Raw genomic sequence first — 72,089 nt, 5'->3', positions numbered from 1 at the left:
TGAAGAAATTCTTGCAAGAGTTGGACTTGAAGCAAGAAGTGTACATTCTTCACTGTGATAGCTAGAGTGTGATTCACTTGAGTAAGAACTTCTCGTTTTATTCAAGATCAAAACATATTGATGATCGATATCACTGGATTCGGGATGTCTTGAATGAAAAATTGTTGCAACTGGAGAAAGTGCATACTGATGACAATACATCAGATGTGCTAACAAAGTCATTGCCCAAGGACAAGCATGAGAAGTGCCGATTCCTAGCAGGAATGGAAGAAGCTTCCACATAAGTCGAGAAGGGAGAGCTCCTTATTCCACTTCACCGCACTCCAAGCACGTCGCCTGATCTTGTCGAGGATGTCTTTTGTATTCGCTGGACAACGATTTGTAGAAGTTCTTCTCAGCTGAATGACGATTCAGTTGTTTAAAGCTTTGTAGATCAGTGATTTGTGGTTTGGTTTTGGAGTTGCGTAAGTCGACTTCGTATTCGCTGAAAGAGATTTATGGTTATCGTGGAATAGCGATTTGTGCTGTCAGCAAGAAAGCAATTTGAAGTATCGTTGGATAGCGATTTGTGGCTTCAGCTGGAAGTTGGTTCGTGTTATCGTTGCATAGTGATTTGTGGTTATTGTTGAAATAGTGATTTGTGTTGTCTGCTGAAACAATGATTTGTTGTATCACTGGATAGTGATTTGGTTATCGCGGGATAGCGATTTGTGTTGTCAGCATGACAGTGATTTATGAGCATCGCTGGATAGCGATTTGTGGCTTCTGTAGGAAGCTAGTTCGTGATATCACCGCAAGGCGATTTGTGGTCATCACTGGATAGCGATTTGTGGCATCGCAGCATGGTGATTTGCGGGTATTGATGAAATAGCAATTAGTGCTTCTAAAGCTTCGTAAGTTGTGCAAGACGTTTAGTCTTTTTGTCTTTATTGCGAGTCTCATCATCTACTTAAAGGATAAATTAGCGGAAAAATAGAGCGTCGTCGAAGCGTCGTCTGGTGCACGCAAAACCTTTGAGAGAGAGTGTGAAAAACACTTTTAGGGCACCGAAAGGGCGCAGAGAGAACAAGGGTAAAAAGTGTTGCTACACTTCTTTCAGGACAGCTTTGTCAAGCTGGTTCTCCAGATCATTTGTTTCTTGTTCTTCAGTAAGGTATATCCTCTTGTTCATTTGTTACACCTCGTGTGTTTGTAAGGCTTATGCCTTTTGTAATCTTTATTTAAAGATAATGGAAGGTGTTGACCTATCGATCGTCCTGGACGTACCTCAGTTGAGAGGGAACCACGTAAATCGTTGTGTGTTTTTGTTTTCGCTGGTTTTGTTTTTATTTCTTCCACTGTCATCGACGTATTGTTTTCATCGATTCACACTTGTGAGGAAGACTCGATCCGCCAGTTTGTTTCTGCTTTATCCCCAACACAAACAAGATGACTCCCTTGGGGCAAGGGGTGCGCCTCGGTTTCACACCACCGGAGAAGCGACCATAGGTTGGCAGCATACCAGCACGACCAGATCTCTTATTCCGGGGGTGGTTTTCTCATGTTCTCGTCGGAAAAAATGGTAACAAGCTTTCTTTTGAAGTTAAGCCAAAGTCCTTTAAAAGGTTGCAAAGCAATACTTTTAAAATTCCATGAATTTAACTTTCATTTCCATGAACCAAGTCTGATGTGCTTATAAAAGGTATAAACTATGATTAAGATCAAATAGGTCGGATCCCATCTGGCCGGCTTATGTTGGGTTGTGGCTCGGATATGGATCCCCAAGTCCCATCCAAGTATGATATCGGAAAACAAGGGTATCTAGTTAAAGCTATTTGGAGCCTTACCGCTTGATGGGTCGGATCTTTCATCTCAAGTTTGATATGTATCGGATCCAATACTTACAGCTGGGAATCGTTGCTAATCAGATTGGTTCTGGTAGTGACCATCTAGATGCCAACCTAACAGTATTAGGGAATGGCCTAATAAGGTAGGTTTGACTATCTAATTGGGTTAGACCCATAAGATCCAAATAGTGTGTGAAACCAGGTTTGGTTTGGTTGTAAACCACATTTTAATCTGTCTGAGATCCCATATTATCTAGATTTTTTTTACGCATAAAATATTCAAAAAATAACAATTTTGTGAGGTCTGGTTCTTACTACCTGGACCTGGACCTGGACCTGGACTAGATATGGTCCTAAGCCATCTCTGGTCAGACCCAAATTCGGACCTAGTACTACCATTTAAAATCGAATCCGTTTTTTAATCAGGACATATTTCACAGGTTATTATTTGTATTTAATTTTAATTTAAAACATGTAAATGAATTGATTCAAGGCAGAATTGGTCAGATTCGCCCAAAAAATCAACCAATATTTGAGAATGGTTGAATCCGCCCCTGTTTGGTTTTGTTAAGGGCCAATCATATCTGAATCTATCAATTTAGATTGATTTTGATAGCATTATGGCACACTGACTCTTGATTTCCAGTAGTCATAGAGCTAGGATCAGGTGCCATCACATGGCACACTTAGAGTGTGCCTTTAAAGCTGACCGCCCTCTATCTGTTTTTGAGCCCCCACAACTGACGGACTGTCAGACAAAGATGGAGGGCATCAGTGCAGCGGCGCACTTCAAAGTGTGCCATGTGATAGCACCTGATCCTGGCTCATCATCATTAACCTCTTGTTTTAAAAAAATATCACATACACGGGCCGCCCTAGAGACCTCAACTACCCGAGTCCATATCGGGTGCAATCACATGGCACAATTTCTGTGCATTAACCACCTGATGGCTTTCCATTAAGTCTTGGGACCCATACCTGACAAGCCCTGTGCCAAGATGGATGGTGATCAGGTGCTTAATGCACACATTTTTTTGCCATGTGCACCAACCACCCCAACCTCTTATTTGATTATTGACTTAAAAGGGCATTTTTTGGAAACAGAAAAATGCAAGTCACAAAGGAAAAGTGACAACTTTCCCATCCTTCCCAAACAATAATTTTTTTTTGAAGGAATGATTTTTCATCTTGTCTTGATTTTGACAGAAAAAATAAATTGCTTTGAATGGATAAATCAATTGTTTGTCCATGGGGATCTAACATTAATCCTCAAATGCGAAGGTAAATTCCTCCTTTTGCTCTTCGGCCCACGAGGTTTTAGCCAATGAGCAACTTGAAAAAACACAAACTTGCCCTTGTTTACTGTATTAATTTTTATAAGAATTATGAGAAAAAATGAAAATGAGAATTATTCACATAATATAAGAGCATGAAAAGCCTATACCACGCCAAGAAATATAATATAAATAGGTTAAGATAAGTGAGCTGCTGGGCCACCTGAGCTCCGAGTAATTTACTGAACCATAAGTCGGAAATTCCCCATGCACCAAACAAACCCGGTGGTTTAATTTTTGCAACCAGCTAAAGCTAAAGTTCTATTAAAGATCGTTTTAATGAGGTAGGACCTCCTCATCTCCTGCGATGATTTTTTTTTCCTATAAAATAATTCTAGTTTTGAGGACAGCTCTCACCATAATTAAAACATTCTATCTTTTTTTCAATCCAAAATTCTCATGTCACACAAACGAGGGAAAATTTTTCTTAAACAAAAGTTTTCATATCAAAGCTTCACATAGGCAAAATTTTCATTTTCATGTTGAATCTTTTTTCACTTTCAAATGTGCCCTAAATGTGTTAATATGCCAAGTTTATTTTGCAATCATAACATGCCCTAATTTAGTGGTGGATGAGTATGATCTTTCAAGACATTTCTTACATGCACAATTCCGGCAGCACGTTTAACACTATTAGATAGGTGAAAATGGTTGTCAGGTTGGCAAAAATAGGATCTAATATATGATGCAAACATATGGGTGTAGGGGTGTCAACGGGCATAGTTTACCCGGATCTTACCTGAACCAAACACTACAGGGTCAGGTATGGTGATAAAAATATCGTAATTGGACCCATCAATGATCACGTATATTGACATAACCAAATGGCATGGATCAAATATGGATGTGAAGCATAGAAATTACATGTAATGTAATCCAAACATGCCTATTTTCAACTCGTTTTGCCTTAATCTTTAGTGAGATTATAACAAATGAGTACAGAATAAAACTGAAACTTTAACTTTATACTGAAGTGGTAAAATGAACTTTATTATATTATAGAACGTCCAAATACAAACTCCTACTAAACTAGCATATCATAAAATGATAAAACACCCATTCGAGCAGTGTGCTCGTGAAAGACCTTCGGTGGCAAACCTTTGGTAAGTGGATCCGCAATCATGGAGTTTGTGCCAATATGTTCTATAGATATATGACCTGCACTCTTTCTTTAACAACAAGGAACTTGATGTCACTATGCTTTGACTTCGACGAGCTTTTATTGTTATTGAAATATAGCATTGTCGAATTATTGTTACAAAATAACTTTATCGGTCTTTTAACATTATTCAAAATCTGCAGCCCTATAATAAAGTTACATAACCATATTTCATGATTGGATGTCCCATAACAGGCTATGAATTCTACTGTCATAGTGGAAGAAGCAATGAGTGTCTGCTTGGCACTCCTCTAGGAAATAGCTTCCCCGACCAACAGAAAAATATAACCCGATGTAGATTTGTGATTATTTTGGCATCCAACAAAGTCAAAATCAGAATACCCAATGATCTCCAACTGATCTGATTTCCTGTATGTGAGCATGTAACATTTTGTTCTCTGCAAGTACTGTATGACCCATTTGATTGATATCCAATGATCCATACTTCGGTTACTAAGATATATGCCTGACATCCCAACAATGTACGCTATATCTGAACGTGTACGCACCTGAGCATACATAAGACTCCCCACAACAAATGCATATGAAATTTATTTCATATCCTTAACTTGAAACTGGTGTTTGAGGTACTGAGCGTGACTAAACTTGTCTCCCTTAGCAACATGAGTATCACCTGATTTATAATCCTTCATGTCATATATATATCCAGAATCATTTTGATATAGCTCTTTTGCGATAATCCAATAATACCCCAAGAACAATCTCAATGTATCTGGATCCCTAATACAAAAGAGACATCACCAAGATCTTTTATTTCTATTTTTTTTGTTAAAAATCTATTTGTTTTGTGTAGTATGCCAATATCATTACTGACAAGTAATATGTCATCCATATATAAAACCAGGAAAATATATTTACTCTCACTGAACTTATGATATATACATTCATCAATCACATTCATCGCAAAACTAAATAAAATGATAACTTGATGAAATTTATGATACCATTAACGGAAAGCCTGCTTAAGTCTATAGATGAATTTCTTTAATTTGCAAACTATTTTCTTTGTATCGCTTGAGACAAAATACTCTGGTTGCACTATATATTATCTCATTAATGTCACCATTAAGGAATGTCTGATGCAACTCTAAATCATAATGAGCCATAACTATCATCATATTTTTAAAAGATTCTTTCATAGAAATCGGAGAGAAAGTCTCTGTGTAGTCAATGCCTTCCCTTTAAGTAAACTTTTTTGCAACAAGACGGGCCTTATATCTTTTCACATTACCCATTGAATCTCTCTTGGTTTTAAATATCCATTTGCAACCAATGACTTTCATACTTTCAGGTAATGGGACAAGATCTCACATGTCATTGTCCTTCATAGATTTAATCTCCTCATGGATGACATATATCCACTTTTGAGAGTTAAAACTTTGTACAGCTTGATGAAAGTTGATTGGATCATCTTTCCTTAAGTCTGTATCACCCTCATGTTCTTTTAGAAAAAAACAATATAATCATCTAAAATTACCATTTTTTTCTCTCTAGTGGATTTCCTTAATGGCACTTGTTCTTGAGTTACTTGAGATGCTTCTTGAGGTTGTTGAGTTTGTACTTCAGGAGTAAAAGCTTGATTTTGGATAAGAAGACCTAAAACATTGTCTTGTTCTGGATTTATGAGAACAATGTCAAGAATAAAAATCTGATAATTGTCAACCACAGTTGTAGGAAGAGAGATACTTTTTTCCTTAAAAGCAATGTCTTTTACCTTATTATTCTCCCCAAACTCAGCACCCTCAAAGAAACAAGTGTTTTCCGTATCAAAAAATGACTTATTCATAGGGTCATAAAACTTATAGCCCATGAATCTTTTAGAATACCCAACAAAATAGCAACTAATCGTTCTTGAATCCAGTTTCTTTTTATGTGACCTGTAGGGCCTAATCATAACTGGACATCTCTAACTATGAAAATGTTTCATACTAGGCTTTTTGTCTATCCATATTTCATATGGGGTCTTGGTTACTGCTTTAAATGGTACTATATTCAATACATAAGTTGCAGTCTTTAATGCCTCTTCCAGAGGGACTTTAGTAAGGTAGAATGAGAAATTATACTCCTTACCATATCCTTTAGGGTCATGTTTTGTCTCTCAGCAACATCATTTATGCTAGAAGTGTGTAGCATGCTATACTGATAGACAATCCCATATTTCTTTAGAAATTTAGCAAAGGGCTATGAACGGTATTCCCCTGATTCATCATATCTACCATAGTACACACCACCATGGTTAGATCTAACAACCTTAATCCTTTTGCCAAGTTCCTTTTCAACTTCAGCTTTAAATGATTTGAACACATTCAGTAACTGAGACTTTTAATGAATTAAATATAGGTATCCATAACAAGAATAGTCGTTTATGAATGTAATAAAATATTATTGATTATTCTAAGAAGTCATAGGAAATGACCCACAAATATCTGTATAAATTAGTTCTAAGACATTTTTTCTCCTTTCGGCACTTAATTTCCTTATATTTGTTCGTTTTCCGTTTATACACTCAACACAAACCTCAAAGTCAATAAAATCAAGGAATCAATAATCTCACTCATCACAAGTCTTTCTATTCTTTGTTTAGAAATATGACCTAAGCGCTTGTGCCATAATAAAGTAAAATTCTCATTTGTTAATTTCTGTTTTGTACTGTAAGAACTTAAATGCAATGTTTCATTATACGAGAAAACGATATTAAGCAAATATAGGTTATCAACCACAGATAAAAAATCGGTCCCAAGAATAACCAGATTTGTCTAAAATGAAAATAAAAAAAAATTTGTTTAAAAGATGGTACAATATATATTTCTTTTAAATCTAAATAATTTTCAGTCTTCAATAATAACCTAAAGGTTTATATTGCCTCAACTTGAACTAATTAGCCATCCCCACATAGATGAATCTTTTAACATCAATTGACATTCGACAACTTAGGCAACTCTGCATAGAGACACTTATGTGAGTGGTAGTACCAGAATTCATCCACCAAGTGTGTTTGGGTGCACATATTAAATTAACCTCAGAACAAACCAAAGTAAGAATTATACCTTTCTTTTTATGCCAAACATGATATTTGATACAGTCCTTCTTGTGACCCTCCCCTTTGCAAAAGAATTATTCGAACTTTGGATTCTGATGTCTATTATGTTTCTTCTACGATTGAGGGTCAACTGCAGCTTCCTTATTTCTTTTCTTTTTCTTAAACTTGTCCTTAGAGGCTACTGTCAAGTGAGTACTTTCTGTTTTTTCTTACTTCATCATTTCTTCTTCTTGCACACTGTGGAAAATGAGTTCATTAAGAGTCCATTTATTCTTCTGACAGTTATAACTGGCCTTAAACTGGTCATATTATGCAGAAAGTGAAATCAAAACCAAGTACACGAGTAAGTCCTCAGGCAACTCTAACTTTAGTGCATTTAATTTCGAAGCAAGATGGGACATTTTCATAATATACTCACTAATGTTCTTTTTTCCTAACTTTAGTGCATTTAGCCTTTTCGTTTTTAGCAAAACACTTTTCAATTTGTTCAAGGACCTTTTGGCATTGACCTCTATAAACATAGTGCCCCTAAATGATTCAGAAATTGCATGTTTTATGATCATAAGATTCATGCAATTGGATTGATCCCACAACTTAGAGTTTCTTTTATCCTCAGCAGAACTCTTATCCATAAGAGCAGGTGGTTGATCATCTTGAAGTGCAAGATCTAAATTTATGCATCCGAGAACAATCATGGCATTCTCTTTCCAATTTTTGAAATTAAAACCACTCAAAATAGAGATCAAATTTATATTTGCAGATATCGTAGAAGCAAAAGTATTAACTTAATTAAGAACAAAACAAGCTCACAATTAACATACATATTCAAATGTATTAACACAAAATAACATATTTAAACTATGGTGAACATCATCATAAGATACCCAACACAATATTTACATTTAGTCTTTGGACAGAAATGCCAACTTGTAAGTGGTACTCTCATTACAGTAATCAAATATGGATAATTAATCATGTCAACCAAAGAGCCTTTCTTTGGACTGACTCGTTATCCACATGAAAAAACATACAATTGTCCCATATTTATTACTGAAAAATATATATTTGGGTTCAACCAAATAGTAATCTTCCTTTGGGCCGATTATTATTCACATGAACCTCAAATATATAAACATCTCAATATTCTAAACGAGTCAATCTACACAAGAGAGGTTACTTTGATAACATATTGTTTCAATTAACTCGATTAAAATATCAGACCTTTATTTTAAAAATAATACAATGGTTGAAATATGTCAATACATGTATATGAACAAAAAAACATGATCACAATGCGTATAGGATCCGAAAAGTAACCGAAGTCGACCCTCTAAAGTGACCCAAAAAATGCATATTGAATGACCCTAAATTTAATAATAAAGTTCCACATAAAATTATTATTATTATTTTTATTATAAGCTTTAAGGCATATGCGATGGTCCGGCCTATGGGGTCAAGCCGGACCTAACTAGTGGGTTAAAACTGGCTTGACCCAACACAGGTCAGACCCAACTACATCACAGTTGGGTACGACTCTGAGTCATCGGCTCAGATCTGAACAGGCCCAGCCCATGCAGTGATACCACATGACTCGGTTTAGTCCCCACAACCAAATGGGGACCGAACTGGGTCAGCTGCCTCATAATATGAATAAAAACTAAGGCAGCCTAGCCTCGGCTAAAGGTTGAACCGTCTGGCCTGATTGAGTCAGTTAATATGCACCGAACTAGCCTGAAAAGTCATATGGCATGAAGGTTGACCCATCCCAGATCGAGGGCTGAATCGGCCGATCAGTGCAACATACCAAATAAACCATCTTGGGTCACCGAATCAGCTGTATGCTGAACCGGCCTCAAAGTCAATAGCCTGATACAAAGAGGCTATCGGCTGTCGCCGGCGTGAAAACATCTGGTGACGATGACTGGGGCGAGTCAGACCCCTTTTCTGCACCGTCGTCGGACACGACCGATCCCGTATGGTCAACTGCGACGGCTTGGGGTGAGCCGTATGCCCCAGGACACCATCAATTTCTGACTGGTCGACCAAGACTCTCTTCATGCGACAAACTAAATGGTGACACGCCCCATCAGCCGGCGATCCGAATGGCGACAATTCCCCCCCCCCCCCTTTGTCGTGAACAGAAGAGTGTGAACCCTCTTTCATTCGACCATCAGAAAAGGAAGTGCCCTCGCCTACCGTCTGGCAAATAGAGACACAAAAAATGGGGAAAGGTCGATCAACCCTCCTTTTCGATCGACTGGAAAAGGGGTGAACCCCCTGCTGGCGATGATCTGATATTCAGAAAGGAGAGGGCTGCTCAACCCTCCTGCTTGTCTGATAACCCAAAGGGGAGGGTTGGACGACCCTCCATTGTATTCGGGCACTATCAAACAACGCGAAAAGGGCCAATCAACCCTCCTTCGGTCGTGCCCTACCAAAAGTTGGAAGGGGACTCGAGAAAGGGGATCAAGTCCTTCCCCTTTTCTCGAGAAATATGTAGACACCTAATGGTGCCTGCATAAAAAAATTGATTACCACATATCGTCACCACTAATGAGAAAAATAATACAGATTAAATATTTTAACGATTCAACATGAACAAGTCGCTCTGAATCCAATTGTTGGATTTTGAATCCATCGAAAAACTAAATAGATCATTAATCTTATTCGCGCTAAATCATTGAAAAGAATAAACAAAAATCAAATCTTGATGCTGAAGTATACCTGAATCTATTGGTGCTCCAATAGAACTGTGACATGTATGGTCTTCCAAAACCTCTATATGTGACCTTGCCTTTCTCTAAACCTCATGAGAGATGGACAAATTTTTTTTCTTGATGTTAATGAGGATCCTTAAAGAATAACCACTATATATGGTTTGTGGACCATAACCTAATTGTAACCACCTTAGGTTCTATTTTCAATTTAGCTCATCATAAAATTAAAAATTGATGGATAAGTGCACATAAGGTCTCTACACATAATAAGACCATATCACTTGAGATATCAAGTGACCCAACTGCATGAGATCACATAATACGGGCCTTAACCTTAGACAACCTATAACGTGTGATTGAATATATGTAGGCCCACACGATTTTTTTCAACACTTCTTTCATCAATTTGCCTCTTAGCAGCGTTGAGCCAATAGAATCGGCCAAAATTAGAATAAGGGTGTGTTAGGAACCTATAGTTGGGATGAGCATTTATAGAGTTTCGTATTTAAAGAAGTGGTAGCTGTCAAATCCATGATTTAGTGTAAATACAAAGGAGAAAGGACCTCACTTCCCATCCCAAATGCATAAACACCAATCCCAGCACCAAGATTCCAAAACTGGACCACCAAGTTAGTTTGACCAAGATTTTACCTTGGGACAACCAAATTCATAAGCACCCATTCCCGCACCGAGATTCCAAACAGGCCCTAAATGGTGTCCTTGTATCGGTGATGATGTTCTGCTCAACCTAACAGAATTCTTTCTGAATGTCCTCTATGCCAGTCAGTACAGGGCGTGCTTTCTCTAAGCAGATCTTTTAAAAGCTCTCCCCCAACCAGGCTGATCTCCTTCAACTACCCTTCACTGAATCAGAGGTTTGGGAAGCTGTTTGGAGCCTCACCAAGCTGAAATCCCCGGTGGGTTCCCAATGGACTTATTCAAGTGGTTTTGGGAGACCACCAAGATTGATCTAATGCTATCCTTTGTGGCATTCTGTGCTAACAACTCACTCTCTTATTGACCAACGGGGGCTCCGCTTGTCTGGTAAGAGCAGCCAGTGCACGTCACCTTGTGTTGGGACTTTGCATGTTCGAAACCCAATGGTATAGTTTTATAACTGGTAGGAGTACCCCAGCTTGCTTTTAAAAAAAATGTTTAAGGAAACCAACTTGCAAAATGATATTGAAAATCACACCAACGGGGGCTTCGCTTCTCTGGTAGGAGCAGCTAGTGTATGTCACCTTGTGTGGGGACATTGTAGGTTCAAAACCCAATGGTATCCTTGTATAACTAAGAGGGTCTGCCTAACCCCAACTTGCCCTTTCATTTAATAAAAAACGTGTTTTTTTTTTTTTATCTGAGCTCCATTAACGAGCAGAAAAGCCAGGTCTTCCTGTTCAACTCAGACGTCTTTGGCTGTGAGGTTGGCTCTCTACCCAGCTTAGGACTTTCCCTGGACTCACGCCTGATTAGAGCTTCTCTCTGGTACCCTGTCATCAAGAAGATCGAGTCAAAGCTGCTGGTATTCAGGTTCAGATACCTTTCTTTTTGCCGGAAGTTAATTGCATTCCGGGAACGGGACCCTCGCCGCGCTCCAAGTTGTTTGCATGGTTGGTTTCCTTAAACATTTTTTTTTAAAGACAAGTTGGGGTTAGTCAGACCCCCACCAGTTACTATTCAACGTACCACTGGGGTTTTGAACCTGCAACGTCCCACCACAAGGAGACGTGCACTGACAGCTCCTACGAACCACGTCGCTTGGTTTCCTTAAATATGATAACCTTCATCTGCCGTTGTCTGGCTGAAGCCGCTCTTCTTTGCATGCCAGACCTTTTCTCTTAAGAAACCGCACCCGGCACGAAAACCTGGTCGTGCTGGCTCAGCCTGCCATACATACGGTCGTCGTGCCAGCAGCATATATAAAACTCTGAGTCTAGCTAGGACCCCTGCCCCTGGGGCCTATATGCTACACATTGGCTTGCTTAGAGGGGCGATGCCCATGAGAATTGAACCTTGACTGCACGTCTAGCAGCCAAGGCGCCACCCCACTACGACAACCCCCTTGTAACTCTCTTGCTTGAACCTTTTCTCTTACTTGCTTGCCGATCTCTCATCGGCCTCATCTTGTAACTCACTTTAATTTTACCTAATAAATAGATTTTCTCTTTCTCAAAAAAAAAAAAACAGTCTGGGTCAGTCCCCATAGGGTCCAATTAATATATGGAGCTGGGTATGGTTTATGAAATTTCGTACCAGACCTAGGTCCAACCCAAGTTCCGATCCAGATCCACAAATTTTTTTATGTAAAAATAAAAAAAAAATTATTTTAGCAGGTATTAACCAGGTTTGTTTTATGTTATTCTTATAGGACCCCAGATTGGTTTTTCCTATGGCAGATCTGGTACACAATTTTGGTTAATGAGAACATCATGTTTTTTTTCACGATATTTACATTTTTAGTGGTCAATCATGAAAAAAGCTGTTTTTATATATTTACTTATTTTAACATTTTTATTCATTTCTGCTCTATATTTTGCCAATAAAATGTGAAAATTATAAAACATTGGATTTTTCAAGAGAAATTTGCAGCTGCTTAATTGCTGGTTTAGAAAGTGTGATTCACTTTCAATTTTTGTTAAGATCCACCATCTCATGTTTGTTTGTAAGAAAATGATTCATGTGTTTAGAAAATAATAATAATATAACCTGCATTTTGAATTTATCATAACTTATTCATAAAAAAATGTATGAAAACTCATTTGATATATCATGACTTTAAAAAGTTTTTGTTTTATATTATTTATGCTTTTAAATTGTAACCAATTTATAAAATTGCACTATGTACAGTTCTTTCCCATAGTTTTTATTTTCTTCACTTTGTACATCATTTTCTCTTATGAGAATTGTGACTTATAAGTGTGATGCATTAGATCCAACCCATTTAAGCCATTATTGGTAATGAGATTTTTTTTTTTTACTCAGAGAAACCGCCCCATAGACCTAGCCGCGCTGGCTCAGCCTGCCGTACTTACGATTGTTGTCCTGTCAGCGTAAAACTTTGAGGGCTTACCCCTCGACCTCAGGGAGTTGCCAAGCTTCAGCTTACGCAAGGGGTGGCGCCCATGGAATTTGAACGTAGGCTGCCCGTCAAACGGCCTAATCCCCATCCCACTACGCCAAACCCCTTGGGTCTATTGGTAATGAGATTTTGATCTCCGTATAACCTAAGCTTCACCTTATTGGCGTGGACTTGGACCCAACCCGTCTATCAAGTCCAAATATTTTTGGATTACTTTGGATGGCATCCAAAATCTGTCTAACGCTAAACACTCACTGTGTATGACCAATCTGGTTCAAGATCCGGATTTAGTCCAACTTATTTTACATGTTTCAGCAAAAAAAGGAAAACTAGAAAGTTGGATAATCTGGATCATGATCATTAGAAGATCGGACCCAAATCTGTTAGGGTAAGCCATTGTACATGACCCTATGGGATTTTAATGTAGTGCTGCAGTAAGGCTGTGCCCGAAACCTGAAGATTCGATACCAAAACCAAACTACAAATTATAATATCCAGGGAAACTAGAAATAATTGGAAATTAAATTATCTAAATAACTGAGAACCAACAAGATTTGGTTTGATTAAACAGTCAAGTTTTTTGGCTCTTGTGGTTTGAGATTGACCAACTTTGACCTAATCAATGAGCCCAAGTCTTGGTTGATTCGACCAACAAATGTGCATGGGTTAAGTTTACAAACGGACTCAGTCCACGGCAGATCCAGGATTTCAACTTTCACCAGGCCTTGATGAAGTCTGGTTCGGATCTAGGAGCTTAAACGGATCAAGGCATTGGCCGGATTATGGTTGAACTAACCTGGATCTGAGTGTTAAGTGGCAGGGATGTAAACGGTTCAGATTTGGATCTGATGTGGCCATACCATATTTGACTAATCAGATGTTGGCTAAACAGATTTGAATTAGGATTCAGATATGGATGGTGAGAAGCTCATACCAGATCCATTTTTTACATGTAAACTGATTCAGATATCCATCACATTTGGGTATTTGTGAGATTTGGTAGCAAAAAATCATAACCATATCCGCATCCGATTATAATTGGATATGGTGTGGCTTACCAAATGCAACTAAATGGAGTCAAATCTGGTCAGATATTGGATAAAAATCCAATTAATTGACATCCCTATTAAGTTGTAAGTTTGAATCTAAATCAAAATCTGGTCTTGCATATGTAATTCTGGATCCAATTTTACTAGAGGATCCGGTAAAAATAGGACAAAATGTAATTTGCATGTAAATAACATAAATGCTGGATTTAATATGCAGCTAAATAGATATTTACCAGAAAATGTCAAACCGTATTTGAATCCAAATATGAAAAGAGTCCAACCATTCAAGTCTGAATCCAATCAGCAAACACGTTCATAGTCTGCATCAAGATCCACATGCGAAAACTAATGTAATTGACGATGAATAGAGACCTGGCAAATCTGGTTCATTTCACCCCTATTCAGATCTCTATCAACTCTATATAGTTGGACTTAGACCGGGGTCCAGATCCAACCGAATATGGCTTATGTCCAGCATTTTATAGGATAAAATCTCCTTGGACCACCTGGGAGCTGAGATCCATGACAATGAAACATACACTAAGATCTCAGATAATGGCTCTAAGACCCAAGGTAATCAAATGCACCCTAATGGGTTGGTTAAAATTGGTTTGAGGACCAGGTCACGTCCATATAAGGATCCACTTGGTGGGGATCAGTTCGGATCCATAACAATTCCGGTTGACCTTGGACTCAAATTGGGTTGACATGAGCAAATTAACGAGGAGAGTTCCACAAATTTAAGGCTAATTAGTGTTGAAAATGAAATTGAAATTTCATATAATTTAAGGAGCTTATTTTCTCCAAAAATACATATAAAATACTTGGGCCGGGTTGTAATGACCCAAAAACTTAACCCGATTTTCTCTCTCTCTCTATATATATATATATATTGATAACACGGCTTAATCAATTACTTTGGGTAAGTCACAGGAATTCAAACCAATAACAACATTCTTATTACCAATAGAGTTTAACAAGTAATAAAGTATTAAGTTCATTACAAAAGCATAAATAGGGAACATCTAAAATTTATGCATCTTAGTTCCTACATCATCTTGCAATCGCTCTGCATCATCTATTCTTCTCTTGAAATGATGAAATAATAAGATAAGACTACAACCAGTCTGAGTAGGATTAATATGATTATGAACAATATAACAAGGATGTGCAATGCTATGCGTTTTTCAATAGTATGTAAAGCTATAGCATGTCACAACATAACTAAATGAATTTCATATTAAACAATTAATATCATAATTCATTTCTGACATATGAATAAACACTCTTCATTATAAACATTTTTAGGCATAATATATCATAAGTTTTACATAAACAAATATCATAAAATCATAAATTTAAGTTTTTCTTTAATTATCCTGCGGGTACTCATAAGCCAAGGCAACCGTAATAAAAGAAAACACTTAGGGGTTTGTTATACTGTTGTTTTATTAATCCGAATATATGACTAAAACTAAAATACTAAGAGAACAATTTAATAATCGAGAAAACCTCCCAAAGGCTCAATAAACAAGATACACCTTTAACTTCTGCAAAAAAAATTAAACTTATCACGTAGGACAAATTGGTAATCCAAATTTCCTAACTTTGAGAACTGGAGACTAACGAGTCATTGTCGTTCGAAGTTAAATAACACATGTCCCCGAAGTTGTGTACCACTTACCCTCTCCAAAGTAAACCCAAGTTTGAGTGAGTTACTTATCTTATTAATTTTGTTATCTGACTTCTCAGGAATTCAACATATTTTTTAACTCAATAGCTTAATGTTGTTGATACTCACATAAGCAACGAATCATACAACCGTAGTTGCATGATCCCAGATATTTCCACCTTATGTGGGTAGGTTGCAAATTATCAATTTATTTATGCATTCTCACACAGTGTGCCCTAGTGCCTTCAAAACGGTGAGCACAAATGCCTTGGTACCTTTAAACCAGTTTACAAAAATTTAGAGTTATGAGTTCTTGTGCACTGGATTTATAATGCTTTATGTATATGTGCATTACTCTCAAAACCTTTGATTTACAAAACCCTAGTTCGGCAACCCATATGCCTTCCATAACTCGTTAATACACATTATATCTAATTTACATACACGAATATGACCCGTGCTTATATGGCATCACAATAGTTCACCTGAACCGTAGGTTCGAACATGAGCTCATTTTACGGAAATCAAAGGTGGCTTAAACTCTACAATCACCCAACACCAATGGTCATTGTATATTTTTATAAATGCAATAATTGCAAGGGACACAACTCCACTGTCACACTGAGTCATCAATATTGTATTAAAAAATTTGCATGAACAGTATAAAAACAATCTAGTGAAAACTTAACTTATGCTCTTAAACTTTAAGCGGATTCAAATTGGTGAAACCAAAGATGGCAACACATAGATCTTAATGTGACACTAAGTAAAAGTAACAACATAAATACTACCACAATCCAACATGTATTCAGATCCATAATAGGGCTATCCGGGTCTATCCCAAAGATCCAAATTTTTTGGTACTAAGTTTAGAGATCCAAACCTCTGACAAAATATTATGGATCCAAATAAGATGTTATGGATCCAATATCAAAATTCTAATTGGACCTTTGCGATTTCTATGACAAATCCACTTAAGGTATTGAAAATTCAATATCAAAAATCCACATGAAATATTTTGGATCTCATATTAGATATCCAATTAAGGTTTTTGGGATCTGATATCGGAGATCCAAAAGAATACCCAAGATGCAATATAAATAAAATAAAAATACCCTCATATAACAATTTGGCCATGAAAATTTAAGTTTATTTATGCGATAAAATTCTCAAGCATTACACGGCTTGGGTGGAATTATCTGAGAAAAACATTAATTCGGATCCGCTCCAATATCCAACCAAAATCTAACCAGATGACAATTTGCATTGTTCCCCATTTTCGATTTTGGACGAAGCACATGATGAGAAAAACAGACCTAGTGAAGCTCTATGGGTTGGTTCAGATCAGGATACCAAATCCAACTAGATCGAACCTAATTAGTAGGGGTGTCAATGGGTCGGGTTTGACCTTGACACGGCCCGTACCAAACCCTATAGGGTCGGGGTTTGGTGATAAATAATAAGACACAATTAGAATCAGGGTCGAACCCAAAGAGTCCGGTTATTACATGGAGCTAGGTATGGTTTGTAAAATTTTATACCATAACCGGGCCCAACCCGAGTTACAATTAAGATCGGTAATTTTTCAATGTAAAAATGATAAAAACTATTATTTTACTAGGTATGGTCCGGGTCTGGTTTATATAGTCTTTATAGGATCTAGGTATGATTTCTCTTACGGTGGGTCCGTTTAGACCTGGATCCCCAATTAGGGATGTTAATGAATAAGATTTTATTTGATATTTGACTGAATTCAATTCTTGTTTAGTTGCATTTGGTAAGCGAAAACCATATCCAATTATGGTTTTGTCTTTTGGGTACCAATCCAAATTTGATGGATATTTGAATCCGTGTTTACATTTAAAAAAACAGATCTGGTATAAGCTTTTCAACATCCGAGTACGAATTCTAATCCGTTTCAACATCCTATTAGTCGAATATGGTATTGGTTACATCAGATCCGAATCCGGACCAATTACATCCCAAATCCTAACCCTTTACAAGGCACATTGTAAAAAGGGTTCGGATCCAGTTCGGATCCGGTTCGGATCCAACCCATTGACCGCCGGTTGCGCCGACCAGCCAGATCACAATTCACAAGGGTTTTCTTGGGAGAAGAAAATCAACTAAAAAAAAAAAAGAAAAAAAAAGAAAAAAAAGAAAAAGACAACGAAGGAGAAAGAGAGAAAAATCGTCGCTCTTTGCTCGACTCGTCTCGGGGTGAAATTAGGGCATCGAAGCAAGGTATTCGATCTCCTCTGGCTTTTTCTCTCCTCTTCTCTCCTTTTTTGCGTGAATTGATGCGGATCGATCGACGGATTGGTCGTTTTCCTCTTTTGTCCGGCTAAGAGAACGGTTAGAAAACGAATTTCGTCGAGATTTTCGTCGAGATTTTCGTTTTTTTTTCATCTAATACGGTTGTCAGATCGATCGGGTGGAAATTTCTAGGGTTACTCTTCTAGATCGGCCGTTTACGGTGGAATCGACGGCGATCTGAGGGGAAAACCCGTTGAAAACCTTCTGGATCTGGCGCGCGTGGAAAATTGAGGTTTTTTTTTGTGGTTTCTGCTTCAATTTCGTGAAATTCGGTCGAATTTTTGGGAATTTTAGTTTGTATGACGATTTTTTGGGATCGATGTTTTTTTTCTTTAGCTTTCTTCTTTTATGATCATGCTGTTTGTCTTATGGGGGAAACGAGTTGATTGATCGTATCTATGCATGATCCAGCAGGGCCAGCACTTAATTGTTGGTTGTGTGTCTTGCGTTTATTTCATATTTTTCTTCGTTTTTGTTAGAGAGAAACTTGAGGTGTTCCAAGTGGGATTTTTGTTTCCAATGGCAGTTGATATCTCCACTCTATCATGACTACGATCTTGCCATCCGTCATGAGTTCTACAGCCTCCACCCCTCAAGGAATGCACTCGCCAGTGGGGCTTGGCGGTAGCGAGTCGTCGTCTCCTCGTGCCCAGACTTCGACGGCCTTGTACACTCACTTTGAGCCTGAGTCCAGCAACGGCGACGACACTGAATTGCTCTCTGTCTCTTGGAATCAGGATTATGGGTGCTTCTCTGTAGGAACCAACCGCGGATTCCGTATCTACAACTGCGACCCTTTTAAGGAAACATTCAAAAGGGATTTCAAGAATGGGGGATTCGGAATTGTTGAGATGCTTTTCCGCTGCAATATATTGGCACTTGTTGGTGGTGGGGATAAGCCGCAGTACCCTCCGAATAAAGTTATGATATGGGATGATCATCAAAGTCGGTGCATTGGAGAGCTTGCATTTAGGTCTGAAGTTCGTGCTGTCAAATTGAGACGGGACAGAATTGTTGTGGTTCTGGAGCACAAGATATATGTGTATAACTTTTCAGATTTAAAACTCTTGCATCAGATAGAAACCCTTGCTAATCCAAGGGGGTTATGTGTTTTGTCACATCAACAGAATACATCTGTATTGGCTTGTCCTGGTCTGCATCGTGGGCAGGTTAGAATAGAGCACTTTGGGTTGAAGATGACCAAGTTCATTAATGCTCACGATTCTCATATTGCATGCTTCACTCTGACAAATGATGGCCTTCTCCTTGCAACTGCTAGTACGAAGGGCACCTTGATCAGAATTTTCAATACAATGGATGGGACCCGCTTGCAGGAGGTATCTTTTATTATTCATTTAACTTATGAGTTGTTTCTACTCCAGTTAAGATTTAAGAATCATGGCAAATCACCACTAAATTTAATTATTTAATATAACTAACATTCATCTATTTGTGTTTGTTCTGTCTTACATATTTATCAATTACTTAAACTGCATTCTTTATCAATGATATCTGTTTAACATCCGTTTCTCTCATCCACCTTAACCTCTCTTAAAATCCATTTTATCTGTTCATCATCATCATCATGCCTTATCCCAACTACATGGGGTCAGCTCTACAAGTCCTGTTTCTCCATTCCTTCATGCCTCGAGCTATCATATCACCTTTTACTATCTCCCTCTAAGTCTTCAATGGTCTTCTTTCTTAGTTGTCAAAGGCGGTAGGTGGTGCCTAGTTGGCGAGCTCCTAAAAAGACTAGTCGGGGACTAGGCGGACTAGTCGGTACCCCAATTAAAAAAATAAAAAATACACAAAAATATGTAAACAAGCTGTTAAAATTGATAACAAACATGTATACAACATAAAATCAATCAACAATAAGCCATAGTCAAAACACATGCCGTCGGACACTGTAAAACAATTATATTAAATAACCTACTAAAAAAATTTAAGAATAAATGAACAATTGAATAAGCAAATTGTACAACTACCAACGTGAATAAACTATACAAAAAATAAAATCATCTATACAAAAAAATTAACAACAATAGACATAAAATAAGCGATAGACAAATAAGAAAAAGAAATAAACAATTGAATAAACAAACCATGCAACAAACAATGTAAATAAAAGGCAAGTAATTTAAGCACAATTAAAGACTTAACAATATTAAATTCACATCCAAGTCATACTAAAATGTCATAAGTCATAATTGAACTACTGATAGTTCATGATAACTAAAAACATCACATTTAACCAACATCTCATATGCTAATCTTCATCTCTAAACTATAAAGATCCTAAAACTAAACTATATAGGCCAAGAATTAAGACAAAAAATTCTCATTGTTGCAATATGTTAATATTATATAATTATATATATTTACATAAAGAAAATAAATATATATGTGCATCAACATCTGTGTGCATGTCAGAAATGATATAGAGAACAAATATACATACATGATATATATAGGAAAATGCGTATCTACTTGATGAATAGGTGCTTAACCCGTGCTTAATCACGCTGACCGTCCATCGCACACGGGTGATGAACAGTCAGTGCGAAAAAGGGTAAAAAACTGATTTTTTGAACCAAATAAGGCTTTAGTGCGGCATTTTGAAATTGTTTTTTAGCGGCATTTTTATGCGTCTCTAAAGCCTTTTTTTCACCCATTTTTGCGTGTTTTGGATGTTTTTGCGTAAAAAAGGCTGAGCACGATGGACACTCAACAACATCAATTAGGTGTTCAAGTTCCTACACATCACTCTGTATATGTGTGTTTGTGTGTGTGTGAAAAAGATAAGAAAACAGATCATAATTGAGACAAACAGAAATATAAATTAGAAACAGTACACACAAAAACTATACAATATATACATATACATAATTACATATAGTCATATATAATATATGCTTATAGTATGTTAATATATATAATTATATATTTACACACAGAAAACAGATATATATGTGTGTGCATCAACATCTCTGTGTGTGAGTGTGTGTATGTGTGTGTGAGAAAAGATACAGAGAACAAATAGTCAAATATACATACATGATATATATATAACTCAGAAACAATCAACCAGAAATATAAATCCGAAACAGTCAAACAGATTATATATGAATTATACACACACACACACACATCTCTCTCTCTCTCTCTATATATATATATATAACTGAATATAAACTATAGAGAAAAGGAAAAACAGGAATACGAAGAAAAAAGGTAAAAACAAAAAGGGAAGAAGAAGGAAAAAAAGAAAGAAAAGGCCAGGGGGAAGAGAAGCAAAAGAAAACACAGAGAGAGAGAGAGAGAGAGAGAGAGAGAGAGAGAGAGAGAGAGAGAGAGAGAGAGAGAGAGAGAGAGAGAGGACTACACCCTTTCCCTTTTATACTTTCTCTTGACAGAGTAAAAAAAAGGACAAAACTGTCCTTAAGGCTTGTCGGTAACAGCCTGGGCGAGCTAAGTGAAGCCTAGGCGGTAAAAAATGCCCCACCGCCCAAACCCAAAAGCCCAGGCAGTGGGGCTGCGCTCAAGTCTTTTTCTTTTCTTATTCTTTCCGTGTGCTGTCAATCTTCCTTTGGTGTTATAATTGTCTTTATACAATATGTCCATGCCATCTCTCTCTCTCTCTCATATTGATACTCCCAAATTTTCTTTTCATATACTCCTTTCTAATCTTATCCTTTTTAATAACTCCATACATCCATCCTAACATACTCGTTCTTGTGACATTCATACTCTCTTATTGTTGCCCAACATTCAACACTCTTATATATACATATAAATATATATATATATATATATATTTATGTTTTCTTATATATACATATACTAGGTATATGTAGGGGTGTCAACGGGTCCGGTTTACCCGACCCTGACCCAGAACAAACCCTATAGGGTCTGGGTATGGTGACAGATAAGAAGACTCGGGTTCGGACCCGAAGGTTCGATTAATACATGGATCCGGGTATAGTTTGTGAAATTTTATACCAGACCTGGGCCCGACCCGAGTTTTGATTAAGGCCTGCAAATTTTCAATGTAAAAATGATAAAAAATATGGTTTTACCGGATTTGGTTTTTGTTATAGTAGACCCGATTAGACTTGGGTTCGAACCCAATACCATACTCGAAAATCTGGTGCAAGTTTGGTTCCACCTGGGTCCGAACCAAACCCAACCCATTGACACCCCTGGGTACCCGTTGACACCCCTAATATACCTAGGTATGTCAATCGGGTTTGGTTTGGACCCAGGTGGCACCGAACTTGGACTAGATTTTTAGGTATGGTATCAGGTCCGAACTCGAGTCTAATCGGGTCCACTATAAGAAAAACCATACCCGGACCTGATAAGAACTACATGAACCATATCCGGTGAAACCATACTTTTTTTTATCATTTTTACATTGAAAAATTGAGGGTCTTAATCGGAACTCGGGTTGGGTCCGGCTCTGTTATAAAATTTTATAAACTATATCCGGGTCCATGTATTAATCAGATCTTTGGGTATGGACCAGGGTTACCGGAAGCGTCATAGGGAATGGGGAAGCGCGCTTCCCCGAAATGCATTTTGGAAGCGCAAAACGTGGCGCTTCCGAAGCGCCAAAAAAATTGGGAAGCACGCTTCCCCTTCCTTTTTTGTGTTTTTATTTTTATTTTTATTTTTTCGCTTCCTAGGTCTCTTCCGAGACGATTCCTGGTTCGCTTCTAAGTCGGCTCGCGCTTCCTAAAATTTGAAAGTGCCTTGCTTCCCGCTTTGGCTTCATGCTCCCGCTTCCCCGACTGGCAACTCTCGTTTGGACCTGGGTCTTAATCGGGTCTTCTTATTTATCACCATACCCGGACCCTATAGGGGTAGGGTCCGGGTAAACCAGGCCCATTGACACCCCTAATGTATATACCTGTACGTTGTATTTTAGGAATTTATGTATTTTCTTTTTTGTTGTTTTTTGTGTATTTTTGTTTTTCTTTTGTTTATTTTATTTATTTATTTTTAATTTTATCGCCTTTTTAGGGCCTTTTTGGACTTTATGTGGCTAACTAGCTAGTTGTTGGGACTAACCCAATGGCTAGTTCTCTCCCTCTTTTTGTGTATATATATGAGGTTAAATCCCCTTGTAATATCATGCTTCTCTTCAACATTTTATGGTTAATAAAATAATACTTTTATAGTGTGTTTAAGCACATTAGTGGCATGTGAGTGTGTGCTATTGTGACTCTTGAGAGTACCCTCTTTGTGGGTTGTGTTGTGATCTTGCCCTAGTAAGCATTGTTTTTTTGGTTCTTGGGGATATCATTACAAACACCTTATAAGAGTGCCAATCTTATGTCTATTTTGTAGAAACGTCCTTTGAATTGTAGAGGTGTTTGTTTATAACACTCTACTAGCTTGTTACTGTTGTAAATATTCTTTTATTAAATCTATTTTTTTGTCTTTCCTACATATCCATTCAAAGCTCCATCTATAAATATGTTTATCTGGAATTGTCAAACTTCTTCTTTCATTGAGTTCAAAAATTCAAATAGTGCTTTCACTTAATCCTGGTTGAGGTGCATAGATACTCGTAAAGTTAAAGTTCTCTTTATCTAATATAATCTTTAACCTAATAATTTTATCTTTTATCCTGTGTACCTTATACAACCTTATCCTGTAAAACGTTATTAGTTACAATCCTTGATCCATTTGTTGAATTATGCTTTCCTACATACCACAACTTAAATCCATATCCTAAATATCTAGTTTTCTCTCATTTCCGTTTTGTCACTTGTAGATTCATTATAATTATTTTTCTTCTGTTCATGAGTTCTATTATTCTGCAGAATTTCCTGTTAATGTTCATTATTTCAATGATGCAATTTTTGTCCTACTACCTAGCTCCTTTTGCATAGACTTATGTGAGTATGAATGCCCTTGCTTCTTGCTCATGACAGCCAGGTTTTGTTGTTGAGCCTTGCTTCTGGTGAACAGCCTGCCCCCTTGCCTACTTCTCACTATAACGGGTTTCGTTGTAGTGCTTCACTTTTGGTGAACACCCATATCTTTGCTCACTTCTCACTATGACTTTGCTTTGCCATAGTGTATCACCCATGGCTAACACCCTAGTATTAATGTAAATTTCCTTAGGATTCATACCCATAGAATGTTCTAAAGTTTCATAGTTATTTGCAACTAACATCTACCCTCCTCTGGGATGGACATTAGTAGGGTCAAAACCTTGTTGATTTTTCATTTTTGGTGAGAACGTAGGACGTGTCCATGAATAAAACAGGCTTTCACCAGTTTGTGGGTGCATGATCAGGGACTGGTAGAGACAAAGCCATACAGTTGGATGTCAATAACCTTGCTAATTTTTGTTTTACCTTTTAATGAGACAATTAGAATATATTGATTTGGTGGCATGTATTGGTTGGCAAAGTGTATTCTATAACAATGTAAAAAGTATAAATTAACTTTCTTAAAGATATCTATAGATAAGAAAAGTATAAATAGAAAGGTCACTCCTGCATTTTACTAAATGTACAATCGCCACACAAAACCAGCTCCTTATAGTTGAAATATGTTTTGCTGATGATGATTATAAAAACACACATCTAGACATTTCATTTAAGATACTTCAAAAGCTTCCATAATAGTTTCTTAAAGTTGTCATTTGCCTTTTAACCAGTCACAGATATGATATTATGGCTATATTTTCAGCAAACTATATTATAGGTAAAATATCATGATATTTTGAAAATAGCACCAATTTGATAATATCGTGATATTATCACGAGAATATCGCAATATTATCAATTATTGTTACTGTGTTATTTATTTTCTATATCTTAAATGTGTTTTTCTTCTTTATTTTGCATTTTTTACTTATTCCTTTCATTATATATGTATTTTATTATCTAAACATGATATTTTCCTACTTATTTTATTATTTTTATATATTTTAAGCCCTGAGATTGATCACCAAACTTATAATATTGCGAGAAATAGCCTCGCAGAGATGTAGCCGATACTGATATTTGTGACTATGCTTTTAACAGATTTGGAGTTGTAAAAAGATTGGATTGAGATAACCCTTAACCGGAGATCAATCCAGTAAACTACGGTAACTACCAAAATTTTGGTATTTTAGGGTATAAATGTGGGTTGGTTTGACTGAGATTGGAATGTGTATCACTTCAAAATTGTCAAGTCTAGGTCTGACCTGGTTCCCGTTGGACAATGTTTTGTCTAGCCTTCATGTGGGATAACTATTCCTGGTTGGATTTGAATCCAATTTGGTTCTTATCCATCAAAACCTAGTCATACTTGGATTTCTTTTGTCATTGCATTTAAAGGGACCAAATTGACCACCTTCTCATGGTTCTTGGTTTCTTGTCTTCTCGGTAAGGCATTTATATTGCCCCAAGTGAAGGATTACTTGGCCATTGATTTAAGGCAGTACATTCAATGTGGTCAGAGTGCCTCCGGTTTTCAGTACATTTCCATCAATGAATGTATATCTTTTTTTTCCTCTAGGCAGTGCATGTGTACACCTGCATTGCACACGATTACAACTATGAAATTGCTCAATATGTGGATGCTGTTTGATGCAGGTTCGTAGGGGAGTTGACAGAGCAGACATTTATAGCATTGCTCTTTCTCCAACAATTCAGTGGCTAGCAGTATCTAGTGACAAGGGAACTGTGCATGTATTCAGCCTCAGAGTTAGAGTTGTGGGTGAAGATTCTGCTAGCCATCCTATTGCTGGTCAAGCACCTATGATTACTCATCAGAACTCTTCTACTTCAGTCGATGCCCTTATTGCACCAAATACAGGTGCCAATCCAAACTCATCGTTGGCCTTCATGAAAGGTGAGAAACTAAATGGTACTGCATTTTACTTTTTAAATTAAATGAAGGAAGACAATCTTTTGAGTTAAATGACTTGGATTTTGCTGGCTAAATTATAACAGCATTGATCTCTTTCAACATATTATCACGACGGGGTCAATCATACTGGAAAAATTGCACAAGCTAGATGATGTTTCTGCCTTCTTGTTCATATGTATTTTTCTGTAGATGGGTATTGACGTAATGAAATGTGAACCGTTGGCACATTGACTGCATTGAAATGGACACAGACACATGGATATCCACATTGTACATGCATCATATGATTCATATTGAAGTTATGGGATTATATGAATTGAGGAACTAATTGTCAAGATAAGAATGTGAAAGTATTTTTAATGCATGCTAAGATATCTAACTTGTTTGGTGGACATGCAAAAGATTATATCTACTTGCCAAAGGCTTGTACTGTTGGTTTTAGATACTGTGTCATAGAGTTGTATACTTCTGATATAGCTTACATACTTTTTTTGAGAGGCAAATTCATTTATGAAGTATAACTGTAGTACAAGCATTACAACTTACAATACATATTCTATTTCAAGGCTACAGCAACGACAGTTTGCTGTCCCTGCAACCAGTTGTAATCCCCATTTGACAGAATACAACAACCTATGAGATGCTGCTCTTTTTTTCTGTTTCCAGTTTAACGGCATCTCTCAATTCCCTGCATATTCTGCTATGGATCCTTTGTAAACTTGGGACAGCCCCTTCACAAACAATCTCATTGTGATGCAACCACATTTGTCACTATGTAAACAGCACCCAGCACCTCCATTTAAAATCACCCTTGCTACCCGCTTTGCGCCATCGGTGGGACAAGAACAGGTCATGCAGGCACGTGCATTGGTTCAGTGCGAGCTGTTTTCAGAACTTGAAGTGCAAATCCCTGAACCACTTGCATTTGGCAAACAGGTGCTTAGTGTTCTCCTCTCCCATCACGCACAAGCAACACCTGCTCGCTCGATGGATTCCCATTTGTTGCAACTGCTTTCAGTTTTAGCTGTTCCATGAATCACCAACCACCCAAACAGGGAAGAGCGCCAAGGCAGTCCGTTCTCCCATAAGCTGTTATCTAGAAGCTATGTCACCGAAGGCGCGCCTTGTGCCTTGTATCAAGACGCCACGGAGAAGTCCCCCTCATTGGCGTGCACCCATATTAGCCTGCCATCCCCTTCCGAGAGCTGTACCCCATCCATAATGCTAAACAACTCGTGCATCTATTGAATAGTGGTTTGGGTGTGATTGTGTCCTACACTTAGGTGCCAACCTTGTCCAACCAACCAACAATCACTCACCGTACCTCCAGTTCCTCTGCAAATCCGGAACAAGTCCGGAAATTCTTGCCTAAGGAAGCAAACCGATATCCAAGTGTCCCTCCAATAGCTAGTGCTCTTTCCATTACCTACCTCAACCTTCACATTTTGCAAGAAAGTTTCAAACACTTTGACCAGCCCCTTCCAAAACCCCGACCCCAACTTTCATTTAGCATTTTCTACCCAACTCCAAGGCCAGCCTTGGAGATCATATTTGCATCGGAGGACATTAGTTACCATTCCTTTCTTATTTACTATCATCCACCACCATTTTGTCAATAAAGCATTGCTGAACCATGACAATTCTTTGATTCCGAGTCCCCCATGCAAAAGTGACAATGTGACCACCTCCCAACTAATCGATGCTTTAACCAACTTATCTAAGTGGCCAACCCATAAAAACTTTTTTATGGCCCGAGTTATTTTCTTCAAAACCGAGGCCGTTATATAGAAAAGGCTCATGAAGTGTTGTGCAACTGTGGTGAGAACATGCTTTACCAAAACTACTATTCCATCCCATGATAACACCCTTGCTTTCCACAACTCAATCTTGATTCGTGTCTTGTCTTCCACTGGTGACCATAGGTTACCTCTTGTGACCCCCTTGTGCAAAGGAATGCCTAAGTATCTCATTGGCAAATCTTGCTTCTCGCATTGGAACACATCCTTCGTTATGGTAGTCAAGTTGCCACTTTCATCATTAAATAAAGTGACGCTACTCTTGCCCTAATGATTCGTTGGTTCTTCATGTTCTCCACACTTGCTTCTCCAAAAATCAAAACATCGTCCGCAAAAAGGATGTGTAAAATTTTTCAAACCCGGCAACTTCATCCCTTTATATATCCCACTCTCGCTGGCCTTATTGAGCATCTAGCTCAATCCTTCCATTGCTAGGATGAAGAGTAAGGGAGAAATTGGACCCCCTTGTCGGAGCCCCTTTTTAAGCTTAAAAAAGGGACTCTTGTCTTCCATTTATGCAAATTGAAATTGAAGAAGATTTTAAGATCTCTTTAACCCACCTTATCCACCTTTCCCCTGTTGCCATTCTTTTTAGAATTTTTAAAAGGAAATCCAAACTTCAAGAATCGAAAGCTTTTCTAAGGTCAAGCTTAAGCAAGAACGTCTTCTTTGAATAATGCATCAAATACACCGCCTCATGTGCAAGGAAGCACCCTTAATGTATTCTTCGTTTTGGAACAAAAGTGTATTGCGATGGTCACACCACTTGGTGAATCAGTTGCTTGAGACGTGCAACCAACATTCTTGTGATTACTGTAAGAGGGATGCCTAGAAGTGAGATCGGCCTGAACTTCTCGATCTCATCAACCTCTGGTACCTTAGGTACAAGAACTAAGAAAGACTCCTCCCACCTGCCAGGAAAGCATGCATTCATGTAAAAATCAGCAAATATAACTTCAAACTTCTCCCCTACATGCTGGCCGCATAGCTTTGAAGAATTCAATCGGGAACGCATCAACCGCTGACGCTTTGTTATTTGGGAGCTCCCAAATTGCTTTCTTTATTTTATCCACCAAAAACAGCTCATTTTGACCAAGCAATATGGATGAGCGTGTTTGTTAACATTTCTATGGGGAAAACCTGACATTCTATATCTAGAATAAACTCAGTGTATTTATTGGGAATTCTATTGGCATTTGCATCTCGAGATGGGTCCCTACTATCACAGTTCATTCGTGAAAAGCTATTTGTTAGCCTACTGATGTATGACACTGGTGTATCCAAGCAATTATGTGCACAAAAATGTATATGTGCACTGCAACACATCCAAAAGATGCATATCTCTGGCCAAAATATCTTTTCATAGCAAAATATACAGTTGGGGAAGAATTTCAAGATAAGATGAACATTGTAAGCATGAAAAAGTGCATGCCCATTGGGATCATCGAGTTGGTTGGGATGCTAAAAATTTGAAATATTGGTTCAGTTATGGCTTTCTAGATATACATATATATTTATGCACTATTGTTTTGGTTATGAGTCTTATGACTTTTTCTAGATATACATGTACATGTATGCACCTACTCTTGTGTGCCCAAACTATTAAGTGTTCTATCTTAACAAATGTTTTGATGACTTTGGCAGGAGTGCTACCAAAATATTTTAGTTCAGAATGGTCTTTTGCTCAGTTCCATTTACGAGAGGACACCCACTTTCTTGTTGCATTTGGGGCTCAAAATTCTGTCATTATTGTTGGCATGGACGGAAGGTATGATTCTGTTTATTCTCAAGAGTGGTTTCACTTAAATATTTCATTGTTTCTATCTTTTTTTTTGGTATGCTTAGATGCCATGTTCTTTGTATAGCATAGACAGATAACTATGATCTCAAGTTCTTTCATAAATTTTAATAACTATTTATGTCATACACATTTTTCATATTTGTGGGAATTTATTGTAAGTATTTTATTTCTTACCGGGCTTTCATGAGTCTGACCCGTTTTATAGGGTTTCAGGTAGCAACTGTGGAACGAATGCAGAATGCTTAGGCGGCATCAAGGGCCGTCCTTTTCTTTCAGAGGATAATTTTGAAAAATTAATTATTGTTATCAAAATACTCTGATATGTATTTTAAATTATTGAAACTGAATTAAATCTTAATGTTCACATTTTAATTTAGTTATGATAATTGATTGTAGTGTAACCCGCCCGCAATGTTTAACCCAAAGAAAAAAGTTATTTTTGCTGTTTTAAAAAGAAAAAAAGTTTTCTCTGAAATTTTATGGTTAAAATTTTGGGGCGTTACAAGGATGTCTTAGTATTTTGTGCCAACTTTCTATATCTTTTTTTTTCACAAAATTACAAAAAACATGGTTTGATAATTCAAGGTTGTCCATTACATAGAGACAGTGTTGTGAAAAGCGTTGAGGCATAGCGAGACACTCCACCAAAAACCGAGGCGAGGCGTAAAGCGTAAGCCTCAATTTTTTTTTTGAAAATTTGTAAAAAATTATAAAAAATATCTAAAAATACAAATAAATAAAAATAGGAATCGATGTTATCAAAGAATTTCCTGTGATTATTCCTAGTATGGAGTGAGTTAATCATCCACATTGGTATCTTATTGAACAAAAATGCTGATATTATTCTTCCATTGATCAAGAATTTCGATCTTTATGCACCCAATTTTTTGTGTTTAAATTCTAGCCAATATAAATAGTCACATGTAAACGATAAATTTTTCACTACAATCACATCAAAATAGAAAGTGAAAAGGTAAAAGCAGTCATAGTTTTTATTCCTAATTTAAATTCTATTAGCATCAAGTATGTTTCTTCACTTGCGAGAAATAAGTTGCATGCACTCAGAAAACTGAAAGTGAAAAGGTAAAAGCAGTCATAGTTTTTATTCCTAATTTAAATTCTATTAGCATCAAGTATGCTTCTTCACTTGCGAGAAATAAGTTGCATGCACTCAGCAAACTTATCACCTCAAGACATCTGCCACAGAAAGCTTGTCCCCTTCAAATTGAGCCATTTTGTCTGCTAGTGAGCCATCATAAAACTTCATAATAATGCAAATATGCTCATACACATCTTTCAGTGCTTGGCATTTCGAGAACACGTCTTCAAATCTAAGCATGAAAGCCTACATTTGATCTTCTTTAATGGAATTCAACATTTTCACAGCCACTTCATGATACTTATCATAATCTTCTGTAGACTGATGAAGTGTTGCTATCCAAACATCACCAAGAGGACCTCTCCCAAACCTGGGGGTGATCTTTAACACTCCAGGATCAATCCAAGGGCTAGCGTGGTTTGAGGTAGATACAACAGTTCTCATGTTGTCAGGATCTCCCTCAAAAAACACATACTCAAAAGAGTCCGAGACAAAGAGAGGTGGGAGAGACCGAGATGAGAAGTGGGAGACGAGTGAGGGATTGTGAGAGAGAGATGAGCGAGAGTCGAGAGAGAGACCGAGAGGTGAGAGAGAGACTACGAGAGGTGAGAGAGAGACGAAATGAAAAATTAGGGCTCCCGACCCTATTTAGGGTCGGGAGGGCTGATTTAATAACATTAAGTTTTGGTCAAATGGGGGCTTTGACCCCCATTTGACCAACAAAACAAGGCGCATACGCCTCTCATTGAGGCGCATTTCGCCCCGAGGCGTGCGCCTCAAGGCGTATGAGGCGCACACCTTGAACCTTTTGTGCTTTATATGTGCGCCTCAAGGCATAAAGCCCCTCGCCTTGAGGCGAGGCGCGCTTTTTGCGCCTTGAGGCGCGTTTTTAATAACACCGCATAGAGATCTCCATTTCTATGGCCTTGCCCAATACGCTTCTCAGATTGAAGATCATGTATCAGACAACCATTAGATAAGAAAAAGAATTTGCACCCATGATCCGCAATTTGATAAACAGATAGGAGGTTTAAATTTAATTTTGGTACTATTCTAATATTTGGTATATGAAAAGTTTGATGTTTTTTTGCAAAGTTCTAAAGCTTTTGATTTTTAAAGAGGTTTCATCGACGGTTGAAACATAAAAATCATTTGGATTAGTATGACATTCAGATAATATGGACTCATTTGGAGTCATGAAAAGAAGCTCCAGAATCAAGAATCCAAGAAGTCTTGCCGAGATCAATACATGTGGATACGGTCGCATCGAAGAGAAAGGAAGCTTGATTTTTGAACATTGGTTGTAGTGCTTCTATGAGTTGTGCTAAAGACAATGATCCCACGCTTTTAGAGCTTTCATCTCCACCATTTCTTTCAAAAGATGGTCCCACAGAAGCCACCTTCTTTTCATATCTTTGTTCTCTCTTTTTTTGGCAAAACGGCTTGATGTGACCTGGTTCATAACAAAAATGGTATATTAATTTGTCATTCTTCTTGTATTCATAGTCTTTTCTTCCATGATCATCTGAGCTTCTCCCATAATCATTGAAGTTTCTCCTATACTTATTGAAGCTTATCTCACAATCATTGTTTTTCCTAAAGTGAGGAGGCTTATAAGCCCTTGATTGGTTACCGAGCCTTGACATAGCAAGAACCGATTCTTTATTTTTAGTGGAGGAGGGTTTCTTTAGTCTATTTTCCTCTATAGTTAATTCCTCAAAAGTTTAAACTATGGTAGAAACTCCTCTTCTATGAAGAAGAGTCAATTTGGTCTCTTCAAATTCGGGTTTAAGCCCATTTACAAATTGGTAGAAGTGCTCCATTTTAATTTGATTTTCATGGAGTTCTACATCTTGGGGGCAATGTCACTTAGGCTATAAAAGAGTCAATTCATCCCAAAGAAGAGAGAACATTATAGTATTCCCTAATGCTCATTTTTTCTTGGGTCATGGTTCTAACTTTGTTCTGCACATTACATACATGAGCTATGTCCTTTAGACAATACATATCCTTGAGATATTTTAATACATTACTAGCAAAATCAAATTTTGTCAAACTTGAGCACTTCTTAATGTCAACACTATTGATGAGTCCTCCAATAATTTTTGAATGGCCCATCCTCCATTCTTTTCATCTTTTCTCCTACTCCCCAACGGAATTAGACATTTCATCTCCTTAAGTGCAACTTCCTTGTCATTCTCAATCTTGGTGAGCATAAGTTTGGGTTCTCTTTCGGTACCATCAACCAAACCTCATAGACCATTTTTTCATATTTTGTGTTTTACTATGGATGCCTACATCAAATAGTTTGTATCATTGAGTCTTACGGGAATGGAGATGACTTCTCTTTTATCCTTGCAATGAACCAACGAACCAAGCTCTACTCACGATCCTTCTCTTGATCTTCACGTACAAGCTACAATCCAAGAGATCCAATGGCTCTGATATCATGTAATGAAACAAAAAATATAACAAGAGAGTGTCTTTTATGAGCTTACAAGAATACAAAGACCACTTATGGGTCAATCACACAAGCACATGCACATGGGCCACTTAGGGGTCAAGAACACCATAAAAAATATAGAATTTATATAACAAACATGCTTGAACAAGCATAACATACACGAGGAGTTACACCCTTTATTTATACACAAAAGGAAGCAAAGAAGAGCCATTGGGAAGTGCTCCCACTCTCAACAACTCTATTTCAAGAGCATTATAAGGACTATAATGCCCTTGATAAAAAGAATAAATTATAAAATATAATAAAACCTAAAGTGCCCCTAAAAGTAATATAAAAGACGGTTGTACCCCTAGTTGGTACAACTTATTACAAGGTTGTGAAAAGACTAAAATACCCCTATTGGATATTTAACTATTACAACGGCAAATATATAATGTATATATACATTATATATACATTATATATATATACATACATATATATATGCAAATATGCATAATTTAACAACATAAATATGCTCTTTAAACTTTGTTGTTATGATGAAGCTCACTAAATAACTTAGTGTACACTTTTCTTCAACCAATTCATCATTTTCACCAATTGTATATGTTTATAACCTTATAGTCTTATGGATAATTGTGCACTTTTTCCAATTTTCTTCAAACAAGCTGATCATATACCAAGTGTGGATGTTTTAAATCTCCCAGATAATTTTATCAGACAATAGGTAGATGCATAACAAAAAAGAACTACAAACATACTAACAATATCAATCTACAGTTTCCACTATGTGTTGGAATGAGATTTTTAATCTATTCATCTTTGGTAGCCAATAAACATAAAATCGTGCTATCCAGTCAATTTAATGTACATTCATTTATGCTAAGATTTGCATCAATACAATAAATTATACATATGCATAAACATACAAAATGCATGAACATAAATATGCATGAACTTACCATTCCAGTGTTGTAAGTCCTTCGTGTATGAATAACTTCTTATCTTGCTTAAATGCTGCATGCCATATTCTATTTATATGCAATTTAAAATCTTGTTTCACTTGCCAATATCTGTCTGTGGGTACAATACAAACTCTTTCAGATGGATGTACGACATAGGTTTGTATCTTCAAACAATTGTGTCTTATTAACCTGCGTGACGTCCCAACTGTGCATACTCTGGAGAGGGAATATAATTTTATAGAGAGAGTTTCCAACTCCTGCAATCTCGATATATCAATTTTTTCTCATGGATCTTACCTACCACACTGCAGACAAATCATGATAGTTTTCTCGGTTATTGGTCCTGTGGATGGAGGACAAAAGCAACCTTCTGTGCTAAGCCAAATATCTCACAGAACCGTCAATACCATGCTTCTCAATAAGCCCCAAGAGAATTAATTTTATTTTGATTTCTTAATCGACTCTCTTGTTAATAGTGTCAATGCAAACATGCAACCACATTCAAGGTTTATATGCAACAATATTAATGAAACTCTATGTATGCTTTTGATTAGTTTCTACCATAAAATCAATATAATAATACAATCATTATGCATTTACACAGTCAAGGTAGGCTAATAATTGATATTTATGCATGCTCATTTCAATCAATAATGAAATGCATTAATTTAACATGCATATCAATCCCATATCTCATCTAAGCATCAACAAAAATGCTACAAAAAGTAAAATACGGGTATCGAGTTTAACTCTCAAAATTTTATTGAGATTGCCCCATCATCTTAGGAACACATTCCAAACAACAAAATTGCAAAATTCGTTGTAAATCAGAAAAATTTCAGGACTAAATTTTGTTCAGAAAAATATCAGACAAATCTTGTTAATTGCAGAAATTTAATCCGGTTTGCGAAATTTTTCATAATTTATAATTTTTTTTGACAAAATCCTTTTTACAAAATCTTTTTATACATGTTACCTTTCACCCAGATTTTTTATAATTTATTTTGATTAGGGTTTTAGAGCGTTCAAAATCTTTGGTTGGAAGAGTCTTATTGACGGGTAAGAAAATCTGTGCTTTATTGTAATGACGTTTCAACCTTCAAACTGAACCAAACAGGACGAAACAAGATTCTAAATTCAACCCCTGGATGTGTAGAACACTCTAATATTTTTATTTTTATTTTTATTTATTGACCTTTTTTTATAGAGATGTCAATTTTTTTCTAAGACCGATTGGAACAAAAAAATGAGGACAGAATAACTAAGATCCAAACTCATGCATGATCTATTAAGAAAGAACAAGAAACATGGTGAAACTCATATAATCACGATTTTTAGATGCTCTAAACACATTTACAACATCATACAACACATCTTTGATCATATTTAAGCTAAATCTTGTTAAAACATTAACAAACATAATCCAAAAATCACAAAACCTTCATGGAATATCTCAAATACAATTTCATCTATGCAAAAATCATAAAAGACATAAAAATAACATGAAATCATGAATTATTTATGCAATAACATGTTTAATCATGTTATGCATGTCTTACTATACCATATATGATCATATAAATTATTTTTTATTATTATAAAACATCAAAACCCTAAAACGTTTTTGGTAAATTCTTCTTCAAAATGATTTTCGTGTATTTTAATCAAGATCTATGCAAGAGACATATTTATAGCATCAAGATCCATGAAAAAACACTCAACAACATGCTTCTATATTCATTATACATGCTAAACAGTCCAATAAAATACAGATCTAACTATTCACACAATTTTTGTTTTTTAGGGTTTCAAAACTAGTCTTTTCCAAATTATTTTCTCAAAACCGATCTTTCAAAACAACATTTTGGGTTTTCAAAAATCTTTTTCATGTAGATTTAATAGCCATAGATATTCTAGGCACAAATTACATGAAGATCTAAGCCATGGATAAAACCGAACATTATAAAAGTAGAGATTTTCTACTGAAAATACACTTTCCGCAACGACACCGTCGCTTTTTCCTCCACTCGTACCTCGTTTCAGGCTAGAATATACCTTCACCAAGGTGGTTGCAATCTAGGCACAAATTACATGAAGATCTAAGCCATGGATAAAACCGAACATTATAAAAGTAGAGATTTTCTACTGAAAATACACTTTCCGCAACGACACCGTCGCTTTTTCCTCCACTCGTACCTCGTTTCAGGCTAGAATATACCTTCACCAAGGTGGTTGCAATTCTCTAATGGAGGTTTGAACTTTCCTAATGGCTTAGAGGAAGAAGGAGATGTGAGGAAGAATAAGGAAGAGATGCGCATCCCTATCATGAGGGCCTATATTTATAGATGAGCCTAGGCAAATGTCCTATCTCTAATATAAGAAATTAATATCTATTAATTTTTTTATTAATAAAATAAGTAAATAAATTATGGGTCCTAACTTATTAAATTTCGAAATTGATTAAGGTAGAGAAGAAAGGTGGGGTCTTTTTACCCTGACTTGGACTCTAGTGACATTGTAACCTTTCGGGAGGCCTACAGACTATGTCACAGGGATTCGGCTAGCAGGGTGCTGCACCTGCGTCGACTCGACGAGGGTGCGGGTGCGGCACCGGGTGAGGTCAACCTGACCCTAGGTGCAGCCCGCACCCAAGGTCATTTTGGTCCAATTCTCAGACTTAAAAAACAAATTTTGCCAAGAAATTTTTTTTGCCCTATATGTCACAGGGATTCTCCAACTAGGTGTCGCACCCGCACCCGATGCGGTCAACCTGAGCCTGGGTGCAGTCAATGCACCCAGGGTCATTTATGTCCAACTTTTGGACTTTATATATATATTTAATTTTTTATATTTTTGCCGCACCCACGCACCCAAGTTTTTTGAAAGTGCCGCATCCCCGCACCCGCACCCGCACCCGCACCCATGTGACAGCCTACAGACCTAAAGACTCAACAAAATTTAACGTTTAAATAGTCAATTTGATAGCCCTCGAAACGTAGATGGTCATGGTAGTTGTAGATTTAATCATACGTACATGGATCAACAAAAAAAATTAGTTGACGCTGGAAAACATTGATTTTTGACCTATAATTAGGCATAAACTTCAATCGATGATAAAATGCTCAAATCGACACCAATTTAGGCATATAGATAGTCTATTTCAATGCCCTCGAAATGAGGAACGTCGAGGTCGAATCCGATTTAATAAGGCACCGATCGACCAAATTTTTTGTCAAAATCATAATAGCGTTGTTGTGAATGTCCCACCCTATGGGTCCAATCCAATGAGATTGGATCTAAATATCTTGAGTTATATCCAACCAAATTCATCCCTAATTAGATCCAAATGTCATGGATTATATCCAGCCTAATTGGGTCGGATCCAAATACCATTAGTTAAATCCACTACCTAATTTAAGATCTAAATCCATATTAAATTCTTATGTATGATTAAATTCTCATTTCATGCCTAATTAAATTCAATATTAAATTTTATTTCAACTACTGACTCAATTCAATTTATAATTTCAATCTTAAATTGTAAATCAGATAAATTTCTAATTTCATCAATATAATATATAAATAATGATTGAATAATTATCGAAAAATCGCAGGTATTACATCCTAGTATGTCAAAATTACATTTGCTTTCATTTCTTACAAGATGTAAAGAACAAAATTTAGTTTATGAAGATTGTATTTTTGGTAAAATGAAATGTTTTCCATATGGACTTAGTCATTGTATATCTAAAGAACTATTTGAATTAGTGCACTCGAATATATGGGGACCGACTTCACTTGTATATAAAGGAGTATCATATTATGTTATTTTTGTGGATGATTTTACTATACACACTTGAATATATTTTCTTAAGCACAATTATGAAATATTTGATTACTTCCAAATATTTCATTATTATACAAAAACGCAATTTAAAGCCAACATTAAAATTTTTAGATTCGAAAGAGAGATAGGGGGTTTTGCATCGATTGCAAGATTATACCAAGAGAAAGTGTAGCTACACAACATAGAGTCTTAATTTTAGATCTTATAATTAGAAAATGCCGCAAAAGGGATAGATATAGGATAGATCAATTAAGTGGTGGGCACTGAAAGGAGCTAAAAAAGGAATGTTTGTAGAGCAGGTAGTTAAGGAAGCTGATTGGTGTACCGAGGATGATTCAGAATCAATGTGGAATAAGATAGCAGGTTGCATGAGAAAGGTGGCTAAGGAGGTATTGGGTGAATATAAAGGCGGTGCACCGCTAGGTAAGGATACATCATGGTTTAACGAGAATGTCAAATTAGCTATTAAGGTTAAAAGAGAGTGTTATAGGAATCTAAGTAAGAGTCGTGGTAACAAGAATTTGAAGAAGTATATGTTAGCAAAGAAGAAAGCTAAAATAGTAGTGCGAAACGCGAGGGATAAAATCTATAAGGAGGTTTATGACAAGTTGGATACCAAAGAGGGCGAGAAGGATATTTACAGGCTTGCAAAGAGGAGAGATAGGAAATCGAGGGATCTGGGTTTGGTTAGATGTATCAAAGATGAAACAGAAAGGGTTTTAGTCAAAGATGAGGAGATTAAGGAGAGATGAAAATATTATTTTGATAAGTTTTTTAATGGAAGTCGTGCTCAGGATCTTGGAGACTTCTACATTCATTTTCATGAGATGAATTGTGAAGAAAATGAAAGATTCAAAAGAAAGAAATTGCAGAGGCTTTGAAGAAAATGAAACCAAGAAAGACAGTTGGCCCTGATGGTATACCTATCGAGGCTTGGAAATGCTTGGGTGAGGAAGGCTTAGAATGGTTGACAAATCTTTTTAACAAGATTTGACGGACAAATAAGATGCTTAATGAGTGGAGGAAGAGTACGTTGGTGCCCCTATATAAGAATAAGGGTGATATACAAGATTGCACAAACTATCGTGGTATAAAACTCATGAGTCATACTATGAAACTTTGGGAGAGGGTGATTGAGTATAGGTTGAGGAAGGTTGTCATGATATCGGAGAATCAATTTGGTTTTATGCCTGGAAGATCAACTATGGAAGCTATACATCTTTTTAGACAACTTATTGAGAGATATAGAGAGAGGAACAAAGAGTTGCATATGGTTTTTATTGATTTGGAGAAGGTATACGATAGAATACCTAGGGATGTTCTTGAAAAAGGTGGACCCGATCTCCATAGTCATGTATTATAACCCACTTAAACTATCGGGTCTGGATACACCAGACCCGGATCCACATCATTGTGTTGTAACATTATAAAACATCCTTTAGGTCACGATTTTAAGTAATGAGAAAAATAGAAAGCGTAACAGCTGAAAGAAAACTTGCGTTTCTTCTTCGTCTCCCTCTCTCTCTTTTCTCTACGGGTGAAAAACTTTCATGGTATCAGAGCATAGATCCGACTGAGGCTGAGAAGGATTCCGGCAAGAGCGAGTTCGGAAAATCGAGGTTCTTCTTTTCCCCTCTTTTTTTTTTCTCTGTTCCCCCTTTTCCCTTTCTTTTCTCTTTTGTTCTTCCCCATTTCCTCCCTTCTTTCTGAAACCTACTGTGTACCCACACCTCACGTGGTTTTTTTTCTTGTGTTCTTCCCCATTTTCTCCCCTCTTTCTGAAATTTACTGTGTACCCACACCTCACGTGGGTTTCTTCCCTTGGTGAAACTGTGATCCACGTGACCTCTATTCACGTGGGTTTCATTTTTTTGTGAATCTGTGATTCATGTTTACGTGAACACAGACACCCACAGTATCTCCTTAATTTCTTTTCTTGATCAGCCCTACCTAATCCTCTCTAAGTCTGTCTTTGCACATTCGTTTTTTTTTATTCTTTACTGCTATACTGTGAAACTTATCCTTTGATTATCGATTTCTATTCTTATATATAAAAAACGAGTTCCTTTAACGTGTGAAGGCATCCTTCATCTCATCAATCTCAGTTTCTGGACTGCACAGAAAAGGTTCAGAAACCGAGTTCCCTGCATCCGACAGCCTGTGATTCCCCCCCAAAAAAAAGGCTGAACTTTTTGTGAACACTCTGGTCGACATTCTCGTTGTTTCTTTTCAAATGGACCCTTATCACTCTCAATCAAATCTTTCTTCAAGCTTCCTCAACCAACTCGTCTCTGAAAAGTTGAATACCTCCAATTTCTTGATTTGGAAGAGACAAATTATTCCTTTTATAAGGAGTCAAGGTCTCTTAGGTCACCTGGACGGAACCACTCTTGTTCCACCATAATTTGTCCCAAGAGAAGAGAAAGATGATCAAGGGGTGAGTTCGATCGTGTACGTCAAAAATGTAGAATTTCTCAATTGGGAAAGGAAAGATCAATCAGTTGTTGCATACATCACCTCAACCTTGTCTCAAGAAGTTTTAGTTGCCATTCCCGACAATTGTACAGCGCTACAACTCTGGGAGCTACTGGTTCAGACGTATTCGCAGGTTTCTCAAGCAAGGATGGTTTTCCTTAAAAGGGAATTTCAGTTGTTAAGAAAAGAATCCATGACCATCATGGAATATTTGAACAAGATAAAGACCATCACAGATCAGTTTGCAGTTATAGGATGTGCCGTAAGCAACAACGACATGGTGCAGCAAACTCTGAGTGGATTGGGATCTGACTACAATATGATAGTCACTTCACTATTGTGCCTTCCTGCTCTTCCTTCCTTCGATGCGTTACGGGCGAAATTGATTCAATATGAAATGACTCTGAAGGGATTCTCTGAAGAAACTCACATCCACACAAATTCTCAAGAAGTTTTTGCTACAGGAGTGACTTATGGAAGAGGACGAGGACAAGGAGGACAAGGGCGAAATGGATACGGAGGGCGTGGTTTGCTTCCCACTCCAAATATGTCTGCTCATGCGCAGGGATCAAGATTCGTCCCCACTTGCTTCTTTTGTAACAAAAAGGGGCATATCAAGGCGAATTGTTGGCACAATCAAGAGAATAAAGGAAAAGGCCCACAGACAGAAATGAAAAGAAAGTTCACAAATACCAGAGATAGTGGAGACATCAAAGATCTACTAATATCTGCCTTGTCAGAGTTGAAATTGAAACAGAGTGATGAAGGCACTTGGTTTGTTGACTCAGGAGCAGCGACTCATGTGACAGGTGATGCAGGTAAGATTTATAATCCTATTCCTTATTTTGGAAAAAACAAGATTGTTACTGGAGATGGATCCCACCATCCTGTTACTCATGTTGGAAAAACTGTCATTCCCATGTCACATTCCACTCTTACTCTTTCTGATGTTCTTCATGCTCCTGACATTAAGAAAAACATCGTCTCTGTCTCCAAGCTTATTGATGATAATAGTGCTTCAGTTGAATTTACTCCCTTCTCTATGCAGGTCAAGGACCTACGCACGAGGGAAACATTCGCTGAAGGAAAAAGACGAGGCAATATGTATGTCTTTGAAGAAGCTCCATGTCATGCTGTCCGCCCTGCTCATCTGAATTCAAAGCCTTCGTTAGAGTTGTGCTCATTTTCTTCTGCCGGTGTTTTTAGTATTTCTGAATGTAATAAGCCGTTCTTATGGCATAGTCGGTTAGGACATTGTGGGAGTCATTTCATTAAGAAACTTGTTTCTAATAATCTCATTCCAAAAGAAAGTCTTAATGGGAATGAGAGCAGTCATAAGTGTTCCAGTTGTCTTTCATGTAAGAGTCATGTATTGCCTTTCCATTCCATTAATAAGAGAGCTTCAAAACCTTTTGAGATTATTTGTTCTGATGTATGGGGACCCGCCCCAATTGTCTCTGGATCTGGGAGCAGATACTATCTAATCTTTGTGGATAGTTATTCTCGATACACTTGGATATATTTCATAAAGAATAAGTCGGAAGTCTTCTCTTTGTTTCAAAATTTTCTTTCCTTGGTCAAAAATCAATTTTCTGAGTCCATTCAATTTTTCCAATGTGATGGAGGTGGGGAATTCTCACCCCGTTATTTTGTTTCTTTTCTTGGAAATAATGGAATAGGAAGAAGGGTGTCCTGCCCCCACACCCCTCAACAAAATGAGATTGCTGAACGAAAACATAGACATATTGTTGAAAGTGCCATGAGTATGCTTCATGACAGTCATCTCCCTATCAACCTATGGACAGAAACCTTTCATTCTGCCGTGCATGTGATAAATAGGCTGCCCATGGTTGTTCTGGAAAATAAGTCCCCTTATCAATGTCTTTTTGGAGCTCATCCTAGTTATCATGATTTGCGTGTCTTTGGTTGTGTTTGCTATGTGCATATTGATCAGTCTCTGAGAAACAAGTTTCAGGACAAAGCCCAGAAATGTAGGTTTGTGGGATATGCAGATGACTACAAAGGATATAGGTGTTATGATCCCACCAACAAACGTATCAGAATCTCAAGAAATGTTGTCTTTGATGAACAAAATTTTGATGACGGAGCTGATGCAACGAATATGCCAACCGAAGTTTACTATCCGTGGTTGAGTTCAGAACTTTTTGTTAACTCCAACGAAGCATGCTCCTCAGATTGTGTACAGCAAGAAGAAGAGAGTTTTGAAGACACTGGGACGTCGGGATCACATAATACAGAAGAAGTACCAGGCAAATACAAAGACATTGTCTATTCTAGACAGAGACCGACAACATCAAGTCATTCAGATCATGTCTCAGACGGCAATCTGAATCATTCTCGTACTCTTGAAGTCAGAAAATCAAACCGCATACGACATCCCATTGACAGGTGGGTCAGCTATAACAACTTCTCATTGGATTTTCAACTTTTCTTAACTGCTCTCAATAAGGAAGAAGAACCCACTATGTACTACCATGCAGCCACCTCTACCAAGTAGGTAGAGGCCATGAATGATGAAATGCAAGCCTTGCATGAATGTGGAACCTGGGAAGTTGTTCCCAGACCACCTGACAAAAATGTTGTTGGATGTAAATGGGTCTACAAAATAAAGCACAAGCCAGATGAAACTATTGAACGGTACAAGGCAAGGCTTGTGGCAAAAGGATTCACTCAAGAAGCAGGACATGACTATGATGAGACTTTTAGTCCAGTTGTAAGAATGAGAACAATCCGAATTATTATTTCCCTGGCTGTTGAACATGGATGGAAGTTGAGTCAGCTGGATGTAAAAAATGCATTCTTACATGGGGACTTAAAGGAGGAAGTATACATGGAGCAACCCCCTGGGTATCAAGAACAAAATTGTAAAACTCATGTGTGCAGGTTAAAAAGAGCTATCTATGGTCTGAAGCAAGCATCTCGCTCATGGTTTGATAGCTTCTCGCTAGAGATTCAGAAACATGGATTTTCACGTTCCATGCTGGACCACTCATTATTTATCTTTAGAAGTCAGACTGTGAGCACTCTGTTATTAATTTATGTCGATGATATTGTCATCACAGGAAACTCTGCGACCCACATCCAAGAAGTAAAAGATTTACTAGGTCAGAGGTTCAAAATGAAGGATCTTAGAGTTCTACGTTACTTTCTTGGCGTAGAAGTTGATAACCAGGCTCATGGCTTGACACTCACTCAGCACAAATACACTGTAGACGTTCTCAGCAAGGCAGGCATGCAAGACTGCAAACCTCTGGGAACTCCGAGTGTGCTTCATCAAAAACTTAGCTCTCAGGATGGAGATCTGTGTGATGACCCCACCAGGTATCGAAGCATGATAGGAATGTTACAGTACCTCACATTCACCAGACCTGATATTGTTTATTCAGTCAATCAAGTGTCTCAATTTATGCATGCGCCACGTACTGGACATATGGAAGCGGTCAAGAGGATCCTTAGATATCTAAAAGGGACTATTGGAGATGGATTGATATATTCACCACAGTCATATGGCAAAGATGAGTGCAGACTCACTGTATATTGTGATGCAGACTGGGCAGGAGATCCTGATAAACGAAGATCTACATCAGGATATTGCGTCTTCATCGAAAAAAATTTAGTCTCTTGGAGTAGTAGAAAACAAAAGCCCATCGCTAGATCAAGCACTGAGGCTGAGTATAGATCTATGGCTGCTGCTACTGCCGAAGTCACATGGATCAGGCACCTACTAACCGAAGTAGGAGAAAAGATTTCCCATACTACTTTGCTATGTGACAACCAAAGTGCTATCAATATGTCATTCAATCCAATACATCATAGTCGTGCCAAGCACATTGAGATCGACCAACACTTTGTGAGACAGAAGGTTGAAGAAAAAGAGATTGAACCTGAGTTCGTCAATACTGAGAGACAAGTTGTAGATCTATTTACCAAAGGGTTAACAAAGGATCGTTTTTGGATGCTTAAAGGCAAGTTGTTCATGGTCCAAAACCATGATCAACTTGAGGGGGGGGGTGAAAAAGGTGGACCCGATCTCCATAGTCATGTATTATAACCCACTTAAACTATCGGGTCTGGATACACCAGACCCGGATCCACATCATTGTGTTGTAACATTATAAAACATCCTTTAGGTCACGATTTTAAGTAATGAGAAAAATAGAAAGCGTAACAGCTGAAAGAAAACTTGCGTTTCTTCTTCGTCTCCCTCTCTCTTCCTCTCTCTTTTCTCTACTGGTGAAAAACTTTCAGTTCTCTGGTGGTCAATAATGAAGAAAGACGTTTCTCTCAAGTACATTAGTATAATTAAAGATATGTATGACGGAGTAGTAACCAATGTCCGCACTTGTGGAGGGGTGACAACCAATTTTCCTATAACGGTTGGGTTACATCAAGGATTTGCATTAAGCCCTTTCCTATTTGTTATAGTGATGGATGCGCTTACGAGATCAATTCAAGAAAATGTGCCATGGTGTATGTTGTTTGCTGATGATATTGTTTTGATTGATGAGACTAGAACCGGGGTTAATGCTAAGTTAGAATTATGGAGACAGACATTGGAAGCAAGAGGTTTTAAGTTGAGTAAGAGTAAGACAAAATATATGGAATGTCGGTTTAGTAAGCAACGAAGTAGTGATGGGAGTGTAGTGAAGCTTGGTGAGCAAGAAATACCGGTGGATGATTGTTTCAAATATTTGGGATCTATCATTCAAAAGTATGGAGAAATGGATGGAGATGTAAATCATAGGATAAATGTTGGGTGGATGAAATGGAAAAGTGCAACTGAAGTGTTGTGCGATCGTAGAATGCCATTGCGGTTGAAGGGAAAGTTTTATAGGACGACAATTAGGCCCGCTTTACTATATAGTACGGAATGTTGGGCTGCCAAGAGACATCATATTCAAAAAATGAGTGTAGCTAAGATGCATGTGCTTAGATGGATGTGTGGAAATACAATAAAAGATAAGATTCGAAACGGGGTGATACGTAAGAAGGTAGGCGTTGCATCCATTGAAAATAAGCTGAGAGAGAATCATTTGCGGTGGTTTGGACATATTCAGCGAAGGCCTAATGATGCTCCAGTTAGAAGGATGGAGAAATGAGATAATATATTAGTTAAAAGAGGTTGGGGTAGGCCTAAGAAGACTTGGATGAAGATGATAAGAAAGGATATGAATGCTTTGAACCTCACCGAGGACATGGCATTGGATAAAAATAATTGGAGGAGAAGGTTTCATGTGGAAGACCCGAAATGATTTTCTTTTTTGGTTCATATCGCCGACCCCATTTTTTTGGGATGAAGGCGTAGTTGTTGTTGTTGTGTTAAAATTTTTAGATTCGATACTAGAGGAGAATTTTTATCAAATGACTTCAAAAATTATCTCGATTTATATGAGATTATTCATAAACAATCTTGTTCCTATACTCCTCAACAAAATGGACTAGCCAAAAGAAAACATAGACATATTGTTGTGACTGATAAGACGTGATTAGGTATGATTGGATTTGAGTCCAATCCAGATCCATACGTCTGATATTATAATCATGTTTTACATTGTGTAATGGCATGTTGTAATTTATTTGTATTTTAAAGGTTTATGCCTAATGTATATCAAGTCTTATATAAAAGAGATTAGGGCACACACATAACAGTGTGGCTGCCGTTTTTTGTGCATCTCCTTCTCTCTACTTCTTGCTGAAAGGTGATTGCGGTGGCTCTCAAATATCTGATATTTGAATTATTTTCATGGTATCAGAGCAAGGCTGTGGATTTCTTCTAAAAGGTATGCCCATAGAGATCTGAAATTTGATCTTCTTGTTATAAACTCTCTCCCTCTTTATTCATATTCTTTCATTCAAAATAGCATATAATCCTTTTGACGTCAAGTATTCAATCTAAAACTCAAAGTATTTTGACGTCAAATCAGTCATTTTGTTCTCTTTTGGGTTTCTTTCTTCAAAATAGCATATATTTCTCTTTGACGTCAAGTATTCAAACTAAAACTCAAATTAATTTGACGTCAAATCTGTGTTTCGTGTTTTACGAAAATCTTAAACTGCAAGTCTCGTCTTTTCTGGTATTAAACCAAATTTTATTTTATTTCATATGTCAATCATTTTGAAATATTACATTTTGTGTTGACATCTCTTTATCGTTGGAGTATTCTTCTTCTTTTTCATCTTCACGTATATTTAGACAGTTTATATATTGGCAGCGGCTTTTCTGTGTTACCTGGGCCTGATTATAGGGATCAAATTGTGTCTGGAGAAGTGCTTTTTTTAAAAAAAAAGGCACGTTTTGCATAAATTTTTCTTTCTTCCCTGTTTTTTGGCTGAATCTGATTTTGATTGTTGCACGTTAGTACTTGACCAAATCAGTTTTTCTCTTTCCTTGTTTTATCTTATTTTTCTTCTCTTTTTTATTAATGGACTCTTCTATATACGTTGGACTCTCTTCAAATTTCTTGAGTCAGCTTGTCTCTGAAAAGCTTAACTACACTAATTTTCTGACTTGGAAGAGGCAAATTATTCCTTTTATAAGGAGCCAAGATCTGTTTGGGCATCTGAATGGATCGATTCCAGTCCCACCACAATTTATTTCATAAGAAACGAAGGATGATAAAAGAGTTGCATCAGTTAAGCTATATTTCAAATCCTGAATTTTCAACATGGATGAAGCGAGACTAGGGTTTGGTTGCATATATTACTTCCACGCTATCACAGGAAGTGTTGATATCAATACGAGATGATTGTACGGCTGCACAATTATGGAACAGGCTTGCACCAACATACTCTTAGATCTCAAAGGCAAGTTTTATTTTTAAGAAGGGAATTTCAGACACTTAGGAAAGGCTCAATGTCGATCATAGAGTATTTAAACAAGTTAAAGTCCGTTAGAGATCAACTTGCTATTGTTGGAAGTGTAGTTTCAACAAGAAAAAAGTATAACTCTTAATGGACTAAGTCCAGACTACCATGTTCGTCCTACCAATGTTGCCTACATCCTTGTCCGTTCTACCAATGTTGCCTAATTTTGAAAATCTTCAAGCCAAACTTCTTCAGTTTGAGATGAGCATAAAAAACATGACAGAAGGTGGTAAACGTACAGATGCCCATAGTGTCCTAGCCTTAGACATGTCTCAAGGTGTTGGGCGTGGGGGTAACAATTTTCAAGGCGGTAAAGGACGTGGTCGTTTTGGACAAGGAGGTTGTGGCATTCTTCTTACTCCGAACTCACCAGGATATTTTAATGCAGGGAGTCAGAGGAGAGTGCCTACATGTTTTTTGTGCAATAAGAAAGGACATGTGAAAGTTGACTGCTGGTTTAATCTCCAAAACAAGGAAAATAATAGCAAAGCAGAAAACAAAAAGGAATTTGAGGGATAGAAGCCCACTGGAGATGTGCAACAACTTTTGCTGGCAACATTATCTCAAATGACTATCAAGCAGAATAAGCAAGGAGAATGGTATGTGGATTCCGGAGCTGCCATTCATGTTACAGGTAATGTTGGTAAGCTCTCGAATTTATCCTCTCATTTCGAAAAAAGTGGCATAGTCACCAGAGATGGCACACATCATCCCATCACTCATATTGGAAGTGCATAAATTCTTTTGTCTAGTTCTTCTCTTAGTTTATCCAATGTTCTTCTTGCCCCTAACATTAAAAAGAATATTGTATTTATATCAAAACTTGTTGATGATGCAAATTCTTTTGTTGAATTCACTCCCTCTTTTGTGTATGTTAAGGATCTTCAAACGAAGGAGACATTCGCTAAGGGGGAGCGACGAGGAAACATGTACATCTTCAAGGAGGATTCCTCTACTCATTCACCTTCTGCCTAGTTTTCTTTCTTGGAACCAACATCACATAGTCTTAACTCTTGTCATACAGATGTCTGCAGTCTTTCTCAATGTAATAAGCCAGATTTGTGGCACAGTCGTTTGGGTCATTGTAGTCGTGGTTTTATTAAGAAACTTGTGTCAGAGAATTTGATTTCAGAGTCATGTTTGCACCCTGTTTTGGATCCTAAAAAGCGCTCAAGTTGTCAGTTATGTAAGAGTCATGTACTTTCTTTTAATCATTGTTAATGAAAGAGCCTCAAGAGCTTTTGAAATTGTGTATTCTGATGTATGAGGACTAACTCCTATTTATTCTTCACCTGGGAGTCAATATTATGTTTTATTCATAGATAGCTATTCTCGCTTCACTTGGATATATTTTATGAAACACAAGTTTGAAGTTTTTAGACTATTCCAAAACTTCTGTGCACTTGTAAAAATCCGTTTCTCTTCTAATATTATACATTTCCAATGTGATGGTGGAGGTGAATATTCTTCAGACGACTTCATTGATTTTCTTCGAAGTAATGGAATAAGTAGACGAGTGTCTTGTCCACGTACCCCTCAACAAAAAGGAGTGGCTGAACGGAAACACCACCATATTGTTGAGAGTGCTATGAGCATGCTTCATGATAGTAATGTTCCTATTAATCTTTGGACAAAAACCTTCCACACCGCAGTTCATGTGATTAACTGTCTGCCCATGGGCATTCTAGAAGACAAGACTGTTTTTGGGCAACATCCTAATTATAATGACTTGCGTATTTTTTGTTGTGTTTGTTATGTTCATGTTGACAAGTCTCTGAGAAATAAGTTTCAGGATAAAGCCGTGAAGTGCAGGCTTGTTGGATATACGAATGATTATAAAGGATACAGATGTTATGATCCTATAACTAAATGTATCAAGATTTTCATGAATGTTATATTTGATGAACAAAATTTTGAGAGCACATCATTGTCTCAAGAACATAATTCACCTCGAAATGTTAAGTTTATGATCCTTAGATGAGTGCATAATTTTTTTAAGTGAAGGGAGGACTTGTCAGCCATTTTATGAAGAATTAAGCTCAAATGGAGAGACTCTCAAACCTCCACATACTTTAGAAAATGAAAGGTCTGAAGAAATTCAGCGATTATCTGGTCAAGTTTATGTTCGAAGAGAAAGAAATCCTGTCTTAGATAATGCATAGCAGAATATGAGTCAACCTCCATTAAGAAGATTAGAAATGCTACGCCATCCCATTCTAATGTGGGTCAGCTACGATAATTTTTTCATGGATTTTCAGTTGTTTATGTTACAAGTTGAGAAGCATGATGAAGCTATAAACTTCTATCAAGCCATTAAATCTCATAAATGGATAGAAGCTATGAATGAAGAGATGGAGTCTCTACATGAATGCCAAACTTGAGAAATTGTTTCTAGACCCGAGGAGAAAAACGTTGCGGGGTGCAAGTGAGTTTATAAGATTAAATACAAGCCTGATGGATGTATTGTGAGATATAAAGCAAGACTTATAGCACGAGGTTTTACTAGGGAATATGGGCAAGATTACAATGAGACTTTCAGTTTCGTGGTTAAGATGGGAACAATACAAATCATTATATCTTTGGCAATCGATTATGGATGACAGTTGAGTCAGTTAAATGTAAAAAATGTATTTTTATATGGAGACCTGAAGGAAGAAGTTTACATGGAACAATCTCCTGGATATGCTGAAGGAGATCCCAAGGGCTATGTGTGCAAACTGAAAAGAGCACTTTATGGATTGAAGCAAGCCTCTCATTCTTGGTTTGAGAGTTTTTCTCTCAAATTCAAAATTATAGTTTTCACAGATGCTCCCTTGATCATTCCCTATTTATTTTTAAGAATAAAGATGCTACTACCTTATTACTTATATATGTTGATGACATAAATCTTACAGGCAATTCAGACTGTCATATACAAAAGGTAAAGAGATTATTGATGCAAAATTTCAAGATTAAAGATCTTGGTGATTTAAGATATTTTCTTGGGGTTGAGGTTGATAGAAAAGGTGATGTTTTAACTCTTATACAACATAAATACACCCTAAATCTTTTGAGCAGGACATGAATGGCAGATTGTAAACCCCTAAACACGCCTAGTGTTTTGCATCAAAAGTCTCGGTCTAATGACCGAGACTTATATAGCGATCCGACTAGATATCAGAGTATTGTTGGGATGCTTCAGTACCTTACCTTCACCAGGCCAGACATTGTCTATTCTGTTAATCAGGTCTATCAATTTATGCATAAACCAAGAACTAGTCATGTTGAAGTTGTGAAGAAAATTTTAAGTTTTTTGAAGGAAACCATTGGAGATGGTCTCCTTTATCAAAGGAATTGACCTGACAACAAGGGGCACAAAATCATCACTTATACAAATGCGGATTGGGCAGGGGATCTAGATGAAAGGAGATTTGTTTCTGGGTATTGTATATTCATTGGAAAAAATTTGGTGTCATGGAGTAGCAGGAAACAAAGAGTTGTTGCTAGGTCTAGTATTGAAGTTGAGTACAAGTCTATGGTAGCAGGGACAGCTGAAGCCACATGGGTTAGTCATCTTCTTGCTGATTTAGGGGAAGGAGTTTCTCAATCTCTTTTGTTGTGATAAGGAGATTGAGCTTCATCATATTCGAATAGAAAGTCAAGTTGCCGACTTGTTCACTAAAGGCCTAACAAAGCATCAATTTTGGTTTTTGAAGAACAAGTTATCCATGGTACAAGACCATGCACAACTTGAGGGAGGGTGATAAGACGTGATTGGATCTGGGTCTAATCCAGATCCATGCATCTGATATTATAATCATGTTTTACATTATGTAATAGCATGTTGTAATTTATTTGTATTTTAAAGGTTTATGTCTAATGTATATCAAGTCTTATATAAAAGAGATTAGGGCACACATATAGCAGTGTGGCTACCATTTTCTGTGCATCTCCTTCTCTCTACTTCTTGCTGAAAGGTGATTGCGGTGGCTCTCGAATATCTGATATTTAAATTATTTTCAGGGACTACTAGAATACTTCTTATATTTAAAGATGTTCCTAATTTTTTTTGGGTCGAGAAAAAATTTTCCCTATTGAAAAATTATTTAAAACTCCTGATTATAAAAGGTTAAGAGTTTTTTGTTGTAAATGTTTTGTCCTAACCAACTAGAATGACAAACTTTCCGCAAAAGTTATACCTTGTGTTTTCTTGGGATATGCCAAAAACCAAAAAGGATATAGATGTTATGAAATTAAAAAAATCAAGCTATCTGTTTCAAGAAATGTCACGTTTCTTGAAAACGAAAATGGGTTTGATGAAGATAAAAACAAAGAACATTATGATTATTCCTTTCTTTTTGATGTAGCTAATGAGCATGATAAAGTCGTTAATTATGATAGTAAGGGCATTCATGATGTGCATGAGAGTGACATTGTGGACACTCATGATGCACACGAGAATGAAAATGAAAGTCTTGATGGTATAGACCATTCACATAACGAGGTTCAAACTTATTTTCGACTCACCAAAGATCTTCCACCATGTGCCCTAAAAAGATATTCTCAAACTCAAGATATAGATTCATTTAGTATTATAAAATCCATGAGGATTTTCAAAACTCGAAGTAGATTCGTGTCATATGACTCTTTTGAACCCAAGTATAAATCATGTTTAATGACCGTCCACTTATATAAATAATCATCCTCTTATATTGATGCTAAGAACCATCAAGAAAGAATTATAGTCATGAATGATGAATTAGAGGCTTTAGAGAAGGCAAAAACTTGAGAAATTCGAACATTATCCAAAGGAAAGAAAACAATAGGGTGTATATGGGTTTATAAAATTAAAACCAAGAGTGATAGGACATTAGAGAGGTATAAAGCTAGACTTGTAGCCAATGGATATAGTCAAGAGTATGGAATAGACTATGATGAAACTTTTGCTCATGTTGCTCTAATGACCACTATTAGAACTCTTGTTTCTATAGCCTCGATTAAAAAATGACCTGTTATTCAAATGAACGTTAAAAACACATTTTTGAATGGTAACCTTAATGAAAAAGTTTACATAGAACCCCCACCAAGATTAGGGTTGGCACATGGAAAAGTTCTTTGGTTGCACAAGGCTTTATACGGTCTAAAACAAGCTCCCAAGGCTTGATATGATTGATTTAGTAGTGTAATGACACAACTTGGTTTTAAATCTTGTTATACTGACACTACATTGTCTGTTAAGTCTTCTAATGCATGCATGATAATATTGCAGGCATGATAATATTACTTCTCTATATTGATGACATGATTATCACATAAGGTGATAAGCATGGAGTTAGTCATATCAAAGACGTTCTCAAGGCTAACTTTGATATGAAAAATCTTGGTTTCTTACGATATTTTCTTGGAATTGAAGTGGCTTACTCACCTCGTGATTATTATTTGTTACAAACTAAGTGTGCAATAGATATCATTGAACAATTAGAGATTTCTGATGAAAATTAAGTTGATACTCTAGCGGTTATCACAAATGATGAAGGATGATGAAGAACCTTTGAAGGATCCAACTCCTTACAGACAATTGATTTAAGCGTTATCTTATTTCTCTATTACTCATCCTGATATTGTACATGATATTCACTCTGCTAGTCAATTTAAACATGTTCCTACTATAATACATATGAGTGTTGTAACGAAGATTATTAGATATATCAGAAAAACTATTAGTTGTGGTTTATTTTTGTCATCTTCTTACCTATTAGAAGCTATTGCTTATTCAGATTCTGATTGGAGAGGTGATGTGAATGATCGTCGCTCAATTACGAGTTTTTGTATTTTTGTAGGGGATTCATTGATTTTATGAAAATGTAAGAAGCAACAAAAGGTATCTCTGTCCTCTACAAAAGTAGAGTACCGAGCTATGACAACTATTACTTCTGAGTTGGTATGGATGAAACAATTATTAGAAGACTTGGGATTTCATATAGTAGAACCTTCAAGATTGTGTTGTAACAACAAAAGTGGAGTTTACATCTCCGACAATCATACATTTCATGAATGGACCAAACCAGAGTTACCAGAAGCTTTTTAGATAGGTGGGAAGCTCGCTTCGCTTCTCAGAAACTCGCTTTGGAAGCACGATACTCCTCGCTTCAAAAGCACAATACTCCTCGCTTCTGAAACTTGATAGGAATCTCAATTCTCCCATGCTTCTCTTTTGCTTTCCACACACTTCATTTATTCTTCTTATATGTTTTCTCACTCTACTTTTCATGTTTTTTATGTGTTTCCTCTCACACTTCTCACTCACTTCCATGTGCTTTCTCTAAATTGACAATCATCATTTTTAGATTTTGTTAAAAATTTAATTATTAAACTAAAAAATCATAAAATTTAATAATAATCACTTTTATTTTAGTTTTTATTTGTATTCCATTTTGATTCCCATTCAATTCTTATATTGCTTTTTTTTATTTATCGCTTCCTATACATTTTAAAATGCATCACTTCTCGCTTTTGCTTTCCATATGGTTTCCCACTTTTGCTTCTTAGTCTAACAACCTTGGACCTAACATATCGAAATGGATTGTCATTACGTCAAAGAGAAATTCTTGAAAAAAAACATTACATTGCCATATGTACCAACCGAGTATCAAATGACTGACTTTTTCAGCAAAGCACTTCCGTCACCAAGATTTCAATTTCTCCTTGGCAAACTCTCGGTTGTGGCACCGTGAGTTTGAGGGGGTATTAAAATATGCATATTTGCACATATATGTATGTATATACATAATGTATATAGACATCATATACATATTTTTGTCATTGTAATAGTTAAATCCCCAATAGGGGTATTTTAGTCTTTTCACAAACTTGTAATAAGTTGTACCCATTAGGGTACAACAGTCCTTTATATTACTTTTAGGGGCACTTTAGGTTTTTATTATTTTTTGTAATTTATTCTTTTTATCAAGGGCATTATAGTCCTTATTATGCTCTTGAAATAGAGCGGTTCAGAGTGCTCCCAACAACTATATTTCTACTTGTTGGGAAGTACTCCCGACAGCTATATTTTTAGTTGTTGGGAGCACTTCCCAATGGCTCTTCTTTGCTTCATTTTGTGTATAAATAAGGGGTGTAACCCCTCCTGTATTTATGCTTGTTCAAGCATATTTGTTATACAAATTTTATATTTTTTATGGTGTTCTTGGCTCCTAAGTGGTTCATGTGTATGTGCTTATGTGATTGACCCATAAGTGGTCTTCGTGTTCTTTGGGATTGTGTTCTTGTAGCCCCATAAGAGACACTCTCTTGTTATATTTCTTGTTTCGTTACATATGCATTTACACTTCATTGTTGATTGCATGTTCTACGCATACTAGAAGTATATGTGCTTGTTTAAATAGTATGGACAAGTTCCTTCATGCTTAAATGTTAATGCATATTTGTGTTCATATTGTATCTTGCACCTAAATCTTTAAATAGGGCTGTCTGAAGTTTGTTATATTCTTCATTCTATCATTGGAACAATACAACTATAATGTTGCCATTAGGTTTGATAGCTTAAATAGAGTTGCTGTCAAATGTTTTGTTCCCAAAATTAGACCTTCATTATGATGGACTACTTCCATATGATTTTGAACATTGCAATATTTTCTCCAAGATTTTCCAAGTGAAAAAAAGTTAGCATGAATTTATTATGACATGTTCCTGATGTCATTCATTAGGAGAAAAGTTCCTGATGTTATATCAAGATAACATCATGATATTAACTTCATATTGTCTCAATATTTTCTCTCACAAAAGCCAACTTCTGTTTCTTTTTTTTTTTAAAAGTACAAATTTTGAAACTTTGACATAACGATTCCCTACATATTCTCTTGCCAATAAATTCCCAAGAGAATGAAATTTGGTACATAGCTGTCAGCATGAATTTGTTCTGAAGCCATGTGGTTTGAAGTTATAATTTCATGCTTCTCAATCAAAATGTTAGTACGAGAAGTAATCTTTCAATCACATTATGAAGCTGCTGTGCCAGTTTATGTTTTAAATATCTTGTAAAATTGCTCCTGCATGTGGATCCTGTCGTTGTTATACTTCAGTGACCATCTACCAAGAGTTCAAATGTGATTATTTCTTGCAATTCATTTTTTTAGTGTCCTACTTATATTTAAATGATCCAGATATGCCCGTAACCAATCAGAAAGAAAATGCAAGAGCTTACCCTGGAGCATCTGTATGCCGCAATTCAAAATTCAGAGGTCAAATAATAAGGGATATAGGTTTTATATAGCATCTATAGGAAAATGTGCCGTGGTGTATGTTGTTTGCTGATAATATTGTTTTGATTGATGAGTCTAGAGCTGGGGTTAATGCTAAATTAGAATTATGGAGACAGACATTGAAAGCAAGAGGTTTTAAGTTGAGTAAGAGTAAGACAAAATATATGGAATGTCGGTTTAGTAAGCAACGAAGTAGTGATGGGAGTGTAGTGAAGCTTGGTGAGCAAGAAATACCGGTGGATGATTGTTTCAAATATTTGGGATCTATCATTCAAAAGTATGGAGAAATGGATGGAGATGTAAATCATAGGATAAATGTTGGGTGGATGAAATGAAAAAGTGCAACTGGAGTGTTGTGCGATCGTAGAATGCCATTGTGGTTGAGAGGAAAGTTTTATAGGACGACTATTAGGCCCACTTTACTATATGGTACAGAATGTTGGGCTGCCAAGAGACATCATATTCAAAAAATGAGTGTAGCTGAGATGCGTATGCTAAGATGGATGTGTGGAAATACAATAAAAGATAAGATTCAGAACGAGGAGATACGTAAGAAGGTCGGCGTTGCACCCATTGAAAATAAGATGAGAGAGAATCGTTTACGATGGTTTGGACATATTGGGTAAAGGCCTAATGATGCTCCAGTTAGAAGGATTGAGAAATGGGAAAATATATTAGTTAAAAGAGGTCGGGGTAGGCCTAGGAAGACTTGGATGAAGATGATAGGAAAGGATATGAATGCTTTGAACCTCACCGAGGACATGGCATTGGATAGAAATGATTGGAGGAGAAGGATTCATGTGGAAGACCCAGAATGATTTTCTTTTTTGGTTCATATCTTCTACCCCAATTGTTTTGGGATGAAGGCGTAGTTGTTGTTGTTGTTGTTGTATAGCATCTATAGGAAAGGTGTGGGATCAGAATTTATACTATGCCCCTTTGATTAAGAATGAATTTAACTTCATTTATTGGACCTTTGCTGGCCAGATCAATAATATCCATCAACTTATTTCACTCACATAGAGTCCCTTCCATACTTATCTGAGCCAAGGTTGTCAAACTAGGAAGCAAAAGCGAGAAACGATACTTGAAGCGGAAGCGAGAAGCGATGCATTTTAAAATGTATAGGAAACGGGAAGCGAAAAAAAACAATATAAGAATTGAATGGTAATCAAAATGAAATGCAAATAAAAACTAAAATAAAAGTGGCAATTCTTAAATTTCATAATTTTTTAGTATAAGAATTAAATATTTAACAAAATCTAAAAAAGATGATTGCCAATTTAGAGAAAGCACATGGAAGTGAGTGTGAAGTCTGAGAGGAAATACATAAAAAAACATGAAAAGTAGAGTGAAAAAGCATATAAGAGAAACAAATGAAGCATGTGGAAAGCATAGGAGAAGCGTGAGAGAATCGAGATTCTCATCAAGTTTCAAAAGCGAGGAGTATTGCGCTTGAGAAGCGGGCATCCCACCTATCTAAGAAGCTTCCGCTAGCTCTGGTCTGAGTTGTTCTCCTTGTGTCCATCTATTGCCTATCAAATGCTCCTAAGGGTTCTCGAAAGCTAAGTAGTCAAAAGTGCTAGTTGGCCTAGGTGCCAACCCTCTAAAAGGCCTAATCCGTGCCTAGGCAGGATTAGTCGGGACAAAAAAAAGAAAGCAAAAAATTTAAAATTACAATTTTTTTTTAAATAATATAAAATGCATATTCAATACAATTTATGAAGCCAAACAATCAAAACTTTAAAAAAAATCATGAATAAATCTAAATAATTAAAACATAATTACATTACTTCATCTAAACAAATATTTGTTTAGCAACGACACCTAAAAAGACACAAAGAATAAAAATATTTAAAATAAAAATATAAAAAGAATAAAAATAAGACAAAAAGCTGAAACACTTAAATATTTGAAAATACTCAAACAAAATATGATCATAATATTCTAAATATTATTAAAAATATAAAATATCAACCTTGGTGCCCCTCCAACCTAGGTACTTGCATAGGCACCTAGTCTCTCCTAGGCAGTAGACTTGCGCCTAATATGCCTAGGTGGGATTCTAGCTATATAGCTCAAAAGATATAGGACATGGTTTTTTGATTAACTGGCCAACATAAAATTAATTAGTGCGACCAATCTAGTTGAACGCAATCCTAAAACCATAGATGCACCTTCCTCTATAAACAACTCATCTACAGGAGTATCCTTTCCCTGGAACAAGGAAACTGATAGTTCAATATCCTCTGAGAAACCATCTTATTTGTCTTGTTGCCACAAGAGGATGTGTACATAGAGCAGTTAATGAGATTTTGTTGATCTTTGTCACCCTTCTAACCAACGTCATTCTCATAAAAGACTTCTTTTACCAATGAGCTTCTTGGGCTTAGCTTGCTACATTCCTAGAGGACATGAGAAAAAAGTCTTTACTCTAACCCTTGCAGATCCGCGCCTCTTTAGGTGCAAGGTCGTGCTCAACAGCTCGTCGTTTTCTGTCATACTTGGTTTCATGTTTATGGGACCACATTTGGCTTTGATTACCTAGATTAAAATAAGTCCATATAAAATGTTCTGATGAAAGATTTGCAGATATCCCAAGGCATGAATATCTCTCAAACATTGTATGCTCTTAATAGCGTGTGAAAGTGAACTTCTGAGTGTGGTTTCAACTTTCATCTGCACTCTTGGTGTGGTTAAACTCAAACTTGGTCAAGATCTGTAGGGCTTTCCTCTCCTGTGTCTCAATCAGAACCAAAATCCAATTAGATCTTGGTTGATTATGTAGGATTAAGTGAAATGCAACCTATGTATATCCTTGTTTTTCTTGTTCTTTCCTTGGCTACAAGGACCAACTTTTATTGGCTACGTTCATTGTGAAGATTTATTGATGGGGCATCAATACATAGGTTATTCAACAGATGATCGATCCTCTGAGGTTCTCTGGGGTCTTTCAGATGAATTAGAATGAAAGTTTTCATGTTACCCTATGTTTTGAATTATTTGTTCCGGCCATTTCTCATGTTGCCTGTGAGGATTGCTTACCCAGACCCTGTTTGAACGATAGTGACTGGAAAGATTAACTGGGTTCCAGTACTCTCTTTTGAAAAATGTCACATAGCGTTTGAAGGCCTATGGTCGATCGAACGGTGCTTATACAATTAGAAGTTGGAAGGGCATTTTAATCCAGCTTATATGTAAGTTAAAAAGTTTGGGTCAGGATCTCTTGATGCCCTTTGTAATGTCTCAATTCTGAGCACGGGGCATGCTTTTTGGTAGCATGGAATAGTCCTGGACTTAGTGGTTATTCTACAACTACAACCATATCGGGGGCCTAAACAAGTGCTTACTTTCTCTAGATTGCTCGCAGAAATCCAATTTACTAACAGACAAGAAACTTAAAATAACGGCAGATAAATTCTTTCTCCAATAAGGAAGATAAACAATTTCACATATGATAAACAAAAAGAGTACCTATAAGAACATGAAAACTATGAAAGCCAGTTGGGGATAAGCGAGCAATGGACAGCTCTCCGAATCCTTTTATTTTTTAGAGAAAAATTCAAGAAAGCAAAACAAATAAAAAAGGTAGTGAGAGGTTACCAGCCAACACGTATACACATGCACACACCCACAGCCACTGCAGGGTGCAATTTGGTCATGACGTTTTTGTTCTGTTTTTTTTTTTAATATATTGTTATAACCTAAAACAAGTGTGCCATGGTTGTTCATAGACTGAATCTTTTTCCCTACTACAGTTTCTATAGATGCAGCTTTGATCCTGTACAAGGTGGCGAAATGTTGCAGCAGGAGTACTTCCGGTTTCTGAAATCCGACAACAAACATAAAGGCGGGTGATTCTCTCTCTCTCTCTCAATGACTGTAAATATGACTAATTTGTAACATGTGCATAGTGAGACATGCTATTATTGCATTAAGCACGGGCTGTTGGCATGCTTTTTACTTTTATTATATCCTCTTTACATTTATTTTGATTTTCTCCCATTGTTCTGTCTGTAAGGTTTTAAATGTGCGATTATTCCAACTTATTGCCGTCTTAAAGAACAGAGCTGTATTGCAAGAGAAGGCCTCTCTCTCTCTCTCTCTTGAATATTGACACAAAGCATCCGTACTCCACCTGGAATTAGCAAGTGGTGAAATGTCAATAAAACGATAAACTGGAAGCATAGAAACAGAGGCCTTTTATTTTAACGTGTTACAATTTACAAATGGTAAACGTGAAAATGGAAGATGATCCTAAAAGCATATTATCGACCATGTTTATGCATTGTCAAACCTTTGAAGGCTAGCGTCGCTGGGGGCATCACCGTGGCTAGGAGGTGGAATGCTGGGGAAAGAAATACCACTGTGGTGGTTCCTGTATGCAAGCTTTAGCAATTACAGGCATTTGGGTCGTCTGGGTGTTCCTGCTACTGAGTTTTATGCACCTGTGAGTGCGACCGTGCGCTCGGCAGGTTGATCCAATGCCGCCAGCAAGTTCACTGACCAAGGTTTGGTTTCTCGGTGTAAAATAGTGCACGCACACTCTGCCATGCATACGTTTGAAAGCTGAGAACCATGTCCTGGTGAGTCTATTCCAACAAGTAGCTTTTTTTTACTCCAAATTTCCAACTACGGCTGTCAATGTGTAACATGAGCGGGTCTGACTGGGTAAGAATCAAGCATCAATGACTAAGTTGCTTTCAACTAATAGTCTAACTTGGATCCAGGTCTGGGCCAGAAACATTAAAGCTAGGTCAGCATACAACAATTACTATTTTTCTTGGTTTTTAGGCTAGGCTAAAGGAAAAACCTCTCGTCACTGGCTGCGCATTGGCAGGCTGCTGGGTAATAAATTTCTTGAGGTTTCTTTTGCCCATTGGGGAGTACACCCAGCTTTGACCTTGCGGCAAGGGAGGCCTTCTTTGGGTTTCAAACTACTGGCATCCTGTCAACATGATATTCACAAGTTACCCTTACCAGATGAGCGAAGCCTTTGTGAGCAGCATATAACAAATGATCAAAGCAACTCAGTGAGGTGCTTATAGGCCCTGGGGTTGGGGGTACTAGCCCTGATGTTTTCTGCAGACGGACAGCAACTATGTCTCCGTGCCAGTGAGGAGTTTCCACAGGTTAAATATGAAAAAAAAAACTCAGTGAGGTGCTGATCCGACCTGGTTGTGTGATAAAGATTCAGGAATGACCCAACACAAAGTTCAATTTTTTTTTGAAGAATATGGCATGAGGAGATAGATGTTTTCAATGTTTTACTTGATAAAAACTGTTTTTTGATATTTTAATATTTTAAAATATATATTTACCACCGAGGTGCTATTCCACGTGGTAAGCAGGGTTCTGTGCCAAGCTGAAGGCTCGAATCCCTCTGCCACACTGGCGGAGCCAGGGGTGGGTGGTCGCCCACCCCAGAATTAGAAACCGGATTTTTTTTTCTTTTGACGATGTTAAAGAAAGAATATGTGTCCATGTGTGTTTTCTTCTGACGATGGTAGTGCTAATCTTTTCCCTTAATTTTTTCACCTTATTGAACTGTGTAAAAACCGCAGAAGAGACGGGTTATTAGTTCGTGGGAGTTGGAGTTCTCCCTTGTGAATATTCAACGAAGATCTGTGTGTTTTTCCCCATCTTCTTTTGTCATTTGTTCTTTGTGAAACCGTGTAACCTACGTTTATGGGGAACCCGACTCCACTCATCCCTGTATCATCTTTTGTGGTCATAACTCCCTCTGGGATCTCATTTGGTACTAAGTTGTTTTGATCAATCGGGCCCTATCGATGGGTTCAACACAGTTGATTTAATAGAAATCAATCTTTTGATAGTGTTCTTTAACAAAAAAAAACATGATTTTCAATTTATTTTGACAGTGTTCTTTAACAAAAAAAACCATGTTTTTATTAATGGTTATTGATTTTTGAATCAGCAAAAAGTCCTGCACATAAGTCCGATTTTGTCTATTCAAATGTTGATCTTCACTAAATGGATGATGTAGATCACATACACAGGGTCCAATTCGATAAAAACAACTTGCACTGGTGAGGTCCTAATGACAGGAATGGCGATATGGATGATTGTAACCTAAATGTGGTTATGGGTTCCATACCAAACACTATGCTTGCTTCACTAAATGGAAGAAAAGAGGGATTGAAAGTGTGTTGTAGCCTGGCCACGGGCAGTCCGATGCCATGAAGGCTCTCAAAATGATGAAACCAGATGGTACCATCAACTTGATGGCCATCGCCTTCTCCGGCCAGGGAGGTCGCTTCTAGAAGAGCATGTCAGATTTATCACGCACAACCAAAATTTCTTTTGACGATGGGTGGGCAAAAAAATTTTGGCTCTGCCACTGGTCCGAATAAATGGATCGGCCTTCAAGACCATAGCATTGTCCCCGAGACCCGAAGTCTGCCCACCCAACGAAAAACTTCTGGCTCTGCCACTGCTCTACCACATGGAGCTTAAGAGATATTTGGTAGGGGTCTGCCTAACCCCAGCTAGCCTATATATATATATATATTATTGAAATCTTTAAAAGCATTTAAAAATTATTAAAAACAATAAAATGATATTCATATGTGTCACTGTTTGTGTCAGCGTGTCTAGTCGTGTCACCAGGGACACATGGCCAAAATGGTATGTCATTGTGTCATGACAACCCACTAATCTCTAGAGCTTGTGAAAGTGAGGTCCACTATCCACTTGTGCTCTGGTATCTTTCAGTAAAGCCTGACCATTTGGTATTTGATATACTTGGTCAAGGAGGGGTGCAAACATATAAGATTCTCTTGGGGCATTTTTCTCAGATATGGACCTTAAACAAAATCTTTAATGTGTCAGATCAGATTGAAACTTTAGGGGTGCGTTTGATTACCTCAGATCTAAGATTTGAGGTTTTTTAACTAAAGATCTGAGCTCGATGCTTTTGAGAGTTTTTTGGTCTAAAACGAGGATCTCAAAACTGTTTGCATGGATATTGGATCAAGGCTTAGGCTTCATGCCTTGATTCACTAAACCTCAGTTCTCCTACCAGATCTGAGGTCGTTATATGAACCCTTAGTGATTTCTTTTTCTTTTATATTTACACGGAGAAACTACCCTAAGATCAGAAACCTAGCCGTACTGGCTCTGCCTGTCGTACTTCCGATTGTTGTCGAGTGGGTGTTGTGTGTTCTCCCCAGAACACAAATTTGCGTGTTTCGGTGTGTACGGAGGAATATCTTGGGACCCACAATAATTCATATGCCAATGTTGCCGACGCTGACTTTATAATAAAATAACATATAAAAAAAGTAGATATGCTTTTGACTGAAATGTCCTCCCATAAGATAGATATCTGTTGGACGAAAATGTCCTCCCGCTCCTCGTAAATAGATTTGCATGTTCTGCCTTTGTTTTTAGCTTGTGTTACAATACATGGCTGCCTTCTCGTTCCTGCTTTGTGTTAGATAGAAAACTTTTTCAGGTTCATTCCTACCTCGTGGAGATAACTATAAATCGAACGACTGGTTCGATCATTGGTAGGCGTTATAGGGGGATTTGTCGGCCATCTCTTTTTACAGTCTTCTCTTCTTATTCATTTTTGTTAGGCAGTATGAAAAAAGCAATGACGCACAAATATTCTAACAAGTGCCATTAAAGTGTGGTGAGTACATTTCCATGTCATCATGCTATTGTTGAAGAACATATGTCATCGTGAGTGTCATTAAGGCGTTGTTTTGTTATTGCAGGTAGATTTTATCGTTTTGATGGTTGAAAACTTGAAGATATTTGTAAAGCAGTGGGATCTGTTGACAAGAATGCTTGATTACAGATGCGAGCAAGGGCCTCTACCCCATCCGTTATCGTTCATTCACTTCGTATATGCAATGTAAAATAAATCACGGTTGTAGTAACATGTATATCGATTTGTGAGATATTGTTTTGTTTGTTAATATCGATTTGTAATATATTATGTTGAATTATTGTATATCGATTTATAAGATATTATGTGTTTTCTAGTGTCGATTTTTGAAATATTATTTTGTTTGTTAATGTCGATTTGTAATATATTATGCTGAATTGTCGTATATCGATTTGTAAGATATTATGTATTTTCTAATGTCGATTTGTGAGATATTGTTTTGTTTGTTAATATCGATTTGTAATATATTATATTGAATTATTGTATATCGATTTGTAAGATATTGTGTGTTTTCTAGTGTCAATTTATGAGATATTGTTTTGTTTATTAATATCGATTTGTAATATATTATGTTGAATTGCCGTATATCAATTTGTAAAGATATTATATGTTTTCTAGTGTCGGTTTATGAGATATTGTTTTGGTTGATAATATCAATTTATATTATATTATGCTGAATTGTCGTATATCGATTTGTAAGATATTATGTTGAATTATCGTATACCGATTTGTAATATATTATATTGAATTGTCGTATATCGATTTGTAAGATATTATGTGTTTTCTAGTATCAATTTATGAGATATGGTTTTGTTTGTTATTATCGATTTGTAAACTATTATGTTGTTGCTTTGATATTGTGATTCATTCAATCGTTTCTTTGACTTGCTTAACTAATTGGTAGCAGTTATTATATGCATCTTGAATAAATCATAGTAAACGTATGTACTGGCTAACACAAATTGATATTTTGCTCATGATAGTGTTGAGCATATCAACTAGTTGTAGTGAAGATGATGTATCTCAATCATTGGAAAGTCAAAGAGCAACAAACATTCGTACTATCGACGCACCTGAAGAAGTGAATATGTGCACCAATGATGCACATGATAAGAAGGGTGCAGACATTGAATTCACTCTTGACTTGAATATTATAGCAGACAAAATGCAATTCGATAATAAGGTAGACGATCATGACAGTGCACTTGACAAAGGTGCAGGCACCTCAAGTCTACATGATAGTACACTTGACTCCGTTTTCGTAGAGGGAATGCAGATTAATAACGAGGAAGTTGCATACAAATTTTACAATGATCATGCCTTAAAACTTGACTTCAGTGTTAGAAGGTATTCTTGGGCAAAAAATGCACAGGGTATCGTGGTGAGAAAGGCATATGTTTGTTCTAAACAAGGTTGGAAGAAGTCAAGTGAAAATCCAACAAGGAGCAAGTCAGATTCAAGATATTGCTATCTAGCGAGAATGGTGTTAAGAAGACTTCTGAATGAGAAATATGTAGTTCGTACTTTAATTAATGATCATAACCATAAATTAGCCGCTTCATTTATGACTCTTATATTAAGGTCATATCGTAAAGTAACTTAAGCGCATGCTGCAATTGCTGAAATAGCAGATAGCGCTGACATTGCACCAAGGAAGATATACAATTTGTGCTCACATAGATGGTGGTCGCAAGAATATACCATTCACACCTATGGATCTAAGAAACCACTTGAGAAGGAAGATGTCAGACAACATGAAGAATGAAGGAATATGTTATTTGATTGATTTCCTACAAAAGCATTCAAGCAATGACCCTGGTTTCTTTAGTGCAATCCAACTGGATGAAGATGGATATGCTGTAAATATGTTTTGGGCAGATTCAAAGTCAAGAGTAGATTATGAATGTTTCAATGATGTGCTTGTTTTTTATACGACAGCGAAGATTAATACAGATCAGTGGCCATTTGCACAATTTGTCAGAGTGAACCATCACTCACAGAATTGCATATTAGGCGGTGCTTTTTTGTATGACCAGACCAAGGAAACCTTTGAGTGGTTGTTCAGAGTATTTATACATGCAATGAATGGGAAGCACCCTGGAGCTGTACTTACAGATGATGATCATGCAATTATGGTTGTAGTGTCTCATGTATGGCCACATGCATATCATCGCCTATATTTGTGACATATCTTTTAAAATACAACAAAGAACGTAGGACACATTTTTAATCAGACGACAGAGTTTGATAAAAAGTTTAGAAAGTGTGTACTTGAGAGCATAGATGAGGTCACCTTTATGTTTGATTGAGAGCAAATGATTTAGATGTACGACCTTGAAGACTGTGTGTGGTTAGAACATTTATATGCAGACAAAGAGAAGTGAGTATTGACATATGAAAGATAATACTTTTGTGTAGATTTGATAAGCACACAAAGAGCTGAATCTATGCATGACACACTGAAAAAAACCTTATATTTATGTTTAATAATGTTTTGCTTCATGGAACAATATGAATTATTTGTAGATGGTCTTAGACAGAATGAGCTTGAACAAGATGTGAAATGCTTCAACACCCACCCTGTAACTTTGGGTATGAAAATATTGACGCGACCTGCAGATCTGTATACACTAACTGTATTTGAATGGATTAAGAAGAAGGTTATACAGATCATGAATTGCAACATAGAAGGACATATGCAATATGGGAATATGCACAAATACCATGTTGTATGGGAGGGCGAAGAGCATCCAAAAAGGAAAGAAGCACATGCTACGTACAATATTGACAACAAAATAGTTGAATGTACATGCAAAATGTTTGAATTCAAAGGTATTTTATGTCGTCATGCATTAAAGGCACTTAATCAAGAGAAGATACAATAAATACCTGAGTCATATATAATGCGAGGATGAACGAGACAAACAAAGATTGAACTGTTGGATACAAATAATGCCAGTCCATCTAGTGTTGATAAGAAGTGCCATATAGCCTCCTGTTACCAACAACTATGTAGGTCACTTATGCATGTTGCAAATTTGACATCGAAAAGCGAAGAAGCCTATGTATGTATGAGAAAAGTGTCAAGGAAATTACTTGAAAAAGTGCAGTTAATTCACCATGAGTCTGTTGTAGCTCATGAAGACCAATCTAAGAAAACAGGGTCGAACAACGTAGGTGAAATTCACGTTTCTTCTGACTCTTATGATAAGTTGCGCTGAAGCGTCAACATCATCTTCGACAAGTCAGGAGTAAACCTTGTAGATTATGATGGAAATATTCACCTAGCGAAGGGCATCAAAAGGAAACCTGCCTCTAATCGCAGTCGTCAGAGGACAAAGGGTGTACTAAAATTGTTTGAAAAAAAATGTCTAAGAAACAACCAACCCCTAAGCAACCAAGCCCTTCGCATGAACAAGTATGTAATACAATATATTGCTTCCCGTGTAAATTGTATTATGTGTAACTTATCAATATCTAACTTGTGTAATTTCCAACATGCATAAATACCCTACAGGCGTGCACTACAACGTTGGATCCTGCAATCCTCCTGACCTGTTTGAGTAGAATGATGACATGAGTTTGACAAGTCTTTTGGTATGTAACAATTTTGAAATGATGTTTGCACTTCTTGTTGAACTTAATGTAGTGTCTGATATTGTTCTGTTTCATGACAGGCTCAGTTCAATTCAAAAGTGAGCAACATAACATAGGAATCACGTATGGATTCTTCAGCTGCAAAATAGTTGTAGCATTTAAATTTCATTAGTGTAAATCGTTGTAATGTTTAGCATTCTATAATTCTTTGTTGTAATTCTATAATTCTTTGTTGTAATTCTACAATAGAAATCATACTACAAATATCATAAAAATCAATACTAGAAAACATATAATATCTTACAAATCAATATACAACAATTGTGCATAATATATTACAAATCGATACGGTAATTCAACATAATAGCTTATAAATCAATATTAACAAACAAAACCATATCTCACAAATCAACACTAGAAAATACATAATATCTTACAAATTGATATACCGTAATTCAGCATAATATATTATAAATCGGTATATGACAATTCAGCATAATATCTTACAAATCGATATACGACAATTCAGCATAATATATTACAAATTGATATTAAGAATCAAAACAATATCTCACAAATCAACACTAGAAAATACATAATATCTCACAAATCGATATACGACAATTCAGCATAATATATTATAATTTGATATTAACAAACAAAACAATATCTCATAAAAATCGATATAATATCCTATAAATTTATAGTAGACATCGTGTTAGGGAGCAATATCTGCAAATCAATGATAAAATATCATAAAAATCGAGAGGGAAATTCCTATTAATAGCTTAGAAATCAATATTAAGAATAAGCATACAAATCAATATTAAGAATCGATTTGTAATATATTATGTAATATTATATCGATTTGTAAGATGTGTTGATTTGCAAGATATTTGTATTATGATTTTGAAACATGTGCCTGCGGAATTTACATTGTTGTGATTTGCGTGCTTGAGGTGGCGATTTGCGTATTCAAAATATGTGTGTTAGGTGTGTAATTTTGGTTTATGGATCAATATGAATTTTATATAGTCTTACAAAATTTATATACACAGTCTACAAAATCTGTTACAAATGTTTGTATACAAAAAATTTGTCATATTCAGGAAGTTGAATGTTGAACCAAAAATTGTTATATCTCTCTCTCTCAGTAGTAGAATGTAACCCTCTTCACGTCATCCTTGAGAACAGGTAGACGTTTAAAATGACTTCATCTTATTCCTGGGTGCCTCACATTTTTCGTTGCTTTCTAGGTAATCTTGTAGGATGGGTTTTTGTATCTTTCGTAATTAGAAAATCCATCAATTTTTCATATAGTTCTGTGCGGAATCTAGATATATAATCTTGAAAAAAAAAACCAAAAGTCAGACAAATATAGAACTGTAGTCACCAATAATATAGGATAATAAAACATATTTAAGTGTACAACATACAACGGTGAATTCTGGTTCTCGTCCATAGTATATTGCTTCAATATACTTCGTTACAAAGATGCCACAATCAATGTCATTATTTTGTAAAGGAGCATCCTCTGTGACATGAAGCCTCCATGGACCAATGACAACACCCAACATGTCTCTGAAAAATTCAACTTGTGGTTTATGCAAAAACAAGTAAATTCTGGGCCATGGTACAAGATACGATAATCTTATAGATAGAAACTTACCAAATGCACAATGTCACGGTCTACACCAACGTTAATGTCCAAGGAGTTGTATAACCATATTTTTTGTTTTCGTACATCAAACACGTATAAGACCCAATGCTTTTTCGATTGCCACAATGTCAGAATCAATATCGATAAATTGATTATAAAATATCTTACAAAATCGATATGAAAATATGTATTGATAGCATAAAAATCAATGTTAAGAATCAACATATAAATCAATATTAAGAATCAAAACAATATCTTAAATCGATATTAGGAATCAACCTAGAAATTGATATTAAGAATCAAAATAATACCTTAAATCGATATGAAAATTCCTATTGATAGCTTAAAAATAGATATTAAGAATCATCATAGAAATCGATATTAAGAATCAAAACAATATCTTAAATCGATATTAAGAATCAACATAGAAATCGATAGTGAGATTCAAAACAATATCTTTAATCAATTTGGAAATTCGTATTGATATCTTAAAAATCGATATTTAGAATCAAAACAATATCTTAAATCAGTATTAAGAATCAAAACTGTAATCTTAAATCGATATTAAGAATCAGCATAGAAATCAATATTAAGAATCAAAACAATATCTTAAATCGATTTGGAAATTCCTATTGATATCTTAAAAATTGATATTTAGAATCAGAATAGAAATCGATATTAAGAATCAAAACAATATCTTAAATCGATATGCAAATTCCTATTGATAGCTTAAAAATCGATATTAAAAATCGGTATTAAAAATAAAAAACAAGATCTTAAATAGATTTAACATCTTACAAATCGATATGGTCACAAACCTTTTCACTTGACCAAAAGTCTTACATTTGGTCATCATTATCCCAATATTGTAGTCAATCTAGAAATCCAGACCCGTATGGCATTCGACGGACGATACTCTGTTGAACAAAACAGTAATAATAGTAAGTTTAAAACACAAAGGTATATTAGTAAATCAAAAAAGAAAATAAATATATAAGATAACCGATATACCATAAAATAAGGGTGACGACACAGACCGACATGGTTGTTCCCTTGCTTTAAATATACATGGCGAAATCATGTATAGTCTGTTTACAACAAACATGCACTTGTTAATATACATACCCATGGCATACGTAAATGTATAACTGATAGTGGTTTCATACATACAAAATTACTAAAAGTGTTTCCTTCTGCAAATTCATCTCGCATCCGGTCGATGTTCTCTTCGAGCACTTTGTTGAGTTTTCTGGTACCTTATTTTGTGGATGTTGCACTAAAATTAACTGAATTTTCAGTAAACGAACTGTAGCATTTATTCAGTAAATGATCTGTAAACGACATAAAGAAGACTTAGCAGGTTAAAGAAATCGAACGTACCCTTTTTTGTGGACGTTCGACTGAATTGCAGTTTCCTTCGACATCGATACAACTTTTGTGATGAAGGATGTTAAAGAAAATATGAGTTTTTCTGTTCGTTGCTCACGAAGCAGGTTATAAGAAAGGCTCTGGTTCTTCTTTAAATGAAACATTGTTTGTTCTATGCTCTTAAAGGAAACGTCTTGTGTTCCTTGCAAAACACACTACTGAAGTTATGCAATGCTTCATTCATTTTTATGTCTTTACGTCGTTTCACGTCTCACCTGTTTTCAAAAATTACACCCAAAGAATATAATAAATAAATAAATAAATTATGCATTAATTAAAAGATATCATTTCATTTGTTAGTACGTGTAAATGAATGACACGTCACATAACATCAGTAGTATATCAGATGACGTTTCCCTAAACTCTAGACCCTAAACTCTAAACTAATGTTATGTGACGTTCCTTGCTCTTAAAGGAAATGCTATAAATAATAAACCCTAAACCAGTAATCGCTTAACGATTGAGCAAACCTAAGTACAAATCGTGGTAACTTTATAATCGCTATACCTAGTAATCGTTATACTGAGTAATCGCTATTACAGGAATCACTATACATAATAAACTCAAAACTAGTAATCGCTATACGATTTAGCAAACATAAGTACAAATTGTGGTAACTTCATAATAGCTATACCTATTAATCGCTATACTAAGTAATCGCTATCACAAGAATCACTATAAATAATAAACTCTAAACTAGTAATTGCTATACGATATAAAAAACATAAGTACAAATCATGATATATAGTAATCGCTATACAGAGTAATCGCTATCACAGGAATCGTGATACATAATAAACCCTAAGTCAGTAATTGTTATACGATTTAGCAAACGTAAGTACAAATCATGGTAACTTTATAAATCGTTGTTGCTTCAAACGTACAAATCACTGCTTTGAACGTTCAAATGGTTATAGAAATTGCACCCTACATAGTACATATCATTGTAACGTTTGAAATACATAAGTAAATGAAACTTGTACGATTTTTCAAACTTAAGTTTATGTACTCTTGTCGATTTTTCAGTGGCACTTCTGTGTTACACTTATTAATGAAAGAATTATATAATTACAACAAAGAATGATAGAATTACAACATAGAATTATCGGGATACACAAATCACATAATATGTTTATTCATTGGCACATGACGACTCAGATGGACATACAAATCGTCTCTTTTTTTGCCTTGGTAGAGTCTCTTTATTTGGTGGTCTCTTCATTCCCTTGATCTTATTAAACCCACTAGTAATCATCTCAACCAGTGACCCAATTTGTCTCTTCAAATTCTGCACGTCCTTCCGTATTTTTTATTATCCCTCTCCAGCATCGCTAACCTTTTGTTGGACAATACCTTCTCCTTTGGGAGTTGTGTTTGCTCTTTATCATGTATTGCAATAAAGAAAATCGTAGTATCCACCAAAGGGACACGATGGACATTACGTCTATGCTGGAAGACAACATGCTCGAGGACAAGAGTGACCTTAATTTCAGGTTGCTTCTCCTCAATCTGTCAATTTTGACACATGGGTTGCCAATATTGTTTAAAATAGTTGAGGTCATATTGTTGTTTTTTATAATCATATGGTATGCCACGAACACCTCCTTTGTTCTAGCTATCTAATTGTTTCCTGAAGCATTTGTGCCAATTCATGTTCTTGACCCCACCACTATTCATCTTCCTTCTTAATACCACAGGCACTTTTGGTATCGACAGTCCCAAGCCAGCTTGTAGGAGTACTCGACTACCATGCTGCAACTCAGTTTCATATTTGCTAAAGAGTCAAATATCACAGACAAACATTTTCGCAGCCACAACAACAACCTCTTTGTCCTCGTCCTTCCCATCTCCATACGGTCTCCACACAACCTGTACAATCAAGATTGTGGTTTAAGTTTAGGGTTAAAGGGTTTAGGTTAAGAGTTTAGGGTTTAGGGTTTAGGTTTTAGGGTTAGGTTTTAGGGTTTAGGGTTTAGTAATATATTAAGGGTTTGGGGTTTAGCGTTAGGGTTTAGTAATATATT

General features: G+C 36.5%; 1 protein-coding gene across 3 annotated transcripts; it reads left to right on the top strand.

The window, feature by feature from the left end:
* Positions 1 to 18,040: 18,040 nt before the first annotated feature.
* On the top strand, positions 18,041 to 59,767 carry LOC149843990 (autophagy-related protein 18c-like). Of its 3 annotated transcripts, none has more exons than XM_090000221.1 (5): positions 18,041 to 18,141; positions 18,740 to 19,550; positions 25,818 to 26,076; positions 29,535 to 29,658; positions 59,443 to 59,767. In XM_090000221.1, the coding sequence occupies exons 2-5, from the start codon at positions 18,759 to 18,761 to the stop codon at positions 59,540 to 59,542; spliced, it is 1,275 nt and encodes a 424-aa protein (XP_089856347.1). In that variant the 5' UTR covers positions 18,041 to 18,141; positions 18,740 to 18,758; the 3' UTR covers positions 59,543 to 59,767. The 3 variants fall into 3 exon arrangements, with proteins under 3 accessions (XP_089856347.1, XP_089856346.1, XP_089856348.1); XM_090000220.1 differs by having other exon boundaries at positions 18,053 to 18,141; positions 18,693 to 19,550; XM_090000222.1 differs by lacking the exon at positions 18,041 to 18,141 and adding an exon at positions 18,310 to 18,445.
* Positions 59,768 to 72,089: the final 12,322 nt, after the last annotated feature.

The sequence above is a fragment of the Nuphar pumila genome, chromosome 3 (assembly GCF_984573655.1).
Source record: "Nuphar pumila chromosome 3, dmNupPumi1.hap1.1, whole genome shotgun sequence".
Taxonomy (NCBI): Eukaryota; Viridiplantae; Streptophyta; class Magnoliopsida; order Nymphaeales; family Nymphaeaceae; genus Nuphar; species Nuphar pumila.
Note: the sequence above shows the minus strand (reverse complement) of the source record. Positions and strands in the feature narration are given on the sequence as shown.

Bases quoted from the DNA above. Each gene is read 5' to 3' on its own strand.
- LOC149843990 (XM_090000221.1), top strand. From the start codon at position 18,759: ATGACTACGATCTTGCCATCCGTCATGAGTTCTACAGCCTCCACCCCT. The intron at 26,077-29,534 runs GTGAGAAACTAA...TGACTTTGGCAG, and splicing joins ATCGTTGGCCTTCATGAAAG to GAGTGCTACCAAAATATTTT. The intron at 29,659-59,442 runs GTATGATTCTGT...TCCCTACTACAG, and splicing joins ATTGTTGGCATGGACGGAAG to TTTCTATAGATGCAGCTTTG.